This window comes from Elephantulus edwardii, unplaced genomic scaffold, assembly GCF_000299155.1.
Source record: "Elephantulus edwardii isolate Elephantulus edwardi_28Jun2011 unplaced genomic scaffold, EleEdw1.0 scaffold00077, whole genome shotgun sequence".
Lineage (NCBI taxonomy): Eukaryota > Metazoa > Chordata > Mammalia > Macroscelidea > Macroscelididae > Elephantulus > Elephantulus edwardii.
In genome coordinates this window covers 11,746,544-11,818,632 of record NW_006399827.1, presented here as the reverse complement: position 1 = coordinate 11,818,632, position 72,089 = coordinate 11,746,544, and the positions used below count along the sequence as shown (strand labels likewise).

The window sequence follows — 72,089 nt, the reverse complement described above, 5'->3', positions numbered from 1 at the left end:
GTAAAATTATCATTAAGTAACATAATGTGACTGAATTAGAGATCCTTGATATTTAATTCCTTTTCTGTTTTGACTGACTTTCATAGGTCAGTTGTTTGCACAGTGAGACTAGATGATTAGTCCTTATGAAGATTGATAATTTATTATGACTTGGAACTGGTAGGTTCAATATTTGGGGGACAAACATACACTAGCTAGGAAAATCTGAACTTTTAGGTTTCAGTTGCATTTAATTACTACTTTTAAAATGTCTCCACCATGATCTTCTTTGAAGGTAAAGAATGATGTAAGGTGTGAATTTAGAAATTTTGAAATTTATATCTACCCACATTCACAAATATATATTTTTGTTGTTGTCCTATGAGCCACTAATAAAAAAAGGCGTAATCGCTATTTTAATTTTGTTTACATTCAATTTTATGAATAATTATTTTATACTAAGGCCAGAGAACTAGGTAGGGACCAAATTGTACAGGGCTTTATAGAGTATGAGGGTCTTAAGTATGGAAAGCTTTCTAAAGAGGTCTATAAGCTAGGGGACAACATGATCTGCTGTGTGTTATAAACATTTCATTCTAACTCTCCAAACAATAATGGTCTTATAGTAGTTTGGATAGGGTAGTAGAGGAGATGAATAATAAAAGAGATCCAGTGGTTTGATTTTGTTTGTCTTTTAAGCCAGTATTTACTGAGCAACTTCTATAAGTTGTAAACCAATCTATGATGGTACCATTTGTAACTCGAGGAAGACTTGCATGTAACTCCGGCCCTAAGAATCCACCATGATTAGGAGCAGCTATGTCAATAGGCCATTTGGTTTAAAAGATCTAGATGTCATCCAGTGGATTCTCATTTTTATTCCTGTGATGGTTAGTTTAATGGAAATCCTCCATCCTTTTGCTGGTTGATACTTATAAGCTACTTTGTTTTCTGTAATCTTTCATTAAAAAATAAAATTTACTTTTAATGAATAAATATTATAATAAACTCAAAGTGTCTCAAAATATGAGAATATGAATTAGTCAATATTATTAAGATTATGATAGAAGTTTAAGTTTTGTGCCAGATACTATGTTAAATACTTCGTATAAGTTGTCTCTTTATTCTTCCAGAATAAATATGTTCTCATGAGTGAGAAAACAGATTTACAGCAGATAAGATACTCAAAGTCAGAGGCTATTTAGTATGTGACAAGGCCAAGCATTTTAAGTCCCAGATCTGATTATAAAGCCTAGATTAACCTTTAGGTAAAGAGCCTAAAGGAAAACAGTAGGTTGTGTTTCTTTACTAATAAATTTTATATTAAGGTTTATGCATAGAGTATTTGGCAGTATATAAACCAAGTAATGTGGACATTAGCTTAGTAGAGTGGGAAAACCGAAAGGATAAATGTAATTAGGAAAGCATGAGCGACGTGATGGAGGTACATTCTCTTGAGATCCTTGGCAGACCAGTGGGTATTTTTTTCCCCCATAACCTGTGATATTAGCTCGTTGTTATTGATATAACTATTATATTTTGGGTTGTTTTATACCAGGCTTTCTTTGAGAGTCACCCAGCTCCTTCAGCTGAGCGTACCATCCAGCAGTGTTGTGAAAATATCCTGCTGAATGCTGCTTGGCTAAAGCGAGACGCAGAAAGCATCCACCAGTACCTCCTTCAGCGGAAGGCCTCGCCACCCACAGCGTGAACCCAGCGCGCGGCCGTTGCTGCAGTTCTGCTGCTTCGCTGCAGGGATGAGGTGGAGCAACCGAACAGCTGATTCATATGCCAAGAATTTGGAGTCTTCTTTCAAACCAGTGGGGGTTGGACAATGAATGTAGTTAACTGGTTCCTGCTCACACTCCAGAATTAAATTTTATTGAAAAAAGGAAAATCAGCAATTCAGCAAAAAAGTAAAATAAAAATGTAAATAGGATAGTAATAAAATAGAGCATAACAAAACTGTGAAATTTCCTGAAGCCTTGTCAGTGGTTAAAAGTATTTAACACTCTCCTGTAAATGACAGATGTTCTGTTTTTATAACCTACCAAAAGGAAACTAGAGGCTTCTGGGTCAAGAAGATTTTGTGAAATGGGGTCTGTAAGCAGCCTATAAGCCAAGGATAGTCCCCATTGCTGGGAACGGTTAAATATGAAAGGCTGATAGCTTGTATAACATAGTTGGAGTCTGTGCATAATTCCAAGTGAGGCTTTTTGGTTTGGTTTTTGGTTTGGATTTGTTTGTTTTGGGTTGGTTTTTCTGTTGTTGTTGTTTTGGTTTTGTTTTTGGGGTTTTTTTTTTTGTTTGGTTGTTTTTTTTTTGTTTTTGTTTTTGTTTTTGGCATGGGGACTGATCAGGAAGATTTCTTTTCCTGTATAATTCAATCTGAACCAAGGATTGTAGTTTTCCTCCTTGCCTTCCCTTCTGTGTGATCCTCCCTTGGCCAAAAAAAGAAAATAATAATAATAATTAAAAAACCCACCACAACCCTATTCTGTTCTGGGTTTTTTCCTTCCCTTAGTTCCACCCCCACCTCCCTACCCTTACCCCAGGTGTCCTTCTTAGAGATAAAGAAATAATAAGGAAACATCCTTCATAGCCACATTAAATAAGAGAAACTGATTTACATTATTTTTCTTTGTTTCTTAAGATGACTTTTAAGAACCTTGGAATGCATGTAGATGAGATAATTAAAATTTTTAAAAGATTTTCAGGCAGGCCTTTCTGAGGAAGTTGTCTACTGAAAATGGTCTTTGTTGTCTTACTATTGAACCTCTTCATAACAGTATCAGCACTGGCTTCTCCTAGTTCATGTTGTGCATGTGAGAAGTCAGTGGTAACTGCTCTAGGGCCTACACATTAGTGTAACTGGTATTAAGAAAACCAACACAAAGATTATCAGCCTGTGTGTGCCACCCTGCTTCAACAGTGAGTCTTACTAACAAGCCCCACCTGTCCAATACAATGAGTTTTAATTCTAAATTTTATTCATTTCTTCTTTCCCTACCTTTTTCCTTTTCCTTTTTTCCCCCCCGTTGTTTGTGGTATTAACAGGAATTCATATTTGGTGTGGCTTAACTGTATTTCAGAAGGTCATCAGATTGTGAGATTGCTTCCTTGAAACATTTTTGTGCTATTGTTTTAAAAAATAATAATTAAAAAAAAGTTGGCGTTAATAAAAATGTCAATGTGTAATTGATGTTCTGATTTCTTGTCTTATCCTTGATAAAAAAACTAATAACTTGTTTACCATCCAATAAGATACAGTCATTCCTACCATAAAATGTCTAAAGAATCCTTCAGAATTGGTTTGGATTCTCAAACTCAGTATTAGAATCAGCTTCCAGAGGTCAGTTGAGGGGAGCTCTGGTGGCCTAGTGGCAAGAAACTGCACTGCAATCCCAGAGGTACACGGTTCGAATCCCCCAGATGCTCTGCTGAAGGAGGGGCAATCTCCTCCTGTACCAGTCATATCTGATTTGATGGTACATACATAAACAATTTTTAAAAGTTCAGTTGAAACCTAAGAGATCTCATTTCTTGAAGAGCTCATGTACCAAGGGCCATGTTCAGTGCTGTCCAGCAGCCGGTCGAGCATGTGTTTAAGGCATCAACAAACCAGGAGGCACCAACAAGACTGAGGAAAGATGACCTTTAACTGAAGAACTCACATAACCTTGCAATCAGAAATTCTAGAAATAATTTCTTTTCATTTTAGCATACTGATACATTTTGTATAGTAGGTTGAATTATACTAGGAGTGTTATACTAGATAATCTTTTCATTTTACTCTCAAAACCATTCTCCCTTCTGTGCTGGCCACAGGAGGTATTGACCCTTATAGGATGCATTAACCACCTGCCTTGCTCTCTGTCGGCGGTAGCACTCACAGAACAATCAGAAAGCACAGAAAAGGATGATCAGGGTTTTCGTTACACTGGCTCCTGTCAAGCTGCTTTCTCTGGCTTCTGATTCCTTCATTTTCTTTCTTCAAATCTAGGATGGTAGGGACAACACTTACTGACACTGAATTAGAACTTTTTCGTTTCCCTCTACTTGTGAACATCTAGAAATAGTCCCTTTATTAAACATCCTTTATTATCCAGTTTGTATTACCTGTTTTCTACAGGTATCTTGGCTGACTTGGATACCATAATCCTGATGCATTTGAGTGTCTCACAGTCTTAATCCAGCCTTTTTTGTGTGAGATGTTTGAATAAAATTGTTCAATTGTCTTCCAAATAGTTCTCTACTACAGGGAATATAAGGAGCTCTAAGGACTTAGTACAGAAGGATTGGCAGTCTCCTCCCATGTGATTAACTGCCTCTGGAAACCAGCCCAGAGGGTCAACTATGGGTTGGTTCCAACTTTAGGGTACACAACAACAGTGGCTTAGTAGGGAACTCTGGTGGCTGAGTGACAAAAAGCTGTGCTGCAATCCTGTAGACACGTGGTTCAAGTCCACCAGCTGCTCCACAGGAGAAGGATGGGCAGTCTCCTCCCATGCAGTTAACTGCCTCTGAAAACCCATTGGAGGGTCAACTATGGGTCTATTCCAACTTGATGGTATATAACAACAAAAAGTGGCTTAAATGGTAAGGAGCTGTGCTGTCCACTCAAAGGAGAGTAGTTCACTAACCACTCTATGGGGGAACGACGGGCAAGGCACTCTTCCTCCTGTGTGATTTACTGCCTCTGAAAACCTGCTGGAGGGTCAGCTATGGGTGGGTTCCAATGCAGATGTACATAACAACAGGTGAGGAACTTAAGATTCAGAAAACTAGGTAAAACAAAGATAATTAATTAATCCTTTCCCTCCTTTTTTAACATTTTGGTTAAAAGTTTTCAGGGAAATCAGACGACTGAATGTGTTAATGTTTTTTTCAGAGAGTCATGGACTAGTAGGAAAGAGGAAAGCCTTTTGGAACAGTGGGTAGTAATGAGTGAATTCTTAACTTGCAATTTCTGAAAGTGGGTTTTGGGAAGCAAAGCACTTCTTTTTTTATATAAAAATTCATTTTATTTCATTTGTGTGTGTGTGTGTGTGTGTGTGTGTGTGTGTGTGTGCCGTCAGATCAGATCTGACTGGTAGAGGAGGAGATTGTTCCTCCTTCTCCAGCAAAGCATCTGGTGGATTTGAACTGGGCATTTATGATATTGCAGTTGCAGCTTCTTGCCACTAGGCTACCAGAGCTCACCACCAAAGCACTTCTTAAAATTATTTTTATAGCATATATTATGCACTTTTAGAGGGGAAATTTCAATAGCTTTAAACAGATTTTTAGAATTTTCCAAAAATAATCCAAAAAGGTTCTAAAATGTTATCAGAAAGACCATGAGTCCTATTTGTACAGTTATTTGGGTCTTTTGTTTGTTTTTAAAGAAGTCCAAAAATGTAAGGGGAGGAAGAAAGCTTTTGGTAATTTATAGTATTGAAGCTACACTTAAACTTTATAGAAAATATATTTTCTGATGAGAATCAGATTTCCCCTTCCAGATAATCATTTTAGGATCTTTGATTTTGTTTATATAGAAGACTTCTTTATACTAACTGGTGCCAGGCAAAATAGGCTAAGCCTTTTGTTTCAGCAAGCCAAAGATGATGGCAAATGTAAAAATTAGAGACAGGGGGCTCTCATGTTTAACCAATTATTGGGCCAATTAACTACCTTTCCTACAAACTAAATCAGAGTTGGTTTTCAGTAAGAGTCAGCGAGAGAGAGAGATCTGACTTGTTACGGTTGTGAAGATTGTTTTTATGAGTCTAGTAGCTGGCAACTGTGGTGTTTCACTGTATTACAGCAGTAGGGTACAATAGTGCTGTAATCTACTGTTTGCCAGCAACTGACAACAGGCTTACTATATACCAATTAAGATGATAACCAAGAAGAAAAGTAAATTTTGCCATGGTTTGGTTGAGCTTAAGGATGTGAATTTCTAAGACCTTCCTACAACCAGCCTTAACCTTCTTGACACCAGCAGTCAGGAAATCAAAAGATTAATTGCATTAGGGAAATCTGTTGTCAGGGACCTTGCCAGACTGCTGAAAAGCAGCGACGTGGGTCTACAGACTGAGGTGCACCTGATCCAGGCCATGGTCTTTACAGTTACAAGCTGTGCATTAGAGAGCTGGGCAATGACTAAGGATGACAGAATCAGCATTGATGCCTTTTGAGTTGTGGTGCTGGAGAGGAATATTGAACACATCATGGACTTCGAAGAGAACAAACAAGTCTGTCCTGGGGAGGATGAAACCAAGCTGCTTCTTGGAGGCAAGTATTTTGAAACTCCATCTCACATACATTGGGTATCTTGCCAGGAGAGACCAGTCTTCGGAGAAGAACATCAGGCTTGGAAGGATAAAGGGACAGTGCAAGAGAAGACCCTAGATGAGATGGACTGACACAGTAACTCAGGTAATGGGGGTCGATGTTTCTGAGGCAGTGAAAGTGAGCAGGGTTCAGAGCTATTGTGCATATGCTTGCTAGCTTGCTATGATTTGAAGCTGACCGCACACAGTAAGTTTGACAAATTATGCAGGTGCTTCACAAGTCTAGCTTTATTATTTTATGTGGAGTCAGCCTCCAGTTTTCACACAGGAAATTGCCCATCTTTTTCCTGATGAACAGCTGGGGGATTCAAATCATTGAACAACTCCACCAGAGCTCAGTCTATTTTATTAGCAGACTGATTATCTACCTTGTGTTATTTAGCAAATTCTTTGGAATACTCTCCTTAACACTAATTAGATTGTCCTTCTACTAAAGAATTTAAGGGAGGAAAGAAAATGTGTTTACTCAATGGCTTTAATAGGTAAATGGTAGAAATCTCAAGACAACAAAACATAATGGGAAAAGGGTTGGAGAGAGATGATTTGTAAGAAAAGATACAAAGCACTTAAAATAGAGATTAATATTCTTTCAATAGATCCCTTGAAAGGACCCTGGAAAAAAGTGTGAGATAAAGTTCATACAAGTAAGATAAGACAAGAGTGAAGAAATATTTCTCATTTGATTCATTTAATGTGTGATGAGATGATAGACTGTTGGTATCACTACTGGATAGGTGATCATACTTAATACAGGTAAACTGAGCTGTAAGTTTATAAGTAATATTTCTAACTCCCAAAGACAGAGATACTGATAATAAAAGGCAAGCAATAAACTGGAGGCTGAGGGGAAATCTGACAAAATGTATAAAGTTAAATACAGAGCCTGTCAGAGAAAACTCCAGTCTTCCACTAAATACAGAAGAAGAGAGAAAAGTGAGACTGCACTGTGTCAGAGAATTTAGGCAACTCCAATACAGCAGTTCTGGCACATGGGTTTCACTGCGCAGACAGGAATTACATAAAAAAATCTTTTGGCTCCCAAATCTGGACTTTCCTCCCTGCCCTTGCTGTCACTCTTGTTCCTTATTTCCAGCAAGTGAAAGGCCCAGAAGCTGTGTCTGATATCATAATCACTAACCTTATGGGGCTGTAGAGTTAAAAGTGAGCTCCACGTTTGCACTGACTGCATTCCAAATCCTCAGCAGCTACATATAGCTAGTGGCTGTAAAATACAACAATCAAGTCTATCACTAAACACTGTATTTTTGTGTGTATGGTAGGAGATTGTTATATATTTAATGCATTACTAACACCCATCTTTCAATTTTAACTCTGTTCACATACTTAATACATATATTTTCAAACACTGAAGAATAAAACGTAAAGATAGCATGCTTAGAAAAGTAGAGAGTCAGTGAAAGAGCAAGACCCTTAGCAACATGGATTGATACAGTGACTGGCAATGGGCTCAAGTGTGTCAGGGATGATACAAGGATGGGGCAAGAGGACAGGGTTCAGACCTGTTCATAAGGTTGCCATGAGTGGTACCTGATGGCACATAACATACTGTATTACCTCTTTTGTGGGCCCAGAACTGTGCTTTGCAATGTATAATTGGTGTCATGGGATGGTGGGGAGATAGGATGCAGGAGGGTGGACAAGAATCCATATCAATTCAACTCAGCAAAGAAAATGAGTCTGACTCAAAATGGTTAATGCTCGGGATGCAAGATTCAAGAGCTATTGTCAGAAGGCAAGTCTGAGAGGGCTGTACGCTGGGAATGAAGAGGAGGAAGCATCCAAGAGGAGTCCTACATTTGGAACTTGGATTACTAGCAGGACGATTCTTTTATAACTTTTTATAATTGATGACACATATACCAGAAGCTTTACATACATCATCTAGTTTAAACCTCACAATAATCCTGTGAGAGGGAGCTCTGGTGGCCTAGTGGCAAAGAAGCTGCACGGCAATCTGAAGGCTACTGGTTCAAAGCCAACGGATGCTCTGCTGGAGGAGAGGCAGTCTCTTCCTGTGCCAGTCGGATCTGATTCAATGGTACATGAAAAGAAAACAACTATTTAAAGAAAACCAAAAAACGATAATCCTGTGAGGTAGGGATCATGATCTCCAAATGACAGGTTATTTTTAACAACCACCTCCTCCTAAACAATCATAATTCACAGATAAGTTTGGGGTGTATCCTTCCAGTTAGGTTTCACATTCTAGTTGATGCTATTTGAGGAATAGGAATAGGCTGTGCCTACCTTGACTTGTTCCCCCGTGTGACCAGTGTCCCATGTTTCCTGTCTTCACCTAGTGAAGGTATCAGATTCACATTTACAAACCCTGATGTCATGCTCTAAGCCATGAAACCTACTACCAAATATGATTTGTGAACAAAGTAAAAGTTGGCAAATTACTATCTTTAAGTGTTTCTTCTTTATTATGGCTTGTGAATACTTTCCAGTCTTATTTTCGACATTAACGTGTCAGTTCTGTGACATGAACACATTTGAGGAATGTGGTTTTTAAGCTCCTGGTTCAATTAAATGAGCTCATGTAAAGAATTCACTCCATGTTCTTTGCTCGCTGGAGATGTAAAATGAACTATATTTGGTAAGAACAAACACTTGGAGTCCTATACACTGCTGCTTAGGTTTTCAGCTACAATTTTTTATAATTATCACCATTGGCTGAAATGAAAGTGTTTCACATGTGAAAGGAGTGTGTTTCATAAAGACTTTAGTGCTTTAGAGATGTAAGTTGACTTAGGAAAAAAAGCCAAAAAGGTCCTTCTCACAGTCCCAACCCTCAGGGACTTCAGCATGCTGCAAGTGTTGAAATGAGGCCATGAGTCTCTCCCACCGGGCCCCAGCCTGAGCAACTGTGTTACTTCCGCTCCTATGCCTGCCTCATTAATTTGGTGACTCTCCCTCACTGCTTCCAACAAATGAGACAACTGTGCCATAGATATCAAAATGTTTCGAGTATGCACCAAGGACCTGCAATAGAATAATCTGGGTAGTTTTAAATTACCCTGTCATCTGTGAGCCTCCTTTGCCCATCTCAAATAGGATGCTAGACAAAGTGTTTCATTGGCATATATATTTGCAATACATTGTATTACAGAAGCAGTGGATGAAACAAAATTAGCACAAGTGTTCTCTAGTTATTACAAAATAATAAAATGATACTGTTCTCTAGCCTCTCAACTCACTCTACAGTAAAGTGTTTTAAAAAAACCCACCAAAACAAAAAACACTCATTATTGAAGTAGCAAAAGAACCTTGTCAGAAAAGACCAGCATTAGATATTTAAGACAAGATTGTGATGCATCACAGCTGTGTTACAGAATCCAGACAGGAGTGGTTACAAAAGCTTTAAAGGTAAAAGGACACTGTCATAGGACTTGAGGCTGTAGTATCAAATTTAAGACAGATTTGGTGCCCTCCCTCACAAAGCCCACCATCTAGGAGGAAGAAGAGATAATGAATGAGTTATTTTAAATATGATGACTCTATGGAATGGGAAGCAGAGAGTGCTGGAAGTGGATATTACCAGGAACCATTCTAACCTAAATGTTCAAGGAAGTCGTCCTTAAAGAAATGATGTTAAATTAAAACCTGAGCTACAAGAAACTGCAGCCAGATAGGGAGCTCTGGTGGCCTAGAGGCAAGAAGCTGCACTGCAATCCCAGAGATAACGTGGCTGGAATCCACCAGATGCTCTGTTGGAGGAGGGGCAATCTCCTCCTGTACCAGTCAGATCTGATTTGATGATACATGCACAAAAAAAAATAATAATTTTTTAAAATAAAAATTACAACCAGTGTGCTCCTTAGAGGCAAGGCTGATGAAGCTCTGTCTCACATCTTTTGGACATTTGTTAGCAAAAGCTATCCTTGGAAGTTGTGCCAAGAAATCTGGAGAACAACCACTTGGCCAACTGACTGGAAGAGATCTATATTTGTTCCCATTCCAAAGAAAGGTGACCCAACTGAGTGTGGAAACTACAGAACAGTGTCATTGATTTCACATGCAAGCAAGATTCTGCTGAAGATCATCCAAAAACGATTAGAACAGCACATCAGCAGAGAACTGCCGGAAGTCCAGGCTGGGTTTAGAAGGGGTCGTGGTACTAGGGATATCGTTGCTGATGTTAGATGGATCTTGGCTGAAAGCAGGGAATACCAGAAGAATGTCTATCTGTTTCATTGATTATGCAAAGGCATTTGACTGTGTGGATCATAACAAACTGTGGCTGATTCTGAGAAGAATGGGAATCCCAGAACATTTAATTGTGCTAATACGAAACCTATACTTGGACCAAGAGGCAGTAGTCAGAACAGAGCAGGGCAACACTGCATGGTTCAAAATTGGGAAGGGTGTACGCCAGGGATGCATCCTGTCTCCATACCTTTTCAACATGTATGCAGAGCAGATTATCCGAGAGGCTGGGCTCTATGAGGAGAATTGTGGCATCAGGATTGGTGGAAGGTCTATTAACAATCTCCCTTATGCAGATGACACAACCCTGCTTGCTGAAACTGAGGAGGACCTCATGCACTTGCTGCGAAGGGTCTAGGACTGCAGCCTTCAGTATGGACTAAGGCTCAATGTCAAGAAGACAAAGATTCTCACCACTGGACCAATTGGCAGCGTCAGGATGGATGACGAAGAGATTGAGATTGTTCACAGCTTCAGTTTGCTCGGCTCCACAGTCAACACTCTTGGCACCAGCAGTCAGGAAATCAAAAAGCGTATCGCGATGGGAAAATCTGCTGTTAAGGACCTCTCTAAAGTACTCAGGAGCAACAGTGTCTCTCTGGAGACTGAGGTGCGCCTGATACAGGCCATGGTATTTGCAATCGCTTGTTATGCATCAGAGAGTTGGACAATGACTAGGGAGGACAGAAGGAGAGTGGATGCTTTTGAGCTGTGGTGCTGGAGAAGGGTACTGAATGTACCCTGGACTGCCAGGAAAACAAACGGATTTTCTTGGAGAGGATTAAACCAAGCTACTCCTTGGAGGCAAGGATTCTGGGGCTTTGTCTGACATACTTTGGACATGTTGCCAGGAGGGACGGGTCCTTGGAGAGGGACATCATGCTTGGGAGGGTTGAGGGACAACGCAGGAGGGGAAGACCCTCTATGAGATGGATTGATTCGGTGACTGGGGTAATAGGGATGGGTGTGTCAGAGGCGGTGCGGTTGGCGCAGGATAGAGCAGGGTTTAGGGCTGTTGTGCATAGGGTCGCTATGAGTCGGAAGCGACTCGACGGCACACAACAACAACAACAACAATCCTTGGAAAGGGCCATCATGCTTGGAAAGGTAGGAGGTCAGCCAGAGAAAGGAAGCCCTTCAATGAGATGGATTGACAGTGGCTGTAGCAAAGAGATCAAGTACGTCAGAGATGATAAGGACAGCACAGGATAGGGCAGGGTTCAGATCTGCTTGTTCAGAGGGTTGCGGTGAGATGGCACTTAACAACAACAGCCAGGCAAAGATGAGAGCAAAGTGTTCTAGGCAGAAGAAACAGCATGTGCAATGAGAGTACAGCTTAAAAGAATCTGACCTATTTATGGAACCAGAAGAAATTTAGGATAGTAAAATAGAGCTTTGGGGTAGGTGATGCAAAAGGCTCTTGGAGAGGTAAGCAAGGAGTTTAGGATTGAAGCTCAAGATCAAGAAAACAAAGATTCTCACCCCTGGACAGCACCATGATAGATGGAGAAGAGATTGAGATTGTTAATAATTTCAGCTTGCTTGGTTACACAATCATTACTCTTGGCACCAGCAGTCAAGAAATCAAAAGGAAAATTGCATTGGGAAAATCTGCTTTCAGAGACCTCTCCAGAGTGCTGAAGAGCAACGATGTCAGTCTGGAGGCTAAGGTGCACCTGATCCAGGCCACGGTCTTTCAATTACTTGTTATGCAGCAAAGAGCTGAACAATGAATAAGGATGACAGAAGAATTGACGCCTTTGAGTTGTGGTGCTGGAGAAGAGTACTGAATATATCATGGACTGCCAAGAGAACGAACAGATCTGTTCTGCAGAGTAAAATCAAACTACTCCTTGAAGGCAAGTATTTTGTAGCTCTGTCTCACAATACTTTGGGCATGTTGCCAGGAAAGACCAGTCCTTGAAGAAGGACATGATGCTAGGAAGGGCTGGAGAGATAGCACAGGAGAGGAAGACCCTGGATGAGAAGGATTGACGCGGTAACTGGGGTATGTGTGCCAGAGACAGACTGGTTCAGGATAGGGTGGGGTTCAGAGCTATTGTGCATAGGCTCACTATGAGTTGGAGTTGACTCAATAACACATAACAACAGGGCATAGTACAAATGTTAACCATGCTAATGGCTGCTAACTGAAAGGCTGGTTTGAATCTATGCAAAGGAATAAGGATTTGGTGATCTACTTCCGTTCTACAAGAAATCAGCCATTGAACATTGTAGAAGACCTAACTCTATTTGGAAAACAGAATTACTATAAACTGAAATTGGCTCAACAACAACTTTTTTAGTTGGTGTTTTGCTTTTGTTTTTTAATGGTTTCAGACTTTAAACCAAAGACAATAGGAAACCATCAGTTTCTTAATCTTTATAAAGTAAAATAACAATAGTAATCCATAGAGTTCCCAGGGTGTCAAATGGGAACACAAGTGAAAGTTCTTTATAAATTATAAAGCAGCAAGGAGGGACTGGTCCTTAGAGAGGGACATCATGTTTGGGAGAGTGAAGGGACAGTGCAGGAGAGGAAGACCATTGATGAGATGGATCGATTCTGTGAGTGGAGTGGTGGGAATGAATGTGTTCGAGACAGCGAGGTTGGAACAGGACAGAACGGCGTTTAGGGCTCTTGTACATAGGGTCGCTATGAGTCGCAAACGTCTTGATGGCACATAACAACAACCACAAAGGGGCAAAAGAACAAATAAATATGTCTTGGAGAAAGTGCATCCAGGTTGCCCCTTAGAGGTAAGGATGGTGAAACTTCATCTCATATACTTTGGGAATGTTTTAAGGAGGGCCCAGTACTTGGAAAAAAGGCATCGTGTTTAGTGGGTTGGAGGGTCAGCAAAAGAGGACTGTCGGCAAGATGGACTGGCACAAGGGCTCTAACAATAGGCTCAAGTATATTGAAGCTGGTGAGGATGGCACAAGACAGGGCAAGGTTCAGGGTTGCTATGGGTTGTGGTCTACACAATGACACCTAACAACAATAAGAGCCACCATATAAAAGGAATTCACTACACCCCTGGCCTATCCTCCTTAACCTAAATCCCTTGCTTTTCAATCCACTGCAGTACCCTATCTTGAAGAAGCCATGGTAGTATCATGCTTAAGCAAAGCCAATCAGGAATTGAACCCACCCATGGCTCAGCAGGAGAAAAAGGCTTGCTCCAGTAAAAAATTGCTCCCTCTGGGGGCAGCTCTACCCTGTACTTACAAGAGAGATATCAATCCAATGGTATACACTACAAGCTTGCTTCTTTTTGCTGCTGCTGTTCTTAGATGCTGTCAAGTCAAATATGACTTATGGTGTCCCTGTGAACAACAGATCTTAACTTTGCCCTATTATGCACTATCTTCACAATCTAAGTCATCTTCTGTCATCAGCTATGTTTAATATCCTAGAGGTAAATTTAGACTAAACTGGGAAGGAGAATCTCCAGGATGTTTCAGGATGAAGGGTAGGATCTGGAGGTCTAATGGCTTCTTCTAGAAATTTTCACTAAACCATTCTGGTTTCTGTGCTCTTTGCATCCCTAGTGTCTTCTATTCCATCACTAACCTACATTGCAAGGGAGGGGTTTGGATATGTGGTAAAATCTGTGTGACAGTTTAAAATATTTCAAGAGCAATCGTCACTAAGTTGACAAAAAGTCAGGTGGGGTTTTTTAATCTTTTTAATTAATTTTAATGAAAATTAAATAGGTCGTATAGCCCTGGTGTACAAGATGCTGTACAGCGGTAACTTGTGGTTGCTGTGAAGCTGAACACTGTTGACACTGATGTGTCAAATGTGTTAATGGTTAGTTACCCAATGCAGACAGAGAGTGGGGTGGAACTCCCTGATTAAAACAAGCTTGGAAGGAGGAGTGGCATCCACTTCAGTAACAGCTTGCCTCTGGAAACCCTGTGAACCTGGAGAGAGGATGAGAGACACCTAAGTGTTGAGGACTCTCCTTCATAGGGTCACTATGAGTCGCCTGCGACTCTACAGCACTTAACAACAACAACACAATGAAAATTTACAGAGACTGGATTTCTATTCATTCATTGTTGCACTTTTCTCCCTTCCCAACCCTTCCCCCCAGCACACTCTTCTCTTTGAAAAGTAAAAGTTCCCCCATTGTTTTACAGTCCGTCCCCCCAGGTCCCTTCCATTATGCAGCCTTCATTCTGGACTCCTGTCATGACAATAATACCTAATCACATATCCCTTTTGAACAGTTTTATCCCTCATCTGTTTCAATGCAGTATATTTATCCCATCTTTCTCAGTCTTTCCCCAACCCCAAGGTCAGTCCTATTTTACAACAGTGGCACCATGCCGTATTTGTCCTTTCCTGCTGAGATACTTCACTCAGCAGTGTCCTCCAGAGTCACCCATTTTGAATAATACTGCATTTCCTTGTTTTTCAATGCAGCGTAGTATTCCATTATGTGAATATACCACAGCTTCTCTATCCATTCATTTGTCGATGGGCACTTGGGTTGTTTCCAACTCCTTGCTATTGTGAAGAAAGCCATGATAAACATGGGTGTGCACACATCTGTTGGGTGGCAATTATGGTCTCTTTGAGGTATATTCCCAGTAGTGGAATTGCTGGGTCGAATGGTATCTCTATTTGCAACTTTTTTTTAATTTAACTTTATTATTTTTGTGTGTGTGTACCGTCAAATTGGATCTGACTGGTACAGGAGGAGATTGCCCCTCCTTCTCCAGCAGAGCATCTGGTGGACTCGAACCATGTACCTCCGGGATTGCAGTGCAGCTTCTTGCCACCAGAGCTCCTATTTGCAACTTTTTGAGAAAGTGCCATACCACCTTCCACAGTGGTTGCACCATTTTACACTTCCACCAACAATGAATAAGAGTTCCAGTTTCTCAACAACCTCGCCAGCATTTGTTGCTTGTTGTTCTGTTAATTTTGCAATTCTGACTGGGGTGAGATGATATCTCATAGTTGTTTTGATTTGCATCTCTCTTAGAGCTAGGGATTTTGAACATTTCTTCATGTGCTTGTTGGCCATCTGAATGTCTTCTATGGTGAAATGTCTGTTAATATCCTGTGCCCATTTTTCAACTGGATTGTTTACCTTTATCTTGTTGTGGTGCAGGTGTTTGTTTTTTGGGAGTTTTTTTCTCATTCACGAAAAGTCAATTTCGATCCAAGCATTCATGGTGAGCCCAGAAGTGTCAGAGCACAACTGCTCCATAAGTTTGGTTGGGTTGTTGTTATTGTTGTTGAGGGGGTGGTATTTGTGGTTTTTCCCACCAGATCATGCATTTTTCTCATCCTGTACACATTCCTTTTTCTTTCATACATTTGTTTTAAAATCTAGATTAAAAACTGGATTTGAGAGTTTGCCTCTGAAAGGTATGTTGGACAAAAGAATAAATACTAAAAACCAAATGCAAGAAAAACCCTGCACTTTAACTGACCAAAAGGAAGCCAATTCCGAAAGGATCCCTGAGGATTTAGCCTTGATTTGCAGCTGAGTTGTGTTTTGTTGTTGTTGCTTAATGTTTTTATTCAACAATCTGTGCACAAGTTGTTTTGTAACGGTGGTTACTAACCCTGCAATGTGTCAGCACTGACCCCATTTCATGTCCTTTCCCCCATTCCCATCCCTCCTGTCTCCCTGCCATTCCTTGCCTTCTTATACTACGCTTTTTGGGAAATGCTGTCCATTTCATCCCAATAGAGATGACTGTTCTAAGGAGAGCATTCCTTGTGGATATTATGATTTCTTTTTTAAATCAATTTACTATTTGGCTTAATGGTAACCTCCAGGAATAAGTTCTAGGTTAAAAAGACGTTTTGGGCTGATAATGTCAGGGCTCCTTCCAGTCTCCGTCACTTCAGTAGGTCCGGTCTTTTTAATGAATCTCCCCCCATGTTGTGTAATGTTTTATAATTTCATTGTTTTTCAGTGATGCATAATATTCCATTTGTGAATATACCACAGTTTTTCTATGCATCCATTTGTTAAGTACTTAGGTTGCTTCCATCTCTTTACTATAATGCAGCAATAAATACGTGTGTACATACATCTGCTTGAGTAATGGCTCTCTTTAGGGTATATTCCCAGTGGTGGAATAGCTGAATCAAATGATATTTCTATTTCCAACTTTTTCAGAAAGTGTCAGACTGTCTACCATAGTAGCAGTACCATTTTACATTCCCACCAACAGTGAAGACGAGTTCCAATCTCTCCTCAAGCTCACCAGGATTTGTTGTTTGCTTCCCTGTTGAACTTTGCTATTGCTGCTGGGTCATTTACTTTTTTTCCCTGTCTTTTTAATTTATTATTTTATATTGGTTTACTTGAAAAAGTTTGTATACATTGTTTCACACTATGCCTCATTCATATTGTGTTTAATATAATCATTCCCATTCACTATGTTTTATAAAATTAATCACCTTTGGACTATGCCCACCATTATCCTGTCTTTGCAGGTCCCTACTGGACCTTTCCCATTTCATCCACTCCCTCCCTCCACCCACCAAATTGTGCAACCCTGTGGTTTCACCCCTACCCATCCTCACCCCTCTGCTCAGACACCTTGCCTCTTTGGATCCCCATACAAGTTATCCTTCTATTTTTGCAATAATGGTTGTAGACCGTATTTGTCCTTATGAAACTGAGTTGGTTCACTCAGCATAATGTTCTTCAGTCTCTCCCAGGTTATGTATTTCTTCAAAATTGTTGCTTCTTGGGTCATTCACTTCAATTCACTGTGCTGTCCTTTATATTGTCATTGCTGAATTCACACATATCTACTATATGGTGATTCCTTCTCTTTTCCTCCCTCATTTCTGGTTATTATCAAAGACAGTTGCTTCTTGCCTCTTTTTAAAAGGTGATATTATATACTATTTGTCCTTATGTCCTTTATTTCATTCAGCATATTGTCCTCCATGTTAACACAAACTGTGTTTCTCAGAACTGTCATTATTCTTTATTGTTGCATAATATTCTATTGTGTGTCTGTATCACATTTTATCTACTCATTCACTGATGGACATTTAGGGTTTTTTCCTTTTACTCCCCATTGTCTCCATTTTCTCCACTGTGAATAATGCTGTTAGGAATATGGGTATACATATGTCTATTTGTGTTACTGATCTTATATCAGTAAGATGTATACTAATTTCTAGCTTTTTGAGGAAGTACTGAACCATTTCCTATAGTGGTTGTACCATTTTTTTACAATCTCAGCAGCAATGTTTAAGAGTTCTAATCTCGCCCTTTTCTGAGTTGCCACTAAGGTGTTCGGTTCTTTGGAGGAAGCTAAGGCTGCAGCTGTCAGCCTAGCATCACCACACCATGGCTTCAGTCTCTGGGCTCACCAGCATCGACTCAGCCTTCATCTTGCACAACGCTGAGGTGACCATCAGGAAGATAAAATTTTTGCCCTCATTAAGGCTGCTGGTGTAAATGCTGAACCTTTCTGGCCTTGTCTGTTTGCAAAAGTCCTGGCAAATGTCAACATTTGGAGCCTCATAGGGTGGGTGCCAGTAGGTCTTCCCCATAAGCCAGTGCTGCATGGGCTGGAGGACCCATCCCTTCTACTGCAGCTGAGAAGAAAGTGGAAGTAACGAAAGAATAATCTGAAGAGTCTGATGATAACGTGAGATTTGATCTTTTTTACTAAACCCCTTTTGTAATAAATTAAAAAAATAAAAAGCTGAGGTTGGAGGGAAAAAGAGTTCTAATCTCCCTACAACCTTGTCAGCATTTGTTTTTTCCTGTGTTTTTGATCAGCATCATTTTTGCAGGTGTGAAATGCTAGCTCATGATAGTTTTGATTTACTCTATTATAAAGTGGTAGGATACTAGCCATTATGACTATTATACAAATATATGCACCAACAACTGAAGTCAAAGAAGAGGAAGCTGGGGAGTTCTACCAATTTTTGCAGTCTGAAATTAGCCAAACATGCAATGAAAATGCATCAGTAATTATTGGTGACTGGAATACAAAAGTTGGAAACAAAGAAGGAATGGCAGTTAGAAATTATGGGCTTGGTAACAGCAATGAGGCTGGACATTTAGGACTAAATTTTGTACATTCAGGGATTTATTCATAGCAATTTTTTTATTTACTCATCTTTTATTGACAATGCAAAATCATTTGACTATGCTGATCATAACAAATTGTGGCTAACATTGATAAGAATAACTCCAAAACAATTAATTGTACTCATGCACAGACTGTACCTAGATCAAGAAGCAGTTGTCTGAACAGAACTAAGTAACATTGTATGATTTAAAAGCAGCAAAGGTGTCAGAATTGTATCCTTTGTCCATACCTATTCAATCTGTATTCTGAGAAAAATAATCTGAAATGCTAGGCTATAGAAGAGGGATGTGGTATAAGGATGGAAGGGAAGATTAATCAATAATATTAGTTATTCAAATAGCATAATTGTACTTGTAAAAAAGTGCCTTGAAGCACTTACTGCAGAATATCAGACTTCAGCCTTCAGTATTGAGTACATCACAAATCAAGAAAACAAACAAAAGAAACCTCACCACTAGGTCAATAAGTAAAACCATGATGGATGGCGAGCATAGCAAATATTTTAAAAAAACAAACCCATAAAAAAGACTTTACACATGGGCCTCACATGGACCTCACCTGGACCACACAAAAATTAGATTGACTATTTATAGAAACAATCATTGGAGAAGCTCATATCAGCAGTTACAAACAGGTGCTGAGTGTGGAAAAGACCATGTGCAAATTCAAATTGAAGCTTAAGAAAATGAAAACAAAGGGAGCTCTGGTGGCCTAGTGGCAAGAAGCTGCACTGCAATCCTGAAGGCACATGGTTCAAATCCACCAGAGCACCACTGGAGAAGGAGAGGCAATCTCCTCCTCGTATGTCAGTTGGATCTGATTCGATGGCACACAACAACAAAAGAAAAGAAAGAAAATTAAAACAAGTCCACAAAAACAAAAAATATGACCTTGAGTCTATTCCACCTGAATTTAAGAATCATTTAAAGAGTAGGTTTGACGTATTGAGCCAATGACTGAAGACCAGAGGAACTGTGGGATGACATCAAGGCTATCTATCATCCATGAAGAGAGCAAAATGTCATTAACAAAGAAGAGAAAGAAAAACCAAAAAGGATGTCAGAAGAGACTATGAAAATTGCATTAGAGAGTCGAGAATCTAAAACAAAAAGAGATGCCAAAGTAAAAGAGCTGAACAGAAGACTCCAAAGGGCAGATCAAGAAGACAAAGCAAAATATTACAGCAAAATGCGGAAAGAGTAGGAGGAGTTGGAACATAAAAGGGAAGAACTTACTGGGCATTTCTCAAGCTGAAAGAAATGAAAAACAAATTCAAACCTCAAGTTGCAATACTGAGAGATGTTATGAGCACAATCTTGAATGATTCAGGAAGCATCAAAAGTAAACAAATGGAAGGAATAGACGGAGTCACAGTACCAAAAAAGAACTGGCCAACTAAAAAAGTTCAGAAAGTACTATATGAACAAGAGCCAATGGTAACGAAGGCACTGGAGGCATTGGCAAAAAATAAGGCTCCAGGAATCAATGTGAGAGATGGATTGACACAATGTCTACAGCAACGGGCTTAAGTGAGTCAGAGATGATGATGAGGATGACACAGGATAGGACAGGGCTCAAGGCCTGTTGTTCATAGGGTTCTTCGACTTGATGGTACCTAACAACAACAACAACAACAACAACAACAAAACAACAGGCTATGACTTTTACATCTTTTGACATTTTCCCAAGTGTCTACAGTGAAGGGTATGTATTACTTTGATAATTAGGAAAAGATCAAGTGAAGTAGGTTATGGACTATTTGGTATATAACTCTGCTAAAGGTGTTTGACTTCAAATTCAGCTTCTTGGCAGAAAAGGAGGGTGCAAGAGTGGAGGTGGGAAGTCATTAATCACCTCCCCTCCAATCCCAGGTTGGGATTCAAGAAGTTTTGCCTTTTGGGTCTTGCTTTTCCTCCCCCTTTTCTTTCCATTTAGCTCCCCAATACAGTAGTCTATCTCTCTTCCCTTCACCTCTCCAATAATGTTATTCCCTTTCTGCTTAGAAAGGGATACAGTTTGTTGTTGTTGTTATGTGCCGTCGAGTCGCTTGTGAGTCATAAAAACCCTATGTACAACAGCCCTAAACTCTGCTCTGTCCTGTGCCAATCGCACTGTCTCGGATACATCCATCCCGATTACCCCAGTCACTGAATCAATCCACCTCATAGAGGGTCTTCCTCTCTTGCGCCATCCCTCCACCCTCCCAAACATGATGTCCCTCTCCAAGGGCTGGTCCCTCCTTACAACATGTTCAAAGTATGTCAGACAAAGCCTCAGAATCCTTGCCTATAAGGAGCATCCCGGGTGAACCCTCTCCTGGAAGAACCTGTTTGTTTTCCTAGCAGTCCACGGTACATTCAATACTCTTCTCCAGCACCACAGCTCGACGGCATCAATTCTTCTTCTATCCTCCCTAGTCATTGTCCAACTCTCTGATGCATAACAAGTGATTGCAAAGACCATGACCTGTATCAGATGCATCTTAGTCTCCAGAGAGACACCATTGCTCTTCAGTACTTTGGAGAGGTCCCTAACAGCAGACTTTCCCATTGCAATATGTCTTTTAATTACAGTTTAGAAATAAAATTATCATTTGTTTTCAAAAAATTGGTTAATTGATTACAGAAGATTTGCTGTACTAAATCCATTTTGAAAATTTCCTCCATTCCTTTTACCAGATGATTTACAATGTTGTGTTAGCAGAGCAACATGCTATAGACTATACCAGAGCATCATTGAAGTGTTTTTTAAGAATTAAAATACAATATGATATGTAATAAAATCTAAAAATATTTAAAGATAAAAATGCAATATCTGTTAATTAGAGAAAATGTGGAATACACAGAAAAATAAAATTCAGAGGCAGCCATGTTAAATATTTAGTTTATCCATTTCAAGTCTTTTTTCCTTGTTTTTGATATGCAGATATAACATGTTTCTGTTTGCTTTTTTAAACAAGATACCCTGTGTACACTCTGCAGAACTTTTTAAACTGACCTGTATTATATAAAGAGGACTTCACAGTGCAATGATTAAAGTGAATGGTCCCTAGCTGAAACTCTGGCCATTTAAAGTCATCAGCTGCTCTGAAGAAAGTGCCAGTTGCCAGCTTCCTTAAAGATTTAGTCCTTTGCCAACAGCTAGTTCTTAAATTAAATCCATATAAAATTAAAAAAATAAATTTAAACATTAATCTCTATATAAATCTGCATATAATTAAAAACATCTGATACTTGTGTGATTATAACTAATAAAGCCTCATTCACTTGTTTAAATAAACAATAATTTTAATACCTAAAATAAAAAAAATATTTACAGTCTTGCAACAATGAAGGATTGGAAATCCAAGTTCTTTATAAACTTTCATTTAAAATTTCAATAATAAAAAAAAAAAGAAAGGGTTTGACAGGCATGAAAAAAAATTTTCAGTCTTGGAAGCTCGATAAGGTACTTCTACTGTTTGGGTGGCTTATAGGGTCTTAGAAGGTACCTGTGAGTCAGAACTGATCCCCAAATAATATGAATAATCTTCACATATGGACTATTAAGAAACATCATGGAAAAGGAAGAAAATTATTAAAGTTGTTAAGGATGCCATTTTACTTGCATCCACAATCAATGCCCATGGAAATCAAAATGCATTGAATTGGGCAAATTTGCTACCAAAAACCTTTTCAAAGTGCTAATGAGGATGATGATAATCTGAAAATTAAGGTGCACTTGACCCAAGCCATGTGTTTAAAAACAAATATTGGCAGCATAGGGGCAGGCCAGTCTGACCTCCACTAATGTTACCCTAGGCAACTGTCCCCAGCAGCAGTAGCAGGGATTGCAGCTGGCACAAGACCAGGCTGGTGGTGTTCTGCTGTACAAACGGTCACTATGAGTCAGAACCAGTTTGATGGCACCTAACAAGTCAGAATCAACCAAAACACAATGGGTTTGTATTACACTTTTATTCTTGCTGGAGTTGATTCCAACACATAGTGACCCTATATTCAACAGGTCAAGATCTTGCCCAACTTTGTGTCATCCTCATAATCACCGCTTAAACGGTTTTTAACATATATGTCTAACATACTGTGATTTGTTTTTCTTTTAGCAATATATTGAGAACATTTTCTACATGATTAAACAATCTTTGGGAGCACAATTCTTAATGACTAATTGTAATTTTAATAGACTATATAAGGAAGTACCATATTACCATGGATACAAAGGAGCTCTGGTGGTGGAATGAATAATCCATAGATAGCGGTACTGCTCAAGCAAATGGCACACTCCTCTAGCAGTTCAAACTCACAAGACCTTCCAAGGGAGAAGGATGGGCAGTCTTCCTCCCAGATGATTTACATCCTTGGAAAGTGATGGTCACTTACAAGTTAGAATCATAGATTATTATTATATATTTAAGTTGCTCCTAATTATCAAATGGGAGAACTCTGGTGGCCAAATCAGTGGTCAGTTGGCGGCCAACACAAAGGCGGATGGTTCAAATCCACCGGTTTTGGGAAAACCAGTGTGGGAAAAATATGGGCAATCTCTTACCATTCAATTTACAGTCTCTGAAAACCCAATGGAGGGTCAGCTATGAAAAGGGAGAAAGAATCTAATTGTCAACTACTGAATTAGTTTCCTTGGGTCTCTCAGTGGGTAAGAGATTGCATTGTAATCAGTTTAAATCCACCAGCTGCTCTAATGGAGAAGGATGGATAATCTCCCTCCATGCAGTTTATAGCTTTTAAAAACCTGCTGGAGGGTCGGCAATGGGTTAGTCCAACTCCACAGAACCCAATAACAACTTAATATTTTTAACTATTGAAGATAGAATTAGATATATGTGAAAGAACTTTGTATAATGGTAAAAATTTATAGATATAAATATATTGTCATTGTTACGTACCACCAAATCAGAACCAACTCATAGTTGACCCTCCAGCAGGTTTTCAGGGACTGTACATCACATGGGAGAAGATTTCTTTTTCCTATTTCTGTAGTAACTATTTAGGGAGCTCTGGCAACCTAGCCCTCAGGGAGTCATATTACTGACCCAAAGGTGGTGCCTCTCCAGTGATTTGAATCCATCAGTGCAATTAGTCTCCAAACCCCCACTGGAGGATCAGCTATGAGTCAGTTCCAACTCCAAAGCAATGACTGAGTGACTTGTAAATATTTACCACAGCCTCACTGACTTGAAGCAACACCAATTTATTCTTGAATTTCCAGAGGTTTTAAGTCTAAAATAGGCTGAGATGAGTTCCTTCTGGCAGCTTTTCAGGACAATCCCTTCCTTGCCATTCCAACTTTAGAGGCTACCCACGTAGTCCTTGGTCATTCCTCACTCTAACTTCAGCCATCACAGGATCTTCTCCGACTTGGACCTTCCTCTTCCATACAAGGACACTGGGCTCACCAAGATGATCTCCCAACCCAAAATCCTTCAATCACATCTGCTAAGTTCCTTTTGCCGTGTAATTAGCCTACTCCATATTCACAGGTTCTGGAGATTAGGGCTTGGGCATCTTTGGGTAGTATAAACAGCTGAGCCCAAGAGTTGAGTATATCTAAAGATGCCTTGGAAGCAATGTCTGGCAATTTACTTCTCAAAATTGGTCACTGAAATGCACAGGAACACAAGACTTATATATGAGATCTATAGGATCACCATAAATGAATATTGACTGATGGATTCCGGTCATATTGAGATCCAGGCTAGCCTAACTAAAAACAATCCATGCTTCTGTATTCTTTCTACCTTTTCTTGTTCCTTCTCTTAAGAGAGCTCTAGTGGCTTAGCACTCAGGAATTGTACTGCCAACACAAAAGTAGGGGTTCAAATCATCTGCTGTACCTTCTATTTGGGAACTCTATTTCCACTTCCTAATCTTCTGCTTTTCTCTCTCTTTATATGTTACAGTCTCAATTACTGGCTTCTAATTTTTTTTCCTCTAAGCATCAGCTTTTCTCTCAGTATAGCTATAAAGATGGAAGATAAAAAAAAAAGCCTCCTCAAAAAGTTGCAAACAGAAATACCATTTGACCAGCAATTCCACTACTGGGAATATACCCCAAAGAGACCATAACTGATATCCAAGCAGATATATGCACACCCATGTTTATCGCGGCTTTGTTTACAATAGCAAGGAGTTGGAAACAACCTAAGCGCCCATCAACAAACGAATGGATAGAGAAGCTGTGGTATATTCACACAATATAATACTATGCTGCATTAAAAAACAAGGAACTCATGCAGTATTATTCAAAATGAGTGACCTTGGAGGAAATTATGCTGAGTGAAGTATCTCAGCCACAAAAGGACAACTACTGTATTGTGCCACTGTTGTAAAACAGGACTGAGAAAAAGGGAGACTCAGGGGGAGACTGAGAAAGATGGGTTCAATAATTGGGTCCAATGCATTGAAACAGATGAGGGAGAAAACTCTTTAAGAGGGATATGTGATTAGGTATTTTTGTCATAACAGAAGTCCAGAGCAAAGGCTGTATAGTAGAGTGAACCAGTATATAAGGGGAAGGATTGTAAAACAATGAAAGAATTTTTCTTTTACTTTTCCATGAGGGTAGTGTACTAGGGGCGAGGGTTGGGAAGGGAGGAAAGTGTAACAATGAATGAATGGAAATCCAAAGTCTCTGTAAATTTTCATTGAAATTAATAATAAATTAAAAAAGGGGGGGAAAGAATTTAGATACAATGGTTTATGTATCATTGACTATAAAAACAAAACAAAACAAAAGCATTATAAAACTGGGTTTCACCTCTTCTCCAACTTCCTTCACCAAACCACTTGCAAGACTTGACTTTGTTTTTATAATTACCCAGTCTATCAAATATTCAAGCTGGAGACATCTGGGATTCATCTCTGATCATTTCCTTTCCTTTAATCAATCACTGATGGAGTTTACTCATCAATTTTATTGATTCTCCTTTCCTCTAATTGTGCCTTCTGACTCTAGTTCAGTCCTTTATCACCTAACATCTTAACTATTGCTATAATAAAATAAAGCCCTTCATCTAATCAAAATAGAACCCTTATTTCAAGGAAAGGAGGGGATACCGTCTTTCTAGAAGCCCTCTGTGATAGCTCCTTCCTAGGACACCTCTTCCTCTACTTTATGCTTGAGTTTTTCAAGTTGTGTTACTTTTACTTTCTTTTAATGTATTTGTGTGACAGTTCATAAATCATGTTGGGCTTCCATTCATATACATTTTATAATATTAACTCAACTGATGAATCCAATTAATTACAATATCTGGTCAACTCCTTATTGTATATAGCCTTAATCTCTGCAGTCCTTGAAGGCATTTTTTTTGTTTTCAGAGAAACTAAGTACCTAGGGTCATCATGACCTGGCACCAAGTCAGTGGCAACTAACAACATTAAAAATCATTTTGCCCTTTCCAGTATTATTACAGGAGTCCTGGTGGTACAGTGGATTGAGCACTGGTCTGTTAACCAAAAGGTTTGCAGCTAGAAACCACCAGCAAATCCAAGAAGGAAAGATGGAGGACTGTACTCTCAAGAAGATCCACAGCCCTGAAAATCCTATGGGGATTTTCTATAACGTTGGTATGATTTGGAATTGTCTACAAGGCAGTTAGTTTGGCTTTTGGTATTATGCCTGATGTCGAGCAGAAAAGGTGGCTCAGGCTGGAGGGCTGAAGGAATATTGGAGTGACACAAAACTATAAATTACTGCTAGCATAATCTGAAAACCAGTTGTCATTGAGTCCACTCAGACAGAGTTGAACCGGCCCAGAGAGTTTCCTAATCTGTAATCTTTAAGGAAGTAGACTGTCACATCTTTCTCTCTGGGAGCAGCTGGTAAACTCAACAAACGATATAATCAATATGTGCAGGGAACTTATGAATCTAGGATTCATTACTATTGTCAGGGAATTAAAAAACAAACACAACCCTCTAAATGCACATTTTAACTATTTTGCTAAGGAAAGATTTTCCTTCGTTTCCCCCAATGTCCGTAAATTAAAAAGGCTAAAAATCACAATCTTCTATGGTCGTGCACATATTCCATTTTGTGGTTGTGTCTTTATAGAGGTATCTTTGGAGGATGAAATGAAATGTATTGCTATTTCAGCACCTGGTAGCTACAACCGGGGGCCAAAGTGGAATCCAAAAGTCCACGTGATTTTAATTAGGCGTTCTAACAACACAGGAAGCTCTGTGACCAGTGATAAGGAACTGCGCTGCCAACCTGAAGGCAAGCTGTTCGAATCTACCAGCTGCTGCACGGCAGAAAGATGGACCATCTCCTCCGGTCTCATGCCTCCATAGGCGCTAGGGCATGCATTAGCTCGTCTCCTAAGAGCAGAAATAACTGCAGGGGCAAGAGTAGTCAGGAGCCTTAGAGCAGTTTCAATCAGATCACTCAGTGGCTGCGTGACCTTGGACAAGTTCCGTACCCTTTCTGGGCCTCAGTTTGTACAATTACATATTGGAAGTTGAACAAGATTCTTGCCAGACTAGACTTAGGTACTAAGTATGTCCTAGCTACTAAGGCAGCTAACTTCCTGTAGGCACACTACTGGGCTTTTAATGTTCCCCCTCTCCCCCGCTCAGGCCACGCAAGCCTTCACTCTTCTAGACCTTGGAGTTAGCCTCCCTAACCGCAGCTCTACGCGGTCTCAACGCTGCCCCGCCCCTTCCCAGAGGCGTCCCATCTTGCCCCGCGCGGGCCCCTGAAACGGTGCAGCGCCTCCCGCCTTTCCGTGGACCCGACCCCGAACTCTCCTGCCCAGTTCTCCCGAGCGCCTTAGCCTACCAACGTCTATTATCATAGCCAATCACAGTCTCGAAGCCTTGCCTTTGGCCCACCCTCCTCCCAAAGTTCAGCCAGTCTGAACTCACAGCCTTTGCCAAGCGAACCCAATCAATGGCCGGCTTAAACCTGCCCCACCCAATCCACCTCCCAGGCCAATACGCGCGTCCTATTCCACTGCCCGCCCAGCCAACCTGGGCCTTGAAACCAGCAGACGAATCGGTGGAAGGCGGCCCTTCAGCGAGAACCGCGGGGCCAATTGGGGCTTCCGCGTGGACACGGCGGCAGCCAATTGACGTGGAGCGCGGTGCCGCGGCGGAGAGGTCCGGCCCGAATATCCCTCCGCCTCCCTCTCTCCCTCCCTGCGAGCCGCCGTTCACTTACTGCCTGCCTTCCTTCTTTCTCCCTCCGCCACCCGAGCACCAGCCGCGCTCTGAGCTGCCCCCGGGGTCCCTCTTCTACCGTTAGAGAAGCAGTTGCCGCCGCACCCAGCAACACATTGACAAGGAAGAAAGTGAAGGAAGGAGGACCAGAGCGACTAGCCAGAGGGAACCAGTGAATGGGCTTGTGGTGACCCCCGCCCCCCACCCCACCCTCCCTTCCCACCCGACCCCCCAACCCCCAGCCCCAGTTAGAGCTGCCGCCCGAAAAGCCGGACCGTCGTTTTACCAGCAGTCGCCACCACCATCACCTCCGCCATGGAGCTGATTACTATCCTCGAGAAGACCGTGTCTCCCGGTAAGACGCGGGGCTAGGGGGTCTGACTGCGGTGATTTGGGGTGGGGGGAAGGGAGGCCTTGGCCCCTCTGACCCTGTCCCCTTTCCTACTTTCCTTCCCCCCCTAGATCGGCTTGAACTAGAAGCAGCGCAGAAGTTCCTGGAGCGTGCGGCGGTAGAGAACCTGGTGCGTACCACCCCACTGTCCCCATCCGGCCGTCTTCCCCATCCCCTGCGTCCGGGGCCTTCCCGCCCTCCCAGAGGCCCAGGCCTCGGGAACCCACCCCGCCCCATCCCGTCCCCCTCCCCCCCACCCGGTCCAACCTAACCCCGCCATCGGGAAGCCGGTGGGTGTGTCCCGCCCTAGGCACCGGCGGCTGGCCAATGGCGCGCCTCGCCGGGGTGACTGCGGCCCAATCGTCGCGCGGGCTGAGGGCGGCGGTGCGGCGGGAGGGAGGAAAGGGAAGTTAGGTTGCGCGGCGCTGCGTGTTCAGCACGGGTGGGGGTGGGGGAGCCGGGCCTAGGGGCCATGTGGACGCTTGGGGCCCAGCTGCCAGCGGTGTCCTAACCTCGGCCGGCTTCTCCTTCGTGTCTCGTGGCCCCTGTGGTTATCTCCACCTACTTCCCTGAGCTTACGCTTTCCCACCTCGCTTGGTCTCTGCTCAGGGCTTGAACTGGTCCCAAATGTCTCTTAACCTACTCCCATTGCTGTTTCTTCCTCTTACTCGTCTCCTAGGTTTCCGTGGGGTGGTGGGTTCTTTTTTACATACACCTCCTTTAGCAGAGACTTAATCTAGTAATTTGCACCCAAACGACAGGCTGGCGCTCATTCTTGAGATTGGGCCCATTTCCTTATGAAATCACAGAGGAGAGTTCTCATTCATCATGTTTTTAAATACAAAAAGCACAAGGAGAAAAAAGTATAGGCACTAATTAGTTGCGTAAAGATGTGATTTGGATTGGTTTCTGCAACTTATGTACCAGTCACTTGTCCTGTTGTGGGGACAGGAGCAGAGAGAAGAGTAGCTGATACTTGACATTTTGTAAAGGTAATAAGGATATATACAGACAAAGCTAAGGAGATGTGTTCTTTTGGGTTATCCACAGTGAAATACTAAGTGCTGATTTTCACTAGTGGCACTTTGCTTTCCCGAAGAAATCTATTTCTTTAATATAAACATAGTATTCCATTTGAAATATTTTGTTTCTGCCAATTTGCACGATCCCTTTTACATTTAGATGTTCAGTAGTACAAAACGAGCAAGAGTTTTCTAAAACTGTCTTAGGATGGGATTAGTATTTCAGGTGTGTAATATTAATTTGTTAGTGGTAAGAAGGTACTTTTTTTCTTTCTCTGTTAACCTTTCTATTTGATCAAACCTTTTTTTGAGAAAAGAGAATGTATACTAAAATTTTTTAAAAATAAAATATCTTTTGGGACCTGTGCGTTACAAAAAATTAAATGTGCCTTTTAAGACTCTCTTATGTTTAGTGTACAATTCATGTTCAAAATGGAAATCAAACCCACTCCATTGGAGTCAGTTTTGATTCAGCACCTCTCCAGTGACTCTCCTAGGCTGTATGTCTTAATGGGAGCAATCTGCCTTTTTTTTCTCCTGCAGAGTGAAAATCACCCATGAAAAACCATTTTACTTTCTACCCTATCATATTTACTTAGTAAACGTTTATTGAATACGAGACACCTTTGTAGGGACATTGTAGTATATGTGGAAAAATGAATTGGTTCAGATAGGTAGGTTTGTTTTAATTCTGGGAGTTTGATAGAATTATTAGAACATATATTAAAGTTACAACTTGTGTTTACAGTTTCTTGAGAAAATGGATGAGTTTATAATAGGTAGCTATTTTGGGGTCATTTTCTGAGACGTTGGTGCTTTATTCTTTTTTTTTTTTTTTGGTGCTTTATTCTTAAAAAAAAGGCGCTTTTCATCAATTTGGTGTCATGTTGTTAACCTTTATTGTTGAAATTCTTCAGTGTTTGAAGTCACGTGTATATGTCTGTTCTTAACAGCCCACTTTCCTTGTGGAACTGTCCAGAGTGCTGGCAAATCCAGGAAACAGTCAGGTTGCCAGAGTTGCAGCTGGTTTACAAATCAAGAACTCTTTGACATCTAAGGATCCAGATATCAAGGCACAATATCAGCAGAGATGGCTTGCTATTGATGCTAATGCTCGACGGGAAATTAAGAACTATGTAAGTAATTTTTGCCTCCATTTGGCCATATTACCTAGGGAACAAGAAATACCTGTTAATTCTTCTGTCATTTGCATGCATTAGAGCTGATAGTGTGTGTGACAGGTTTCTGAGATGTAGGTTTTACTTGAAGATGTGTAAATTGTATTTAAGTCTAGGAAAATTGAGAACATTATTGTTTATCCAGTCCCATTCACAGATTGGAACTCTTTGGACGGGTAATTAGTATGGACTTTGGAAAAGTTTAATTATGTGCCAGAATTGACAATTAAAGGAATTTGTAATCTTTTTGAATTGGTGATACAAGTTGATTGTTTCAAACTCTAGCTAGCTTGGGATCATTTAGGGAATTTGTTAATAAGCACAGCTAAGCTCCGGTGTTCTTCTTCTTTGATAGACTTGGAGTAAGACCCAGGAATATTTTCAAAGATGCCTTTCTAAGTGATTCATCCTAGTTCTTGTTCAGCTTCTATTGTGGGAAATGTTTTCTTCATGGTGTATGCATATCACTGTGTAGAGCCACAGAGAAATTGTCTCCGTTCTTTTGTGGTGCTTTTTACTCAGCAAATTATGAGAAAGCTCATTAGGATCATATGTGTGTTCGAAACATTAGAGAAGTGAGATACTATGTTTTCCTAGTATTTGAGGAAAAGTAAATTCCTTGCTCTTTAAGGAGTTTTAGAGGTGTCATGTATTACTTGGTAGGCCAGAAACTGAAAGGTTGGTGGTTCAAATCCTATAACTACTAGGGAGAAAGACTGTTTTATAAAGATTTATGGCCTTGAAAACCTAATAAAAGGTTACCATAGTTGGAATCCACTTGAGGGCAGTAAGCTTGGGGGCATTGATTTTTGTTGTTGTTTAATCATTCACATCTTGGGATTTATTAGGTTAGGAATGTGAAGTTCTAGATGAAGCAAAGAATTCAGAATATATGGACAGATGTTAGTGAGTTGATCTTTGATCTCTAAAAGGAAGCTAATAGATCACTGTGTATATACACATTCATGTCGAAGTAATGCAGCTTACGTGCCATTTCCTAGTTCCAAGTATATCAGCATTCGGTAAAAAAGTAGTAAACCCTTACGGGTACAACTTCTCTTTCTTATCTTCCCCTCATGCTAATCTTAAATGGGAATGCTCACAACTGGGAACTAGAAAAAACCAGCTTATTTTGACTCTTGAAATATCTAGTGTTGTTCTACTAGATAGACTCTGCTTATGTAATAACATTTTAATACCCTTCATCTTGAGCACATTCCCATAAGTTGAATTTTATTTATTATGTTCTTGTTGTCAATTCAGTTCAAACTCTCAGAGCCTTTACAAATTTAAAAAAAATGGCATTCAAGCCTGTGCCATCTTCGGATATATTTGAGCCCATTGTTACAGCTGGTACACAAGTGGAATTTAGTCTATCATCTTGGTGGCTGAAATGCCCAAATTTACTCATTTCTTTCAAATTACATAATAATTGAGATTTTTTTTTTTTTTAAGGATTTTATTTGGGCAGAGAATTTATATAAGCATGAGTGAATCTTTGTATAACAAAACACCTCACCAAACCCTTTGTCTGATAATCTCTCTAATGATAGGTTTTTGGGTTTTTATTTTACATTGAAACACGTTTTATTCCAATAAATAAGACTTGTTATTTGTACCCCACTTCCCCAGCCCCTAAATTCTCAGGAGCTATCCGTAGTCTCTTAAATTCATTGAGTAATAGTAAGGATCTTGTAGAATTAATTTGAAGGAGAAAATGTAAACCTAGGATCAGATTCAATGGTAAAGGCAGTTAGTGGGAATGGGCAGGAATAATAACACAATATAATGTGGAAAGAGGCTGGGTTCATTATTAGCCACTAGCTGCAAAGCACAGTACTAAGTGACCTGACCAAGTCAGCAGAGCTGGCTTGAATATTTGGCAGCTACTCTTTGTCCTTTGTCTGTGCCACAGTTAACTGCTTGACTTTTGAGTGGACTGTTGGTTCTTGGTGAGTTCATTGACTGAATTAAATGATCATGGTAATAATTAACCCTAGATCAGTTGTATCTTCATCTTTCTTAAAACCTGTGACTTTATGTGAAAATTTGGGTAGATTAATAGTTACCATTCCAAATAAGGTATGTTCTGTTCAGTTCTTGCTCTTTGATGATAGAAGAAGAAAATTCTTTGGGCTAACAAAATCCTTTCAGATTGAAAGTTAAATAAAGGTTAGTTTGTAGGTACGTTAATATCAGTAATTTTGTTTCAGCATTTGGTGGTGTTACTTGGTTGGCCAAGATCTTTGTTATCAGATCCACCTGAGTACTCCTTAACTGGCTTCCTTTTAGCACTTCCACAGTTGTTTATAAAACACAATTTGAGACTACAGATAACCTTCAGCATACCACCAACAAAGAGCCTGAACATTAAATATAGTCGCCCAGACCCTGCTCTTTCAATGTTTTCTCTTTGCTACTGGTTTCTCACCTTGCCTTGAGGTGAGTTGTAAGGCTACACAGAATTCTGTTTGGAAGCATGGCTGCCTGGCTTTGGTTTTAGCCCTGGAGTAGTGTGGATTGGTACTGTGTGGATTAATAGCAGTTGGTACTGAGGCTGATTGGTTTAAAAAATAGAGATGACTGTATTTGAGAAAGTGTAACCAGGATGTTCCTTAGTGGCATAAAAGGCTTTTAGAGGCTTTGTCTCACATAATTTGGGCATGTTGTTAAGAGAGGCCAGTCTTTGGAAAAGGACATGTTTAAAAAGGCTAGTGAAAGAAAGGAAGACCTTCGTGGAGGTAGATTACCACAGTGACTAAAAATGGGCTCAAAGTATATCAGAGGTGGTGAGGATGGCACAGTATAGGACATTGTTCATTGAATCACTATGAGTTCCACTTGACTCCATGGTCCCTAACAACAATTGATATAAAATGTGTAATAAGCAAGTAGAAAGCTCTGGTGGCAAGTTGGTAAGGAGTTTTGCTGCCAACCCAAAAGCAGACAATTAGAATCCACCAACTTGTCCAAAGGAGAAAATTGGGCAGCCTTCACCTTTGCAGTTACTGCCTCTGAAACCCCATGGAAGATCACTTAGAAGTTGGTGCCAGTCCAGCAGCAGTGAAAGTAAGTAGACAAAAATATACTCCAATAGACAAAATTAATGTTTTTCTATTTAAAAAAATTTTTGCAGGTTTTGCAGACTCTGGGGACAGAAACCTACCGGCCTAGTTCAGCCTCTCAGTGTGTGGCTGGTATTGCTTGTGCAGAGATACCGGTGAACCAATGGCCAGAACTCATTCCTCAGCTAGTGGCCAATGTTACAAATCCCAACAGCACAGAGCACATGAAAGAGTCGACGTTGGAAGCTATTGGCTACATTTGCCAAGATATAGTAAGTGTTTTCCTCATGTATTCAACTTCTCTACTTATTTCCTTTAGTTGTGACTTGCATAATGTCAAAATAGAGGGTATCTTGAAAGTCGAAGGGCCTTCTTTGTCCCTTAGATTTGTATATTTGGTTACCGTTACAGATTGAATTGAGTTATAAATACTAACTTGCATGCCTGTGGTTATAATCCCTTTGAAAATGAGTTGAGCACTGTTCTACTAACCCAAAGGTGGCATCTTTTCTGGTAATTGGAATCTACCAGCAACAACCTCCCAAAAACCTGTTAGAGAATCATCTGTGAGTTAGTTCCAACTCAACAATGAGAATGGGTTATATTTTTTACACTAGTGAGACAGATACTGTAGGGTGTGTTTTGAAATATGACAGATTAGATTAAACAAGCAGACCAAGTGAAGTTATATTTGAAACCAAGCTCAGGAAACAAGGACCTTCCTCCAGATCTGGCAAAGAAAACCTTCCTGAGATAGCACACTCAGTTTGGCCTTCTACTTTTATAAACTTTGAGAAAAGAAATTTTTTTTTTTAGTTTTGTTTTATTAATTTTAATGAACATTTACAGATACAGAGATTTTGGGTTTCCATTCATTCATTGTTGCACTTTTCTCCCTGCCCAGCCTGTTCCCCAGTTCGCTCCTCTCTTTGAAGAAAGAGTAAAAGGAAAATTCTCTCATTGGTATACAGTCCCCCCGCAACCCTCCCACTGCCCTAAGTACACTCCACTATGAACCTTAATTCTCGACTCTTGTGATAACCATAATACCCTATCATATATTGCTTTTTAAATTGTTCTCTCCCTCGTCTGTTTCAATGCAGTATACATAATTTGTCTAGTTTTTCTCAGTCTTACCCCAACCCTGATGTCAGTCCCATTCTACAACAGTGGCGTCCTGCAGTGTTTGTCCTTTTGTGACTGAGATACGTCACTCAGCATAATGTCCTCCAGGGTCACCCATTTTGAATAATATTGCATGAGTTCCTTGTTTTTCAATGCAGCATAGTATTCCATTGTGTGGATATACCACAGCTTCTCTATCCATTCGTTTGTTTATGGGCACCTGGGTTGTTTCCAACTCCTTGCTATTGTGAACAAAGCCATGATAAACGTGGGTGTGCAGATATCTGCTTGGGTGTCAGTTACAGTCTCTTTAGGGTATATTCCCAGTAGTGGAATTGCTCGTTCAAACGGTATCTCTATTTGCAACTTTTTGAGAAAAGCGCCACACCGTTTTCCACAGTGGTTGCACCTTTTTTTTTTTTTTATGGTCACTAATTTGTGGTATTTCTGTTAGTTGACTAAAGTAAAGAGTTTTAAAAGTTACAAACTCCTAATGGAAATCTGTACATTTGGTGAGACTTATATCCTGTACATTTCTAGCTTGGAGCATCTATGACCTGATTGTTTCCTTATTGTCTTTATTGTACTATGAATGAGTACTACTCCATTTGAGCTATTAATGCTGATCGGCTATTATATACCTTTCTAATGAAATAAAGTAGTCCACAGGATTTAACCTGAATTTCAGTGCCTAGATATAGCCAAGTGTTAGCCTTTAGCCCTGTGTTATTAAGAAATTTTTACTTTATTTGGTATAGATAGCCTGAGAAATCCAATAGCCAGTTATCTTCATTTGCATAAAGGGGGCAGGACCTTCCATTTCTTTGGGGGTGTGTATATATATAGTGTGTGTAGACCATCAAATCAGATCTGACTGGTACAGTAGGAGACTGCCCCTCCTTCTCCAGCAGAGCATCTGGTGGATTCGAACCGCATACCTCTGGGGATTGCAATGCTAACTTCCTTTTCTTTTAATTTTGAAAAACCAACTTTACCTCTTGTCAAAAAAAGGAGGAGAGGAACTCAAAACTGTTCAGTCATTTTGCTAAGAATTCTGGAGATGAAGTTGATGTGTATGGCTTGTTTATTTATCACCCCATGTTTTTTGTTTCAGGACCCAGAACAGCTACAGGATAAATCTAATGAGATTCTGACTGCTATAATCCAGGGAATGAGGAAAGAAGAACCTAGTAATAATGTGAAGCTAGCAGCTACTAACGCACTCCTGAACTCATTGGAATTCACCAAAGCAAACTTTGACAAAGAGGTAAATTGGGGGGGGGGGTGTTGTGGCTTTATTTTTTTAAATGAAAAGTAGGAAATGGATTTTAGATGGAAGGGTTTTGGGGGGAGTTAAATTTATAATTTATGAAAAAAGGTTTGAGGAAGGAGATGCTATTTTGTTTAGAAACACTGTATTCCAGTCTAGTTTGAGTTTCTGATTTATATAAGATAGCCATAGAGTACATACTTACCATTTCGCCTCAGATTTTTAGGAATAATGTCTAAAATGTTCATCTCTGAAGTAAAACAGGTACTTTGAATAATCAGAAAATTATTTTCCTACAAATAGGAGATTTTGACTAGTCCTCTTTATTTAAATCCATAAACTATTTTCCTTTCTCCTTCCTCCCTGAAGTCTGGATAATGAAGGTCATTTTAGAGATTAAAAGATTAGGCACTTCTTTAGAGGGCAGGTCATATAGCAGATACTAGGGATAAGTCCTTTTTATAATAAAGCTTCCGTAATATCATTGCTGTCTGTAGGAAAAAGCTTCTTGATGCCGGGGTTGAATGGAGCCAGGGAGTTCAGGGTTCTTGTACAGTCTAACCATATTTCTGTTTTCCTAATTGTCTTTATTCTTCCTGCAGTCTGAAAGGCACTTTATTATGCAGGTGGTCTGTGAAGCCACACAGTGTCCAGATACCAGGGTAAGTGAGAGTGTCCAGATAGGAAAGCATGGGTTTGTATGAAAAATTTCCATATTTTAGCTTTCCTAAGAGATGACAGTTCTACTACATAGTTGTTTGAAATACTCTTTAGCTGTTGTCTGGAGAAGTAAGATTTGACTAATTTTATTTTTTAAAATATTTTTTCCAACATGGTCAAGAGGGAAAGACCACACTTTAAAAGTTCCTGGAAATTGTCATCCTCTTAAAGATTTAGAAGAGAAATTATTTTTCCTGAGCTTAGCTACTTAATTGACATAGGTTATTTAAATATTCATTGTGAATTGTAACAGATGAAACAACTTTGTTAATTTTTGTTGCCTAACCTTGACCTTCCATCAGGTGAGAGTAAAACCTGAATGGCATAAGTGAGTTTAGTTGTGCCCAGACAAACAAAAATGTGATGAGGGGAGGGAAATAATGACCTGTGTAAAGAAAGGTTGAAGTGATAAATTTGTTTTGATGTAGGTAGCCAAGGCTTTAGAATATTGATCCATTTTTTTGCAAATGAGTTATTTTAGTACACTGTTTAATGTCTTTGTAAAAGGTACGAGTGGCTGCATTACAGAATTTAGTGAAGATAATGTCCTTGTATTAAGAGAACATGTGTGGGTCCTGCTCTTTTTGCTGTAAGTATTCCTATTTTAGGGATTTGAGTTTTTAACTGAATATTTTGAAATCAAGGAAATTCCTTTAATCTGATAGTCTTGGGTATTTAAATTCACTGGTATTGTGACAAAATTTGTGCTTTGTGATGATTAAAGAGTTTCTATCTTCCTCCCCCTTTTTAAAAATTTTTATTTACATGCTTACAAATCATACTGGTTTTTATTCAGTAATTCATGCACGTTTTATTTTGTAACATTAATTACCATTGATTAATTGCAGTATCTTTTCAAACCCTTATTATATATTGCCTTTTCCTTCACCAATTTATCTGTTTAATTTTTGCTCACTTCCTTTCTTTAAAAAATTCTTACTGTTTCTACCTTTTATTTCACACATAGCTTATATCAATCTGTTTTGAAATTTGCTATCTGTGGTCAGAGGTAAACTTACCTTGCATAAGCACTTATTTGGGACTAAAATGTCTCCCCCCCCTCCCCCCTTAAGATCACAATTGAAGCCATGAAAAGTGACATTGATGAGGTGGCACTACAAGGAATAGAATTCTGGTCCAATGTCTGTGATGAGGAAATGGATTTGGCCATTGAGGCTTCAGAGGTGAGCAGGAATAGTGATTGTGGGGGAAGTATGTGAAGCTTTTATTTCTGCTGGGCTTTGGCATGCATCTCATTTGTGAATGTTCTGTTGAGAAAGCTTTTGTTCTGAGTTGGCCCCCCCCCCCAAATCCCCCAATTATGAAATTTCTGCCACCCATAGTACCTCAGACGGGAGACAGATAGCAGTAATAAGGCATCTCTTGTGTTCACCTTCATGCACATGGCATGGTTTAGTTTAAATATTTTTATACTGTGAACGCAAGGGGGCAGCAGGCTATTCTAGGAGGTGACACCTGATGCAGCATTGTTTTGTATCTAAGTTCCAGTGTAAGTCTGAGATACATATATAGATATTTTTGTAATTCTGGTGAAAGAACGGGAACAGTTCTATACTCCCCATCTCTGAACACAAGCCTCACTGTCTTCATGCTCTTTTAAAATACAATGTCAAGTAGATTTGGTGTCTCTTAATCCAAAACAAAGATCATTTAGATGACAGCTTGTTGATAGAAATTATGTTTGTGAGAATAGCATATAATTCTTAAAGTTGTTTTACTGTATATTACATACATGTAAAAAGATACATTACATATGTGTCCTGGAAGTTTCATGGAAGTAAGTTAAAAAAATAAGCCCTTCTAAAGATCACAGTGATTACTATCACTGGTCCCATATATTTCTGCTGTGGATTCCTTGCCTGCATTCATATTCTTTTAGTATTGTAACTTGTTCACTACTGTTCAAAATATGTTTTCTTTTCAGGCGGCAGAACAAGGACGACCCCCTGAGCACACCAGCAAGTTTTATGCTAAGGGAGCACTGCAGTACCTGGTTCCAATCCTTACACAGACACTAAACAAACAGGTGGGATATGTTGCAAACCCATCTATATAGTTTTTGAGACCTTGTAAAGTTGCATGGTTTGTTTCCTTAAGAAAGCTTGGCAATACCTCAATCTATTTTATGTTCTGTTACAGATGACTTGGGGACTTCCTAAGCTCTTGAGTTGTTTATGAAAGAAGTGGGTCTGAATAATCCAAATGTCTTGATCAGAAATGAAATACATAATGCTCTTGATTTTTTGAGTGTAACATTTTTCAGACAAGAGACACTGTATACAAATTAAAAAGGGAGCCCTGGTGGCCTAGAGGCAAGAAGCTGTGCTGCAATCACAAAGGCACTCTGTTCAAATCCACCAGATGCTCTGTTGGAGAAGGAGGGGCAATCTACTCCTATGCCAGTCAGATCACAAGAGAAAAATTTAAAAGTCTCTTTCTAAAATAAAAGTTAAGAATAGATGTGAAAGTGTTAGATTACTCAAGCATTCTAGGATATTTTCATGGGTTAACAAGTTTTTTATGTATACTTTAAATATTAATGAGCTTGGATTATGAATTATTTTGGTTACTCTTGTTTCTATATAATGATTTTTTTCTTATTTTGATGTCTGAAAGGTACTTTTTGTTGATTCTGTTGCTTGGGAAATAAAGGAGTCCATGACTTTGGAAACTCTTAAAATGTCTTTGTATGCAAGAATTAGTGTATATCTCTTTTAATATCCATATAGCAGTCTCAAGATAGAAATATATTTGACTTGAAATTTCTCTTGTATTAGTGGAAGCTATTTCTATCTACATATTACTTAACAAAAGCTGTATATATGTTTACTCTGTGAAAGTGATAAAATTGGTGTTTTTCTAAATTATTTTTCCAAAGGTTAAGGTTTGGAGGCAACTGGGAGTAGTCAGAAACCTTAACTACTGCTGCATTCTTACCCCAGGATGAAAATGATGATGATGATGACTGGAACCCGTGCAAAGCAGCAGGAGTTTGTCTTATGCTTCTGGCCACCTGCTGTGAAGATGACATTGTCCCACATGTCCTGCCCTTTATTAAAGAACACATCAAGAACCCAGATTGGAGATACCGGGATGCAGCCGTGATGGCTTTTGGCTCTATCTTGGAAGGACCAGAACCCAATCAGCTAAAACCACTAGTTATACAGGTGAAGCAAAGGAGTTTGGGGATGGAGGATAGGATATTTATTGTTATATAAATTCATTATTTAAAAGTATGCCTTTAAAGACAGATATAAATAATCATTATTTGTTGTCAGTTAAATATAAAGTATAAATGAAAAGGAGCTCTGATAGTGCACACTGGTTAAAGAAGCTGCTGCAAACCAGAAGAACGGTGATTTGAACCTACCAACTTTTCTGTAGGAAAGATGAGACAGTCTGCATAAAGATTTACAGTCTTGAAAACCCTATGGACAATCCTGCTCTGTCCTATAGGTTGGAAATGACAACATTAGGTTTGAGTTTGATTTTTACAGAATTGTTATATAAGTCATGTTGTGTGTACCACCATGTTGGGACCACCCACAGGTGACTCCAGTGGTTTTCAGAGGCATTAAATTGCATGAGGGGAGTTTCCCCATCCTTCTCTTCCATGGAGCAGGTGATGGATTAAGAACTGCATACCTTTTTGTTGGCATGTGTAATTTCTTTACCCCTAAGCCATCAGAGCTCCCTGTATAAATCCTTGTGGTATTATGTGTCGTCGAGTTAAAACCAACCCTTAACTAAACTTTTCTGAGGGGTTTCAGAGACACTATTCTAACACAGGAAGAGATTGCTCATCCTTGTCCCACAGAGCAGTTGGTGGATTCTGTCTTCAGGCATTTCAGGATGCCATCGTGACTATCATCAGATGTCTTTCCTGAAAGCATTCATTCCATACTCCATAGTGGTGTTTGGTGAAGACAGGATAAGGGTCTTTTCCTCTTACTTACTACTTTTTTTAAAAAATTGTTTTATTTAAGTGAAAGTTTTAATTGTTTATTTCAGATTGTCATTAACTGATGCAGTTAATTTATTACAGTGCCTAAGCAGACCTTTATTGTTTACTGCTATTTCTTTCACTTTCTCCTCTCTCCCACCTCATTTAATCCATAGTGCATATCATTTTCCAGATTATTATTTTCTATACATACAGACATTCCTCTAGGTCGTATAGCCCTGGTGTATAAGTTGCTGTACAGCAGTAACTTGTGCTTGCTGTGAGGCTGAATGCTGTGACACTGATGTGTCAGATGCGTTAATGGTTGGTTACCCAATGCGGACAGAGAGTGGGGTGGAGCTCCCCGATTAAAACAAGCTTTGGAAGCAGGAGTGGCGTCCACTTCCGTAATCACTTGCCTCTGGAAACCCTATGAACCTGGAGAGAGGATGAAAGACACCCAAGCATTGGGGATTCTCCTTCATAGGGTCTTTGTGAGTTGCCTGTGGCTCGATGGCACTTAACAACAACATACGTATATCGGGTCATCTTCAATTTCGGTTGACCTTCCCTTTACCTATTCCAGTATAAGGATTATATTCTTTTCTTTTCTCCTTGTCACACCTCCCCCCTTTAATTTACTTTTAAAAATTGTCTTCCATTAAAATTCATTCTTCAGTATTTATAGTACTACTTTTGCTTTGGTAATGGTTGTTTATTTTCAGGCCATGCCCACCTTAATAGAATTAATGAAAGACCCCAGTGTAGTTGTTCGAGATACAACTGCATGGACTGTGGGCAGAATTTGTGAATTGCTTCCTGAAGCTGCCATCAATGATGTCTACTTGGCTCCACTGATGCAGTGTCTGATTGAAGGTCTTAGTGCTGAACCCAGAGTGGCTTCAAATGTGTGTTGGGTAAGAGAGTTTCTTCCTGGTAAGACAAGGAGCTTGAGTTGTTGGCAAGAAGGAGTAGAAAGTGTGGGAGAAAAATGGCTTTAATTCACTGGAAGGCTTTTCTGACTAGCTTCTCCTTAATTTTTTCAGTTACAATGTGGAGGAGACAACAACTTGCAAGAGCCAGTGGGAGCTTTTGACTCAGTGACTAGTTACCACGAGACCATTTAGAGAGTCAAACTAACCCAGCAGGAAGACTATTTAGATTCTTTTTTTTTTTCCTCTTAGTTGCTTTGCAATAAGTAATTTTTGTAAGGGAAGGGGAAAGTAATGGTTCAGGGAGGAAAGGGGAACCTAGTATAGGCTTTTATGCTGAGTCAGTTCATTAGGGACATTTTGGGCATGAGAAAGGAAGACAAAATAAGAGTGGAAATAAAGTCAAAAAATTCAGGGGATGTAGAGATTCACTAGTGTTGGTTTCTCTTTAGAGCTATCTTAAGGAAATACTGGAATGGAGTTCTTGTCAGGAGTAATATTAAGTCTTTTTGACTTTCAGGCTTTTTCCAGTCTCGCTGAAGCTGCTTATGAAGCTGCGGATGTAGCTGATGATCAGGAAGAACCAGCTACCTATTGCTTATCGTCTTCATTTGAACTCATAGTTCAGAAGCTTCTAGAGACCACAGATAGGTAAATGATGATACTGCATGGTAGAATTGGAATCAACTTATTACTGATTTGTCTGTGAGGGATTAGGATGCTCTGTAGCCTTAGGGTGTTGATCTGTTAAAATCCACCAGAGGCTCCTGGAGGATCACCTATTAGTTGGTTCTGACTCAACAGCAATGAGTTTTACATAAGTGGGGGAGGGGGATATCTAGACTAATTATAGAAACACAGAAACTCTTGCTGAAGTAATTAAGAAACACTGTAGTCAGTTGACTATTTTAAATAAAAACTAGCATTGTTGTGTTCACAATTAAAGTTTGAGAACTCTATCCACTGCATTTTACTGCTGCTTTCAGAGTAAGTGTGCTAAAATAATTTTATTGTGTCACAGTTAATCTTAGTATTTGATTTTGGTAGAAGAGAAATTATCCCATGAATATAGTCATTGACTTGGCTATGGTATTATCAAACTGCAGACCAGGTTTACCACCACAGCAATTTCAGAGTTACTATCTTCAGTGAGACGTTACTCATTGTAAGAACTTCTTTCTTCTTTTTCCTTGTTAGTTGAGACTGTGAGGTTTCTGTTCGGCATTCTTTTAACAGGCCTGATGGACACCAGAACAACCTAAGGAGTGCTGCTTATGAATCTCTAATGGAAATTGTGAAGAATAGTGCCAAGGATTGTTACCCTGCAGTTCAGAAAACTACTCTGGTCATAATGGAGCGACTACAGCAAGTGCTTCAGATGGAGGTGAGACTTAACAACACTCCTGACTGTTCGTGGGGAAAGTTCAATCATACTGTGTATGCCATATGTCTTACTTACTTTATTATGTTGTTGTTGATTGCCTTTGAGTCGAGCATGACTCATAGAAACCCTATGAACAAACGACCTGAAGCCTTTCTATAACTATCGACATTAATCAAAGGTTGTAGAGTTTCCAGAGGCATGTTGTTTAGGAAGTGGCTGCCACTCCACCATCCAAACATGTCTTAAACTGGGAGCTCCATCAAGCACTTTCCACCCTGGGAAACCGTTACAGCATTTGATGCGCCAAAGACACAAGGTTCAGCATCACAACAACCCCAGGTTACCTTAGTACAGCATACTGGCAAAAGAGTGCTGTACCACAAAGAAGAATGTTCCTCCAAAATAAAACAACTAACTTTAAATACAAAGGCCCTCTCTGAGGTTTTCTTGTCCCTAAACATGAGGCTTAAATAAAAAACAACCCATATAGTAGGCTGTTGCTGTTATGTGCTATTGAGTCGCCTGTGTTGTATAGTGACCCTATGTACATCAGATATGAACCCTTCCCTGCCCTGCGCCAGACTCACTAATTCCAACACAGCTTGCTCAGATCCACAATCATCATTCTAAACACCAGCAGTCAGGAAATCAAAAGACGAATTGCATTTGGAAAATCTGCTGTCAGGGACCTCTTCAGAGTGCTGAAGAGCAACAATGTCAGTCTAGATGCAAAGGTACGCCTAAACCAGGACATGGTCTTCTCAATTACTTGTTATGCTTCAGAGAACTGGACAATGACTAAGCATGACTAAAGATAACTAGAAGCCCTTGAGTTGTGATGCTAGAGAGGAATCTTGAACATACTGTTAACTGCCAAGAAAACAAATTGTTTATTTTGGAAAGGGTGAAACCTAAGTCTCTCCTTGGAGGCTAGGATTTTGAAGCTCTACCTCACCAAAGTGCTGAAGAGCAGTGGTGTCTCTTTGGAAACTAAGCTGCGTCTGATACAGGCCATGGTCTTCACAATCACCTGTTATGCATCAGAGAGTTGGACAATGACCAAGGAGGATAGAAGGATAATTGATGCCTTTGAGCTGTGGTGCTGGAGAAGAGTATTGAGAATACCATGGACTGCTAGGAAAACAAACAGATTTGTCCTGGAAAGGGTTAAACTGGGTGGCTCCTTGGAGGCAAGGATTCTGAGGCTCCGTCTAACTTACTTTGGACATGCTGTGAGGAGAGACCGGTCCTTAGAGAGGGACATCATGCTTGGGAGGGTGGAGGGGACGGCGCAGGAGAGGAAGGCCCTCTATGAGGTGGATTGATTCAGTGACTGGGATAATTGGGATGGGAGTGTTAGAGACAGTGCGATTGGCACAGGACAGAGCGGAGTTTAGGGCTGTTGTACATAGGGTCGCTATGATTCGCAGGTGACTCGACAGCACATAACAACAACAACCTCACTTTGGGCACATGGCCAGAAGAGACTGGTCCTTAGAGAATAACATCTTGCTCAAAAGGGTGAAGGGACAGCTCAGGAGAGGATGACCCTAGATGAGATGAATTTGTTATGTTAGCATCAATAAAAATTCTTTAGTACCTGCAAAACTAGCAATAATGGAGGCTTTTATTTAGAACCTTGGAAGAATTGTTTAAATATGATTTTTTCTATCACAAATTCATATACATTGTGTTTCACACTTCTCCTTCAGTTACATTGGTTTCATACAATCCCATACATTGTGTTTCATAAAATCTCATTTCATTATACTTCTAATTGCCCTATCTTTTCAGGTTCTGCTGGATCTTTCCCATTTCTTTTACCCCCTTCCTTCATCCATCAAATTGTCCAACCCTGTGGTTTCCCCTCTCCCAACTCTTTCCCTATTTTCCCAACCCCTTCTCTACTTGAATCTCCATACATGATTTAGTACTTTGAATTCTTCTATATTTTTTGTTTATTAATTTTAATGAAAATTTACAGAGATTTAGGGTTTCCGTTCATTGTTGCACTTTTCTCTCTATGCCCCCAAATTCTCTCTCCTCTTTGAAAAGTAAAAGAAAAATTCTTTAATTATTATATAATCTTTCCCCCCAAGTCCATGCCACTGCGCAGCCTTCATTCTGGAGTCCCGTCATGACAATAATACCTAATCATACCTTTTAAACAGTTCTCTCCCTCATCTCTTTCAATGCAGTATACATTATTTATCCCCTCTTTTGCAGTCTTCCCTCAACCTTGATGTCAATTCCGTTTTACAATAGTGGCCCTATGCAATATTTGTCCTTTTGTGACTGAGATCTTTCCCTCAGCATAATGTCCTCCAGGATCACTTTTGTATGATATTTCATGAGTTCCTTTTTTTTTAATGCAGCATAGTATTCCATCCTGTGAATGTACCACCGCTTCTCTATCCATTCGTTTGTTGATGGGCACTTGGGTTGTTTCCACCTCTTTGCTATTGTGAACAAAGCCATAGTAAACATAGGTGTGCATTTAATTTTTTTGTTTCTTACAGTCGCATATCCAGAGCACTTCTGATAGGATCCAGTTCAATGACCTTCAGTCTTTACTGTGTGCAACTCTTCAGGTATGATGGAACTTACCACTTAATAACTCGAGAAAGTCCCTATCTTCAGCAAGTTTGTATACATAAAATAAAACCCCTTGATGATCTTGAGTCCAAACCTATTCATAGCTGATCCTCCAGTGGGTTTTCTGAGGCTGTAAATTACACAGGAGGGGATTGCCCATTTCTCTGCCACAGAGCATCTGGTAGACTCAAATTGCCAGAGAGGAGCTGCTTTTGTGTTAAGAGTGCAGTTCCTTAAGGACTGTGCCGCCAGTGCTCCCTGTTCATACAGAATTTTTAAATTATTTCAAAAGGTCTTAGCCTGTGACTGACTGGCAGAATAATTTTCTCATAGACCTGGAAAGATCCATGTTTTTACAATGTAGTTGCTTGGTTGATGAAACTAGGTTTGTGTTGGCCTTTTTCAGTCTTAGCCTAACCCAATCAGGTGAGATTCAGAGTTTCATTGTGCTAAAAATCAAACTATAAAAATAGACTTCTTTAGCAGCCTTTATTGTCATTTACTTAATTTATAGTCTGTAATTGCATTGCAGTGCCTGCTCCCTGGGTGTTGCAAATAGTTAAAAGGAATTGGACTGTTAATGTAAATTGGGTTGTTGGTACTTAGGAAGAAAACCTGGGAAAATTGGTCCTTTTCAATATCAATGCTATGGAGCACTGTTCAGCTCTGGAGTGCATGGGCTTATCATGAAGTTTCTACAGTAGACTTTGCGAGATGATAAAATAATTAAAATAAATGTATACCCCACAAAGAGGTTACGGTTCTATTTCCTTTTTTAAAAAAAAAAATAAGATTTTAATGAAAGTTTATAAAGAACTTGGGTTTCCTATCGTTCATTGTTGCACAATTTCCTGCATGGCTCCACCCCACCCCATCACTTTTTCCTTTTGGGAAAAAGTTCTTTCATTGTTACAGTCCCCCACTTCAGACCACTTAACTATGCAGCTCTTCTTCTGGACTCTTTGTCATGCCAGTAATACTAATCATATATTCCTTTTCTACAATTCTCTCCCTTGTCTGTTTCAATGTCATGTAGATTATTTACCCCCTCTTTTCTTAGTTTCCCCCAGCCCCCATGTCAGTCCTGTTTTATAACAGTGGCATTATGCCACATTTTTCTTTTTGTGGCTGAGATGTTTGACTCAGCATAATGTCCTCCAGGGTCACCTATTTTGTATAATAATTCATGAGTTCCTTGTTTTTCAGTGCAGCATAGTATTTCATCCTGTGAATATACTACAGCTTCTCTATCCATTTGTTTGTTGATGGGCACTTGGGTTGTTTCTAAGAATAAAGCCACAATAAACATGGGTGTACATACATCTGCTTGACTGGCAGTTCTGGTTTCTTTAGGGTATGTTCCCAGTAGTGGAATTGCTGGGTCAAATGGTATCTCTATTTGCAACTCTTTGAAAAAGCGCCATAGTACCTTCCATAATGGTTGCACCATTTTACATTCCCACCAACAGTGAATAAGGATTCCAGTTTCTTCACAACCTTGCCAGCATTTGTTTTTTGCTGTTCTGTTAAATTTTGCTATTCTTACTGAGGTGAGATTATATGTAATAGTTGTTTTGATTTACATCTCTTCTAGAGCTAGGGGGCCATCTGATTGTCGTCTTTGTCGAAGTGTCTGTTCATATCTTGTGCCTATTTTGCAGTTGGGTTGTTTACCTGTACCTTGTTGTGGTTTGAGTATTTTGTAAAATCTAGATAATAGTTGTTTATCTGACATGTCATTAGCAAATATTTTTTTCCCTGTCTGTGGCTTCCCTTTTTACCCTGTTAAGTTTTTTGGATGTACATGGGGATTTGATTCTTATAAGGTCCCAATCATCTATTTTATCCTCTTCTGGCTTCAGGATGCTTGGAAGACTGTTTATGTTGTACATTATTTCCTTTTCTAACATCATCTTGTGGACCTGATGGCAGTGGATTTTTTTTAAGGAGGTTATACTGTATGTTCAGAAATCTTTCTCATCAGACCAATTACAGGAATAGTCCAGATCATTTGAAGCAAATGAAAGCATGGGGAGGTGGCTTAGGGGAAATTGATTGAATTTGAGAGAAGTCAGGTTTCCATTTACCAAGATTATTTCTTGTCCTACATCTTTAAATTAAGATACAGAAAGCTTGCTTTTTTAATTGTTTTACAAGAACTCTTCTATGATATGATCTTTAATAAAAAAAAATAACTGCCATTCCATGAGAATACTGTAAGGAAGCTACTCGTGGTTGTTTGTTAAATATAAGTGACCTGCAGAGAAGATGGTTCTGTGTTGTTGTGTGCTGTAATTGACCCATTGCTGACTCTTGGTGGGTTTTCAGATGCAGTTATATCATATGGGAGGAGATTGCCCAGCTTCCCGAGGAGCAGCCGGTGGATTCAAACCAAGTATCTTAGGAATTACATTACTTAACCACTAGGCCATCAGAGTTCCTTGGCTGTGCATTAGAGGCTATCCTGTATGTGTGTTATGAATTGGGAAATAGAAGGTATATTAAAGGGAATGTTGTGATGCAGATAATTTATACTATTAAAGCTCCTGAGCAGTCAAAGAGACTTACTGAGAAAAATTGTCAGTGTTCTGAATTGGAAGATTTAGAACCAGTAGATACTGAACTCTTTTTTTTATTTCACAGAATGTTCTTCGAAAAGTGCAGCATCAAGATGCTTTGCAGATCTCTGATGTAGTTATGGCCTCTTTGTTAAGAATGTTCCAGAGCACAGCTGGTTCTGGCGTAGTACAAGAGGATGCCCTGATGGCAGTTGGGACATTGGTTGAAGGTCAGTAAGCTGACATCTGGCAGGCAGTGTCTTCAGTTTAAATACACCACCAGAGACCATGCTTTTCTCGTTTACTGGGACGTAGGTCACCTCAAAGTTGAATTCTATTTAGGCGTACTTTGTGTAACTGCCATTCAGTCTGCTAAAAGTAAATGTGGATGAAGTTTATGACCAGAATTGGTAACCTGTTAGGGGGAGGGTTTTGTTACTACATACCTGATGATCATCAGGATCTTTCCTGCACCTGTCCTCAGTCCTGTCACGTATACACACATGCCTGCTCGCTTTATTAAAATCTGGCCTTTATCAAGGATGGAAGTAGTAAAAAGGGAGATTTTTTGCTCCCACTCTGACTCCTGGTGGTTGGGGTTGGAGTCCATAGGCATCTCGTTGACGTAAAGGCTAGTGTGGCATAGGATAAAACATTGCAAACATTAAAGGATATAAATCAATTTGATTAATGCAAATCTGTATGAAATTAGTTAGGAATAGTCCATGTGACTTTAGGTTCTTTGAAAGTGCATTGAAGAGCACTTCAGAAAACCTAGAATACCCCTTATAGAAATCTGAGGACCACTCTTGACCTTTAGGATTAAGTGTGTTTGTGGCATAAAAGACTTTAATGTCCAACTGGTCTAAGAAAGTGACCATCCGGAAAGGTCAATGATGTTAATTTTGGCATAAAATCCAGTAAGCATTTGAGTTTTATCTGCTTTCAAGCTGACTCCCAGTAAGAATGTGTTATAATCAAGTAAGGGACTAGACAAAAAGTAGTACTATTTGAGCCAATTTAGAATTAACCTTGAAATTCCATAAGAACAGTACCACTTTTCATCCATTGATTGTCAAATCAGAACAAACGCATAGCTGGCTCTTAATTGGGTTTATTTTATGAGTTTGGCCAGAATGAAATCATATTTGTAGAGCTTGACATTGTGTTACCATGTTGCAATTTGGCCAATCCAGCAGTAACAGATTTTGCTTATGTAAGATGGCCTCAGTAACTTTATTTTTTCTTTTGTTTTTATTTTTATTGTATTATTTTTACATGTACCGTCAAATCAGATCTGACTGGTACAGGAGGAGATTGCCCCCTCCTTCTCCAGCAGAGCATCTGGTGGATTTGAACCCGCATACCTCTGGGATTGCAAGTGCAGCGTCTTGCCACTAGGCCACCAGCGCTCCCTTATTTTTTCAGTTTTAATGAAAGTTTATAAAGAACTTGGATTTCCATTCATTCATTGTTACACATTTTCCTCCCTGTCCCACCCAATTTGCTTTTTTCTTTGGAAAAAAAGGTTCTTTCATTGTACCATTGTATAGTTGCGCGCCCTGCCGCCCCGGCCCCCCCACCTTACTATGCAACTCTTATTGTGGACTCTTGTCATGCCAATAATACCTAATCATATATTCTTTCTATACAGTTCTCTCCCTTGTCTGTTTCCATGTACATTATTTATCCCCTCTTTTCTGTTTTTCCCTAACCCCCATATCGGTCCTGTTTTATAATAGTGGCATTAAGCAGTATTTATCTTTTTGTAATTGAGATTTTTCGCTCATAATGTCTTCCATGGTCTCCAATTTTGTATATTTCATGAGTTCCTTGTTTTTCAGTGCTGCATAATATTCCATTGATACACACACACACACACACACACACACACACACACACAGCGCTTCTCTATCCATTTGTTTTTTGATTAGCACTTGGGTTGTTTCCAGCTCTTTGCTATTGTGAACAAGACTGCAATAAACATGTATCTGTGAGCATATATCTGCTTGGGTGGCAGTTCTGGTTTCTTTGGGGTATGTTCCCAGTAGTGGAATTGCTGGGTCAGATGGTATTTCTATTTCCAACTTTTTGAGAACGCACCCATACTGCCTTCCATAATGGTTGCACCATTTTACACTCCCACCAACAGTGAATAAGGGTTCCAATTTCTCTACAACCACCAGCATTTGTTGTTGTTTTCTTAAATTTTGCTATTCTTACTGGGGTGAGATGATATATCTTAGTTGTTTTAGATGGCCTCAGTATCTTAATAATGGACCTAGTAGTTTACCTACACGCCACTGAACCTGTTAATGTGATGTAAATAACATTTGGGAGAACTAGAATTTCTACTCACTTGGGTGATATCCTGAGGTCCACTCATTAACTTTTTGTTGTTTCATTGCAGTGCTGGGTGGTGAATTTCTAAAGTACATGGAGGCCTTCAAACCCTTCCTGGGCATTGGATTGAAAAACTATGCCGAGTATCAGGTAGGATATGCTTGTCAAAATAATCTTTTATTAAACATATTGTATCATAACTAATAACCATTGTAGTAAAGTCAGATCAGATTCCACCAGTTGCTCCCAGGGAGAAGAATATGTGATCTCCTCCCATGCAGTCTATTGCCTCCGAAAACCTACTGGAGGGGTCTTCTGTGAATCGGTTTCAACTTGATGGCAACAATCATAAAAGATGGTTTAGATGATTTTTCCCTGTGCATCGCCTGAAGTCTCAGCTGCTTTAATTGTTGCCTTGAAGACAAGATAATTGTTAGTGATGTAAAATTGTACTATCAGCAGCATACTAGGTAGCAAGGCACATTTTCTTTTTTTTATTTTCTTGTGTGTACTGTCAAATGGGATCTGACTGGTAAAGGAAGAGATTGTCCCTCCTTCTTCAGCAGAACATCTGGTGGATTTGAAACGTGCACCTCTTGAGATTGCAGTGCAGCTTCTTGTCACTAGGCCACCAAAACACCCCCCCCCACTTTTTTTTTAAAGCTATGGCCTTGGTGAACATTGGTTTTTCTTTGGTTCTAGGTTTACGTGATAAAGAACAAGCAAGTAGATAAAAAAAATGTCTTCTAATAGTGACTGTTCTGTTTGAAAGTTACTGTTTTTTTTGCAGGTTTGTTTCTCAGCTGTGGGCTTAGTGGGAGATTTATGCCGTGCCCTACAGTCCAACATCTTGCCTTTCTGTGATGAAGTGATGCAGTTGCTTCTGGAAAATTTGGGAGTGAGTGTCTGTACCACTTTCAAAGAAATGATCAGTTGGAGAAATAGTTAAAACATTTATATTTGTGATCGGAAACTATTATAAGTGATTGTAAAGTTAGTGGTGCAAAAAAATCACAACAGAAAAAGGTAGCCAGAGATAAGCACCATTTTTGTGTATGTTTTACCATTTATATTTTCAGAGCTTTATGGCTGAGTGTATCAGACAAATCTGCATTTCAAGTAGTTGTATGTGTATTGTGTGAATAACAATCTTGTCCTAGCATCATAGAATTAATAATGAAGATGGGAGTGGTTATAAGGTATAAAGGAATATATAGTTATTTAATAATAGGAATTTACTAAAAAAAGTTTTTTGTGTCTTTGGATGTCTCAGATGTTTACTGTGTGTTTTCCCTTTTTTTTGTTCCCTCTTTTAAGAATGAGAATGTCCACAGGTCTGTGAAACCACAGATTCTTTCAGTGTTTGGTGATATAGCCCTTGCTATTGGTGGAGAGTTCAAAAAATACCTTGAGGTGGTACTGAATACTCTGCAGCAGGCATCCCAAGCCCAGGTTGACAAGGTTAGTTTAAAACTCTCTTGCTGGTATTAAGTTGCATCCCTGATTAGAGGAAAGAGACTTTTTATAAGCATATAACTAAATGTGATCAGTAGTGTTTCTGTTCTTTGTTTTTCACAGTCAGACTATGACATGGTGGATTATCTGAATGAACTAAGAGAAGGCTGCTTGGAAGCATATACTGGAATCGTCCAGGGATTGAAGGGAGATCAGGAGAACGTACACCGTTGAGTATACAATACTTAGATCACTGGCCAATAGTTATGTAGAGATACATGACTGCTAGCCCTCCTCTTTGAGCCACTGAATTTGGGTTGACACCAGCAAGGCTGTTGAAAAAAGCTGTACCAGATGCTAGTTGCATTCTGTGCTAACCATTCATGAGTGGCAATTGTTGAGCCCCGGTGGAACTCAATTACAGGGTTGGGAATTAGATGTTCATATTAGCTGAAGTTTTATTTCTTTGCTCTTTAACCTCCCTTGCTTATAGAGGGAAATTCCATTATTTCCATATTGTCTGGTCTCTCTATAAGGTGAGGAATGATATTTTAATCTGAGGAAGAATTAATTTGGCATACCTATATGCTGCTAACTATTCAGCCTGACTCTCTAATGGGAATGAAATGAAGTACTTGGACATTTTGAAGAGAGAGGTGTGGTTCTGTCATGTGGGACAATTTTTTCAGACATTCTCTCTCTTTATAGCGGATGTTATGCTCGTCCAACCCAGGGTAGAATTTATTCTGTCTTTCATTGACCACATTGCTGGAGATGAGGATCATACAGATGGAGTAGTAGCGTGTGCTGCTGGACTAATAGGGTAGGTAATATCTGCTTCTAAGAGTTGAGTAAAGCTTCTCATAAAAAAATGGGAAAGTGGGTCATTCAGATCCTGTTGGGCAATAACTCCCATTTTATGGCATAGAGATTTCTTTTTAGATTGGTGTTACGAATCATGAAATAGCTGTGAAACCTTGGACAAGTCTTTCTTCAGTCCTTATATTCTCATCAGTTGGAATGTGTGAGATTGACCTGTCTCTAAAATTTCTTCCATAGGGAGCTCTGGTGGCCTAGTCAGTGAGGGAGTTGAGCTGCCAACCCAAAGGCGACACCAGGGTCTCATTCTCTGTGTTGATTTTATACAGGGATTTATGTACAGCATTTGGAAAGGATGTACTGAAATTAGTAGAAGCTAGGCCCATGATCCATGAACTGTTAACTGAAGGACGAAGATCGAAGACTAACAAAGCAAAAACCCTTGCTACATGGGCAACAAAAGAACTGAGGAAACTGAAGAACCAAGCTTGGTAAGAGCTTATCTTTGTCAACTAAGTGCTGCTGTTGTGGAAAAGATGTGTTTTCTTTAGGTTCTTCTGGCAAGGTCTGTCTTTTGGTGCTGGCTTGGTACTCTTCCCTATATAGAGAGTCAAATTTGGATTTCTTAGCTTTGTACTAGTGGTAGGGTCTAGTCAGCTCAGTCATTGCTTGAGCCAAATAGTTTGATTCTTCACAATAATAAAGAACAGAGCTCACTAGTTTGTGTTGTGATCCCCAAATCATTTTAAGCCCTAGTAAAATCACAATTAACGACTTTTTCCTGTAGCTACTTAATTTCTTCCTCAAAAGAGCCAAGTGGATAATTAGAAAATATATTGGGGTGATAATTCAAAGATTGGCACTTTGAGTCTACTAGCCACTTCATGGGGAACATATGAGCTCTTCATGATTTAAAAACTTGGTGGGAGTGGTGATTTTGAGTCAGAATAGGTTTGACTGAAGTTGGGTTTGATTTTTCTAATGATTTTGGACATTGCTGACCTCTGCTTTGGAGTATAATTTTAACATTTCCCCCACATCTATTAAATTACCTTCATAAATCTCAAGACTATTTTGAATTTCATCTTTTCTTTTGTTTGCTTCCTTCCTGCTCTCTGTGTAGGGGCAAACAAAAAAAGGTAGATAATAGGGAAGAAAAATAGCCCTAGAATAGCTGATGTTCAAATCTAGTTCAGACATTAAAACACTTAATTGTAGAAATCTGAAAGGATTTTTTCTATTCCACTGGGTGGGAGATGTTATCTTACAGATTGACTTTTTTCCCCCCTCCCATTTGTTTTTAGATCTGTTACCATTGGGATGATAACCTGAGACCCCCACTGGAAATCTCCAATCTTTTGAAAAACCCGGAAGTGAGGCGTGTGCACGGATGCTGAATGTTTGGGAATGAGAGGATGAGTGAGTGAGGCTTGAAAACACACCACATTGAAAATCCTGCCACAGCAGCAGCAGCCGCCGCCAACAGCAGTGCTGTTAGTGAGCTAAGTGAGCACTGACTTCGTAGAAAACTGTAACATCGGCCATCTTGGAAAAGAGAAAAAGATGGATTTACTTGCTTTTTAAGAAAAGAAAGCTATCTCTTCCCAAGAGAGGCTAAAATTAGCTTTTCTACTTTTTGGCCGGTGCTGAGTGGAATGACTGGTTTAGGAGAGGAAGGACTGGGTTCAGCTGTGGTGCTTTGTTGTAAAAGGCAGCCTGGCCTTTGCTACTGATAAGAAAGATGGAGCCTGGGTCTCAAGCCCACCTTCAGTGTACCTATGCCACATGGTACTGTACACGAGCCGGCTAAAGGGAGGGTGAGGGATTCTTTTCAGTCTGAGAATGAGTGTGTGTGAGTGAGGCGGTATCCACATTCTCAACTTCAAGTCATTGCAGTTTCTTTGTCCCATAAAAAAAGGGTTAGATGTTGCATTTCATAAAACTAACCGAAGTTCTGTCTACTGATGCAGCACAAGAGATGTTAAAAGAAAAAGGAAAGACGCTCTTTAGGGTTTTGTTTTTGGGGTTTTTTGTTGTTTTTGTGTTTTGGGGGGGTTTTTTTGTGGGTTTTTTTTTTTTTAATCTTTTAGGGAAAACACTGACGAATGGTCAGAGACTCCCATCCTGATACTTTCATCAAGGCGCCTTTCCTAATAATATGGTTCAACTGTGAATGTAGAAGTGGGGGTGGGGGGTGGGATAAAACTCTGGCGTTAGAGAATATAGAAAAGATGAAAATACATTTGTTAACAAGTAAAGAATACAGACATCAAAAACAAAAAAGCCACAACTCAGCCCAAACAAACCAAAAGTTCTATATGCTCAGAATTGGCAGCACAAAGAAAAGCTCTCTCCTGACTTGTATTGTGGCAGTCTGAACACTCCCAGAAAATTGTGCCAAAGAGTTTAGAAAATAAATATACAATAAACACACACATACAAAACAGCAAACTTCAGAAACTATTTTGGACTGCGAGCAAAGATAAATTTAATGTTCAAACAGTCTGATAAAATAACCATTTGGAAACTGCTTGGCCTTCTGTTCTCTTTTATTTGATTGACTACAATGCCGGTATTGGTCTCTTGCTGCACTTCAAAACCAACTAACCAACAAAAAAAAATATATATATATGTAAGTATATATATAAAAATATATATATACACCAACTAGAACTTTCATGAAAATGGCACTTGAAAACGGTTATATTTTTCCACTGAAGAGTAATGGTGTCAAACATTCCCCTGGTCACACGCTTTAATATATTTTTTTAAAGGTGTGATGTGCTGTGATTACCATAATGAGACTTAGTTTCCCTTCTACATGGGAATAGGGCATCCTAAACTTTGGTTTTAGACTCTTTCAGCAATAAAGGATGTAGGTGAGCTTTGATCCCCTTTTGGTTTTGCAGTTAGAAATTTTTGCTGGCATTTTTACTATACTGCTTTCAGAAAACTAAGGAAGTTTTAAAATTGCTTCCTGGTCTTTGGCAGATTGAAAAACAAGACTTTGATTTCATTCTAGCAAAAGTATGGGCTTATGTTTTTGTTTGTCTCTTTCACTATCCTTCCCTCCCTAGCCAAGCTTTCCATTATTAAATGGGATTGGCTTGGCTTTGCCCATCTGCACAGCAGCATCTATTAGCTCTTGTACAGGGTATCAGATATTGTGCCTTTTGGTGCCAGGTTCAAAGTCAAGTGCCGATCTATGAACCAGTGTACAAAAAAAAAAATCCAGGTGTTTAAAAGAGGAGTTTCTCTGTTGAGAACAAAGAGCTTACACCAACCAGCTCATAAGCCCTATTAGCAGAGACCTGGCCCTTGAATGCCTTGTTTTAATTTTAGCTGTTTCTTTAAGGAGAGGATGATGTACTAACCATTCCTGCTAAGAGATAGGGATGGGAGGGCTAGGAATTTGAGGGAGAGTTAAAAAATCTGATCATTCCTCAGTGCTACCCATTTCTGTCCTGTGTGGGCTGCTTATCTAGACAGAAGGAGAATAAAGTACACTGAGAACCATAATGAAAACAAAACCTTTCGCGTGTTTTGTTCCAGGGAAGCAGTTGACAAGTGCTGTTACTAATGCTTTTCTTCCAGATCCATTCTGATGGAGAGGAGGAAAATGAACTGGTTATAGTGTGGTCTTGGTGCCTCGCAGTTATTCTGCACTGGTTATGCATTTAAGCCTCCTCTTTTCTCTTTACCTTTGGCTACTGGGTTTTCCATAGTCTAGGTACTTGTTCTTAATCAGTTGTACCACCTAAGGCAACTGGATGCAAAATGCATTCTGTCTGCTTACTATCTGGGCCTTCCCCACCCCTAGTCTTGGCACATTCCTTAAAGAATGTAGTTACCGTCTGTTTGGGAAAATGTCAGTGCAAATGTGAAGAAAATGGGCTTGGGAGTAGGCTTTGGTTTGCCGTAAGTGGCAGCTGCCTATATCAATTATATTTTATTAATTTGCTTTTCATTCTCCCAGTTCCCCTTGGCTCCCTTCTGTTGAAATTTTGGTTTGGTTGTCAGAGGCAACTGTAATACTGCCTTAGGGATCTCTGGGAAAAGGGAGGGGGACTGCTCAGTATAGTATTTTAACTTTCACAACTAAGTAATCTCTTCACTCTTATTATTGAAGTGTGTTGGTCCAACTTTAAAGAAATCCAAACTCCATCCATTATTGATAGCATCTTGGTTTCTGATATAATTTCAGTCTGTAATTGGCGTTCAGAATGCCCTTGGCATGCCAGTCTGTGATGGCATTAAAGACCTGTTAAAACACTTGAGCCCAACTTTATTAACCAAACTGATACCACCACCTTTATCTTCTAAATAAAGTCCGCTTTATTTTTATTTTCAACATTTTGCTGCTTCATTCTTGGTTCCAGATGGTGTAAAATGAATGGTTTGAAAGAAGCTGGAGCGTGTGGTGATCGTTGCATGCATGAGATGGAGAGAGGAGGAACATATCTTTAAAACAGACTATTAGTGTTATATGAACTAACACTATATATGGGGCAAGGGGAATGCTCTGCAAGTGAGATAGTGAAGAGGTACTCTATGAAGGGGGTTTCCCATTTAGAGCATCTGACTGAAGTAGAACTGGAGATTGTCTTCTGCTGCCTATTTTTCAGGCTAATGACCATCCCTGTTTAATGGTTCTTCCAAAGTTTGACTTTTTACTTAGTTTGCAGGGTGTATTTCATTTCTACTTCTACCTTCCCCCAAGAAATTTGGAAAGAACTCTAGCTTGGGATTTAATGCATTGACTATCATCCTGCATTTAGCCAAGCTACTTTATGGAAATAAGGCACTTCATTTCTGTTGAACAAGGAGAGTAAGAGCTGATCTTAATTTTCCTTCTTTAGCCTCCATGTGGCCTTTCACCTTTTCTGATTGCCTATCCTGTTAATGAGGGATCTGATCATGCACCTATGTGTTTATAAATTAATATCCTTGTAATATTGTACCTATATATTGTGTGATCACAAAATACAAGAAAATAGAATTAAAGAACAATTATGTGAAAAATAAATATATAGAAGTTCTAATATTTTATTTCTTCATCCAATTTTGGAGACTACTGGGTTTTAGAAGCTAACTTGCAGGGTTAAGTCCTCATCACAAGATAAACAATCCAGTTGAAAAATGGGCATAGGATATTAACAGACACTTCACCATAGAAGACATTCAGATGGCAAACAAGCACATGAAGAAATGTTCAAAATCCCTAGCTCTGAGATGCACATCAAAACAACTATGAGATAACATCTCACCCCAGTAAGAAGAGCAAAATTTAGCAGAACAGCAAGCAACAAATGTTGGCGAGTTTGTGGAAAAACTGGAAACCTTATTCGCTGTTGGTGGAAGTGTAAAACGGTGCAACCACTGTGGAAGGTGGTATGGCACTTTCTCAAAAAGTTGCCAATAGAGATGCCATTTGACCTAGCAATTCCACTATTGGGAATATACCCCAAAGAGACCATAACTGCCACCCAAGCAGATACATGCACATCCATGTTTATCAGGGCTTTGTTCACAATAGCAAGGAGTTGGAAACAACCTAAGTGCCCATCAACAAATAAATGGATAGAGAAGCTGTGGTATATTCACACAATGGAAAACAACACTGCATTGAAAAACAAGGAACTCATGCAATATTGTGCAAAATAGATGACCCTGGTGGATATTATGCTGAGTAAAATATCTCCGTCACAAAGGGACAAATACTGCATAGTGCCACTGTTGTAAAACAGGACAACGGGGTTGGGGTGATACTGAGAAAGATGGGATCAATAATTATACTGCATTGAAACATGCGGGAGAAAACGTTAAAAGGGATATGTGATTAGTGGAGTGGACCTTGGGGGGAGGGATTGTAAAACAATGGGTGAATTTTCACTTTTCAAAGAAAAAAGTGTACTGGGGGGTGGGGGGGGTGGGCAGGGAGAAAAGTAACAATGAATGGGGGGGTGGGGGGACTTAAGTCCAGAGAGTCAGTGATCAACAAACTCTTCTCTGCTGGAGATATACTTGATGGGAAGAAGGCTCCTGCTATAAACAAAATGAGAACACAAAAGGTTATATAGTCTCACCTAATGTCATCAAAAGTCCTAGTAAACATCAAGGTTTTCATGAGTTAGATTATATTTTATAGTAACTTGCATTTTACTGGCAAGAGAAACACAGACTTGACAGAGTTGGAATTCAAACTCAAGTCTGAAAATGGAAAAGCCCAAGCTTATACACTTAAGCCCTTGGCAACTCCTGTCAGCCATTCAGTGACACAAAACAAAGCACTGTCTGGAAGGATTTTAAAATATGTCTACTTATTTTTGCCAGTTTGCTCCATTGTATTGGAAGTTCTAATGCAGTGACCATGGCTGTCTTAACTGGATCTCCAGAAAATGCAATGTTTAACATGTATTAAGCTTTCAATATTTGTTGGTTAATGCACCACTGAGAATTTCTGTAGTGGTGTCACTTAAGTCTTTGAAGGGAAGAACATCAAGAAAGTGGGACTAGCAGGGCCTCTGGAGACTTGTGCTTTCTACTCTCTCCTGAGCTCCAGCTAACCTTTAGATCTTGGTTAACTAGAAGAATAAAAAGAATCAAGAGTCACATGTTTTAGGGACAAGTAGGCTAACCTTATTTTAAGTAGTCTATATATTAATGTGATACTCATCGACACTATGGTAAAGACACCGCCGGTTTTATGGCTGAGAACACTGAAGCATAAAGGAACTGAGAACTTATCCCTAAGTCATGCCTGCTAGCAGTGCTGACCAAATTAACTACTTCTGTTGTATATTACTGCAGTGGCATCACAAGGATGGATGATAGCAGCTAGTGCAAGGAGGTCACCTCGGCAGACCTATACCACACCAAACAAACTGTTTAGTAATGTTTATTACCTGTTTTAGTTAACAAAATAAGGATAAATATAGTTTTAAGTGGCTTAAATGTATTTCTTAGATTATATGAATACTAGCAGTACTAAGAACTAAAGCAGAGCATGCAGATAAAAATCCTTTAGAAGGTCCTTGGTTCAAAAAAGTAACAATTTTAGCCTTAAAATTGTATTGGTACCTGTGAAGTGGGTTTATATATATATATATATTAAAAATGCAGTGGCTTTTGGCACAAAACCTTCAATCATTTTTTGTGTTAGCCCCTCTGATGTGATCCATGTGCCCTGTACCACCCTAGTGATGCATTGTACCACCTTGTATGTAAATTAAAGGATGAACAGATGAGGCTCTAATGGAGAACAGGTTTCAGCAGAGCTTCCAGACTAAGGTGGCCTAGGGAAGAAAGGTATAGTGATCTGAAAATCAGTGTAAACCCTAGGAATCTTAACTGTCTGATCCCTGATTGGATGGCACAGGACTTGAGAGCCTTTTATCTATTGTACAGGGGGTCACCATGAGTCAGGCTTACTAGCAATAAGATGAAGCTCTTGTTGGAAGCTTATAGTTAACAACCTGGGAAAGCCTGATAAAGGGTTTTGAAATTCATAATCAAAACAATTTTGTGTTAATTCTGTAATGTCTACTAGCAACATTTTTTTGCAACAGCGAAATAACTCAGGAAGAAAGAGTAGTATTTCCCCCAAAGTCAACTTTCTGTCTCCCTAAAGTATGTATGCTTTTCACAACCAGGGCTGCAGAAGTGGGTGGATGTTGGTGTCTAGTGGCACAAAAAGGGCACTTGGCTTCTGGGTAAGCTCCACATTACCTCTGTTCTTGTCAGCTGATCCTACAGCAAGCCTATGAAGCTGGAACTCTTCTGTTTCATGTGCTTGAGGGCTACAGGTTCCTGAATTGAGCTACTTTCAGTGTAAAATCTACCTTCTTTTCGGCACTCATGGCTCTATGAATAAACTCAATAACAATGAGCAATGATTGCCTGCTATTTTCTCAACATTGCCCTTCAAAATAGTCTCCTCAGTATGACCTTGAGCAAACAGTTTACCTTTTCTGATACTCAGTTTACATCTGTACAACAAGCATCCCAGTTTAAAAAAAAGAAAAATGCATAAAAAAGTTCTTGGCACAGTGCCTAGTACCCTAATAAATTTACAAATTATATGCCAGGCTCTGTTAAAAGCAGTGAAGTTACAGCAGTGATTGCATAAATGAAATGGCCTGCCTAATAATTTACTGTTCTGTGCTGCCAAAGCGACCCTCTGTACAATAGCTCTAAATTCTGCTCTATCCTGAGCCAATTTTACTGTTTTGACACATCTACCCCCTTTACCCCTCTTACTGTGTCAATCCTTCTCATCTGGGGCTTTCTCTTTCGTTGTTCCTCCACCTTTCCAAGCATGATGTCCTTCTCCAAGGACTGGTCCCTCCTGGACATATGTCTTAAGTATATGAGATTGAGCTTTAAAATACTTTTCTCCAAGGAGCAGCCTGGTTTTGCCCTCTCCAAGACAGACCTGTTTGTTCTGTTGGAAGCCCATGGTGTGTTCAATACTCTTCTCCAGCACCACAACTCAAAGGCATCCATTCTTCTATCTTTATTCATAGTCTAGCTCTCTGATGCATACAAAGTAATTGTTAAGACCATGGCTTGAGTCAGTGCACCTTAGTCTCTAGGCTGATATTGTTCCTCAGTACTCTGGAGAAATCCCTGATAGCAGACTTTCCCAGTGCAGTTTGTCTTTATATTTCCTGGCATCTAGTACTAGAGTGTTGATTGTAGAGCCAAGCAAACAAGTGGTTAACAATCTCAATCTCCTATCTACCATGATGCTGCTAGTTGGCCCAGTGGTGAGAATCTTCATTTTCTTGATGATGAGCTTCAATCCCTATTGCAGACTACAGTCCTTGACCTTCTGCAGCAAATACTTAAGGTCCTCCTTGGTTTCGGCAATCAAGGTTGTGTCATCTGCATAGCACATGTTGTTGAATCTTCTCCAATCCTTTAAAATCTTGAGTAGTATCTTTGTTAAGTGAGATACTGTTCAATATTTCCACTCTGAGGTCAGTAAAGGGTGTCTTGTGCTATTTGTATGATCTTGACTTAGATACCCTTAAAATGGGCTTGCCTCAACCTGTACTTGATAGCATAGCATTCTTTTTTGGTTAATTTTCTTTTAAAGGGGATAGCAGAAAGGAGCTAATAATAGTTTGGGTTTGTTTTTGTGGTGTGTTTTTTTTTTTATTTTATTATTTGTTTTGGGTGTACCATCAAATCTGAACTGACTGGTACAGGAGGAAATTATCCCTCCTTCTCCAGCAGAGCATCTGGTAGATTTGGGACTTTTTTTTTGTACCATCAAATCAGATCTGACTGGTACAGCAGAGCATCTGGTGGATTTGAACCACGCACCTCTGAGATTGCAGTGCAGCTTCTTGCCACTAGGCCACCAGAGCTTGCCACATCTGGTGGATTTGAACTACACACTTCTGGGATTACAGTGCAGCTTCTTGCCACTAGACCACCAGAGCTCCTGAAAACACTGGTTTCTAAGGAGCACATCCATACACAGGGATGACTAGGTCCCACCTACTTTTTATTTTCTTTACAGCTATAACAATTTGTAATTGTTTTACTCATCTCTTTCTTGATCAGACTCCCTCCACGAAAATGTAAGCTCCATGGGAAAAGAAACTAATCTAGCCTTTTCATTATATCCCCAGCATCTTGTACAGTGGACATTTGATAAGCTTTTGCCAAGTAATTTAGGGACCAGGCACCATATGGAGAAATTAAGATGGAAGGGATACAGTCCCTTCTTTCAGAATGGTCTGGGTTAAGAAACAACTAGAAATGGGAGAATGCTGTGCAATCAAGTGCAGGTTAAGCCAAGCCCATTTAAGGAGCATCTGATAGTGAAGAGATTGAGATTGTTAACAGCTCTAGTTTGCTTGGCTCCACAGTCAACACTCTTGGCACCAGTGGCTAGGAAATTAAAAGATTAATTGCATTGGGAAAGTCTGCTGTTAGGCACCTTTCTAAAGTACTGAAGAGCAATATGCTCTTGATACAGGCCATGGTCTTTGCAATCACTTGTTATGTGTCAGAGAGCTGGGCAATGACTAGGGAGGACAGAAGGAGACTTGATGCCTTTGAGCTGTGGTGCTGGAGAGGAGTATTGAATGTACCACAGACTGCTAAGAAAACAAACAGGTTCAGCTTAGAGAGGGTTAAACCAGGCTGCTCGTTGAATGCAAGGATTCTGAGGCTTCGTCTGACATACTTTGGACATGTTGCAAGGAGGGACCAGGCCTTGGAGAGGGACAGTGCAGGAGGGGAAGACCCTCTTTGAGGTGTATTGATTCAATGACTGAGGTAATCGGGGTGGATGTGTCAGAGACAGTGACATTGGCACAGGACAGAGCAGGGTTTAGGGCTATTGTACATAGGGTCGCTAAGAGTCGCAAGCAACTCAGCACATAACAAGTCAAGATCATACATACAAATAGCATAGAACACCCTTTACTGGCCCCGACTGAGGTTCATGGTGGCACAGCAGGATGGGTTCCTGGCTGTGGGTATTTGGGCCAAGGCAGTGGCTTACGTAGGTCTTTGGTGCTAGTGCCTGACACAAGCAAATAACCTGTGAAGCCAGACTATGAAGAATGGCATTGGGATCAGAGGGAGACTCATTGACAACCTATGTTATGCAGATGATACAACCTTGCTTACTGTGAGCAGGACCTGAAGCACTTGCTGCACAAGATCAAAGACTACAGCCTTCAACATGGCTTTCATTTCAACATGAGGAAAACAAAGGTCCTTACCACTGGGCCAATAGGTAACATCAGGATAGATAAAAAAAGGACAGCAATTGTTAACAATTTCATCTTTGTTAGATCCACAATCAGCATTGTTGGTACTAGCAGTCAGGAAATTAGGAAACATACTGCTGTGGGCAAGGCCACTGTCAGGGACCTCTTCAAAGTAATGAAGAGCAATGATGTCAGTTTGAAGACTGAGGTGCACCTGATTCAGGCCATGGCCTTTTCATTCACCTACTACACATCTGAGAGCTGGACAATGAGAAGATGCAACAGAGTGCTCCTTGGAGGCAAGGATGGTAAAGCTTCATCTCTCATACTTTGGACATGTTGCTAGGAGACACTATTCATTGGAGGATATAATGCTTGGAAATGTGGAGCAAATTGGGTTGATGGTGACTGCAACAGTGGGCTCAAATCTATCAGCATGGTGGGGATGGCACAGAATAAAACAAGATTTAGAGCTGTTGTTTACAAGGGTTACTATGCGACATGCTCAACTTGATAGCACTGAACAAGACATCAGTTTAATGACAGGTCATTAGTGTTTTGTCACCTTATACGCATATGGTGCTGGAGAAGAGTATTGAGGAGAAAAAGTTCATCCTGGAGAGGGTGAAGCCAGGCTGCTCCATGGAGGCAAGGATTCTGAAGCATCATCTGACATACTTTGGACATGTTGCAAGGAGGGACCAGTCCTTGGAGAGAGATGTCATTTTTGGGAGGGTGCAGGGACTGTGCAGGAGAGGAAGACCCTCAATGAGACAGACTGATTCAGTGACTGGGGTAATGGGGTAGGTGTATCAGAACCAATAAGATCAGTACAGGATAGAGCAGGGTTTAGGGCTATTGTACATAGGGTCGCTATGAGTCGCAGGTGACTCAATGGCACATAACAACAACATATGCATATCAAACCTGGATATTGACAAAACAGAAGGAGTGAAGGATTGATGCATTTTCATTATGTTGCCATAGAATCTGGAATTTACCCCAGACTGCGAGGAGAATGATCAAATCAGTCATAGAAGAAATACAACCAGAATGCTTGGAAAGCAAAGGACAGTCAGATTTCTTGGTTCTTTTGGCCATGTCATTAGGAAAGACCAATCACTAGAAGAGGACATCATGTTTGGTGAAGCAAAGGATCAGCATAAATGAGGGAAATCCTCAATGAAATGGTTTAACAATACCCTTAACAATGAACTCAAACTCACCAATGATTGTGATGGTGCAGAGCCATACATTTAATTTTGTTAAAAAGTCCCCATGAATGAGCCATCTTGAAGGTAACAGCAACAAAGTGTGGTACAAACCACCCAAACCTAAAATGAGTCATTTCACTGCACTCCTGCCAAGTGACTCTACTTAGAGTATGAATACCCCAACAACGGGCTGACAATTCACTTGACAGTGTGAGCTCTGAGGGTACCTGGACCATGTTGGACTCTTCTTCCCTGAAGGAGGGCTTTCTATTGTGGATGTGGCTTCACAGGTTCCAGCTGACCAAGTCCATACTTACTGAGATCCCACAGACAGCCTCACACCTAGCTGCTGCTGCTTACTGAGTCGAGTAAAACTCATAGCAACCCTATGAACTAAAGATCTGAACCTTGTTCTATAACTATTTGTTCCTCTAGTGTTCAAAGGGTTTTCAAAGGCCTGTTGTTTAAAAAGTGGATGCCAATTCCACTTCCAAGTCTGTCTTAAACTGGGAGCTCTACCAAACCCTGTCCACCATAGGTAACCTTAGGCATTTGACACACCAGTGGCACAGCTTTCCTGAGCTTATTGCTTAACAGCAATCCTGAGTTATCTCATTACAGCAAACAAACAAGTGTTGTACCACTTAGAACAATGTTCTCCTCAAACAGAACACACTTAGCTATGTTGTTGTTATTGTTATGTGCCATTGAGTCGCAACTCATAGCGACCCCATGTACAACCACCCTAAACCCTGCTCTATCCCTTGCCAGTCTCACTGCCTCCGACACCTTATCCCCATTACCCCAGTGACAGAATCAATCCATCTCATGGAACCCTAACCCTAACCCAGTCCTCACTGTGGATGGGATTTGTTAAGTTTATAAGTTACAATTCAAGTTCAGGAGTAACTCAGGATACAGTTCTTTGGTTAGGACAGCTGCTTCTCAGCTGTGCCTGCAGGCACTTTTCTGAATGTTGGCCTCTTTGTCCCTGTGGTTACTGTTCATAATTACTTTCCTGCAACTGACTGATTTTGCCAAAATGGATAAGTAGGATCATAGATATTGGCCAGTCTTGCCATTGAGCCAATTAAGCAGCAGAATTTGGGAATCTCAACTCCCAACAAGGAAGAGGAAGGAGTGCATCCTTACGGTTCAGATATTCCTGTGCCAGCAACACTGAGATCTATACAACAGCAGCCTCAGCAGAGAACCAGAGACCAACATGAGGCAGAGCTGACTTGGAACTGCTGCCCCACTGAGCAAGAAGAGGTCTTCACCCAAGCTTGCTGAAAGATTATGTGAACTTTGGTGTGTTTTTTAATTTTTACTTTATTATTTTTGTGTGAGTGTACCGTCAAATCAGATCTGACTGGTACAGGAGGAGATTGTCCCTCCTTCCCCGGCAGAGCATCTGGTGGATTCGAACCGTGCGCCTCTGGGATTGTAGTTGCAGCTGCTTACCACTAGGCCACCAGAGCTCCCCTTGATTATGTGAACTTTGTAATACTAACCTAAGCTGTGAGGTCAAAGGGCCTAACATTTGAGCAGCTGTCTGGACTGAGGGACTGTATCCTGTTACAGCCTGTGCTTAAGATCTGGACAAGAATAAGGATGACAGAAGAATCAATGTCTTTGAGTTGTGTTGGAAACGAGTACTGAATATCCCATGGACTGCCAAAAGAACAAACAGATATATCTTGGGGAAGGTGCAACGAGAGTGCTCCTTAGAGGCAAGGATGGCAAAGCTTCCTAAATACTTTGGGCATGTTGTTAAAAGGGACTGTTCCTTGGAAAGGCATCTTGGATAGGTGGAAGGTCAGCAAAAGAGAGGAAGACCCTCAATAAGATAGATTGACATAGTGACTGCAGGAATGGGCTCAAGTATATCAGAGATGATGAGGATGGTGCAGGATAGGACAGGGTTCAGATCTATTGTTCGCAGGGTTACTGAGTTTAATCAATAGCACATATCAACAACATAGCCTATTAACTTTCCTAATAAGCCCCATAACCCTGAGTATAGTTCTGTGAAGTCTGTGGTCAGTGCAGTGGATTTCAGACCCAAGATTGGTAAGATTGGTGTTGGAATTAGTAGAAGTAGGTGCAAGAGCATGGAGAACCATGTCCGACCTTATGCGAATTAGTTTTGTACTACAGATGCTGATGAGGACAGTTCCTTTTTGTGGAGTTGGTAGAGGTCAGACTTGGACATACTTAGGGTACCTAAACTCTTTTATAGCCCCCAGAACCCTCAAGTTACAAAACTCTTTAGTTCTGCCACTTAAGTGCCTAGAGGCACTTTGATAGTAACAAGTTCTTCTTGCTAACTCTGTGGGCTTTTAAGCCCATTGTGCTGTTTCCTGGTTCTGCTGTTGAAGTTTTCTCTGCTGTTGCTTCTTGCTACAGCTGTTGTTATATGTCCTATCCCTCTCTCTGTGTCTCCTTGGTCTATAAAGTTCTCAGTACAAGGGTCTCAGGTCCAAAGGATTCTCGTTTATTCCTGGCTTTTCTTTCTTGGTGGTTGTAAAGTCCTCTTTTTTCCTTCTGGGCTGGTTTAAGCTTAATGGAATGGCCAAACTGATCAATGCTGCCTCAGCGCTTCATAAACCTTCTTTACATGGGCTCAACCCCTACAAGGGTGCCATGAACATTATTTACATTATTAGTGAGCTATCCAGTCCCATTAGTGACCCATAAGCACTTAATTTACATAGTCCTATTCATTTACATAGTCCTATAAAGTCATTTGCTGGGAGTTACAAAGACGATGGCTACAACGGCCATTATTACCAATGTCAGATGGATCTTGGCAAAAAACAGAGTACCAGAAGAATGTCTATCTGTGTTTCATTGACTATGCAAAGGCATTTGACTGTGGATCACAACAAATTGTGTCTAACCTTGAGGAAAATGGGTATCCTAGAACATTTGATTGTGCTTATGTGAAACCTATACTTGGACCAGGAAGCAGTCCTCAGAACAGAACAAGGTAACGCTGCATGGTTCAAAATCAGGAAAGGAGTGAGTAAGGGATGCATCCTTTTCCCATACCTTTTCAATCTGTATGCGGAACAGATCATTCGGGAAGCAGGGCTTTATGAGGAGGAACGTGGCATCAAGATTGGAGGAAGACTCATCAACAGCCTACAATAAGCAGATGACACATCCTTGCTTGGTGAAACTGAAGACCTGAGGCACTTGCTGCAGGTCAAGGACTGTAGTCTTCGAAGCTCAACATCAAGAAGACAAAGATTTTCACCACTTGGCCAGTTAACAGCACCATGACAAATGGAGGAAGAGATTGAGGTTGTTAGCAATTACAGGCTCCACAATCAACACTCTTATTACCCCCCAACAGTCAGGAAATCAAGACAATTTGCATTGGGAACATCTGCTGTCAGGGACCTCTCCAGAGTGCTGAAAAGCAATGATGTCAGTCTAGAGACTAAAGTGCGCTTAAGCCAGGCTGTGGTCTTCACAGTTATTATGCTTCAGAGAGCTGGACAATAACTAAGGATGACAGAAGAATCGATGCCTTCGAGTTGTGGAGAACAGTTTTGAACATACTACGGGCTGCCAAGAAAGCAAATAGATCTGTCTTTGAAGAATCCAAGTCTCTCCTTGGAGGCTAGCATTTTGAAGTCCCGTCTCATATACTTTGGGCACAAAGGAGAGACTGGTCCTTGGAGAAGGACATCATACTCGGAAGGGTAGAGGGACAGCACAGGAGAAGACCCTGGATGAGATGGATTGATACAGTAACTGGGGCAGTGGGGATTGGTGTGTTGGAATCAGACTGGCTCAGGACAGGGGAGGGTTCGGAGCTATTGTACATAGGGTCGCTATGGGTTGCAGGCAACTCAACGACACATAACAACTGGTGCCACAATAATTCACTGCACCACAGCTTTCATTCTTTTGCCTTCTCTCCTCTCTAAGAGAATGAATTTGTGGAGCAAGTGAGGAGATGATGTCTGCCCAGCCCTTGGCATTGGTGAGTAGGCTCAGAGTAAACTAGTGCCTTCCTTTTCTGGATTATAAAAGGCACAAGCATTTAGCAGGAAAGACTGAAAAGGAACCCAGCAGGAGTGGGAAGGAAGGAAGCAAATGAGAATCCTCTTCTTTGAAGAAAGTGTCCAGAGTTCCTGCTGGCTTTCTTGGGGCAAGCTGACCCTTCAGTTCCATTTTCTCCCTACAGTAGAAGGTGACAGGTACTGTCTTTCACACTAAATTTTTTTCTTTCCTCTTTCCCCTCCTAAACTCAATCTCCTCAGGAACCAGAATGATAAATTTAGGTGCCCAGAGACTAAACTCTTCCTAGAGAAGGGGGTGCTTCACAACCAAATGCTAAGAGTACCAGAAGTCCTCTTCCCAGTTCCTCAGGGAAGGTGAGAGGTACGCATTTTTGCCCATCTCTCTGTTCCTTGACGATGCTCTATGCCAGAGTTTCTCTGGACTATTCTTTGATTGACTAGGCTTTTTAGTCTATCATAGAATAATCCTTTTACTTCTGATCTCCTTTCTTCACCCAGGAGACTGACAGAATTATCTTCCACTTAACTCAGAAGGGTTAAGTAACTTGTCCAAGGTCACATAACGGGAAAGTGAAAAGGGGGGAGGGGGGTTAGTCTCTTGCCCAGCACATTTTGGCATATGCCCAGATAATCTTTGTGAAAAAGAGTGAAATCTGGTTTCCTCATGTCAGTGGCCCCTGTGGGTGCTTTGTGCTGGGGGAGGGAGGGGTGTGGGAAAAGAAAGCTGTCTTTCTTCAATGAACCTTTGACCTCCTTAGTTCATTCACTCCTGAAGTTACTGATTTTAACTCCAAACTCTCCAAATGCACCCTATGATCAGTCTATTCATTATCAGAGAGCACTGCCCCTGCCCACGTCAGAGCACTAAAGAGTAGTTCTCATGTTTTCCTTCTTAAAAGATCAAACATCAAACAAATCCAAATAAACAGCCCCAAACCAAAATATCCAAAGCACCACCTGCACTGCCCGCAGACGCCCTACACACACCACGCCACCGTGCGCTGGAAGCGTCAGGGAGGGGGAGCAAAGCGCGGGCCGGGCCGCTCTGCAGGGAGTCGGGTGGGCGCTGGGCGGGCGCACTGCCAGGTCGGGCCGCAGCCGCGGGGGCCGGCCGCCCCTCGCCACGTGGTGGCGGCGGGGTCCCGGGCGCCTTCCCAGCTGGAGAAACCGGGAGCAGCAGGGGAGGAGGAGGCGGCCGCGGCGGTGGTGGCGGAGGAGGAGCGGGGCGGGAGAGAGGGAGGGAGGGAGGGAGGGGGGCTGGGGGGAGAGGCAGGGGGGGGGGAGAGACCCAGCGGCGGCGACAGGGCGAGGAGCAGAGCGCGGTGCCAGGGGGGTGGGGGCACCGGTGCCCGTCTCGGGAGGGAGCAGGAGGAGGGGGGAAGCTGCGATTACAAGCAGGAACCGGCAGCAGCTGTGAGTCCCCGGCCGGGGCTAGGGCGGGGGGAAGGGAGCAGCGCCCCGGGCCCGGCCGCCGAGGGTCTTGGGGTGGCCCTGAGGAGGGGGTGGGAGGTTGGCTAGCAGTTTACCCTGGATGACAGGAAGGAGAAGGGCCCGTGGCGGCAGCGCGTCCGCAGTCCGCCCTTTCCCCCTCCGCGGCTCCTCAGGCCGCACCGCCTACGGAGCCCCTGCCCCGGCCTCGGCCAGGCGGGCAGACGGGAACGGGCCCGGCCGCTAGTGGGGGAGGGGGCTGCGTGGTCTCAGCCCGGGGAGAGGAGAGGCAACAATTTCTGTCCGCCGAACTGAAGGGGTTTAAAGGGTGACTCTTAAAGGGGCCGCAGGAAGGGCCCGGGGTCGCAGGAGGCACCCCTTCCCCGTCCGCCGTTATTGCCGTCACCCGGAGCCGCCTGGCGGAGGGAAGGAAGCGACCCAGGGGACGAAGCCCCTGCTAGTGGGGTTGGGCCTGAGGTGGCTGGTACGAGGGTCTAGGGCAGAGACGGTGGAGTGAGCTCCGGCAGAGAAGTTGGGGGAAGGGGTTGGCCGTGGGAAGGGACGGGTTAAAGGTGGGGCCAACCTTACAAACCCGCGTGCACACACATTCCTTACTCTGACTGTTCGCACTTAGATGGGGCTGGGGGGTGGTGGTGTTGGGGCCTGGGCCTGAGCCCTTTTCACCTCGAGCTCCTGGAGCCCAGCTTTGGGAGGTCTGGGACCCCAGTGTCACAACTCACACTTGATTGTTGAGCCCCCTCTTCCTACGCGCACACACGCTCCGACGCGCGCGCACACACCTCGGACATTCCCATAGTGCCTCACGTGACACTCGGGCGGAACGTGCCCATCCTTCACACACGCTCACGCACGCGTGCACATATGCGCGCGCGCACACACACACACACACACATCCACACACAAAACGCGGCCACTTCCTCAACTCTGTCCTTTGACGCCCCCTCAACCCTGTAAACTCGCTCATTGAGGCAGACTGTGACACACCTACACTCATTCACAGACGCACACACTCCCCCCACACACACATGCCAACCAGACACACATTCATAAACAGGCCGGGAGCAGTACACACACGTACCCCATCACCTACTCTTCGGGTGCCCTGAGTCATTCCTGCCCCCTCTCAAGACTCCCCATTCCTCTGCCAGCAGGCACCCAGGGACAGACTTCGCTCTGCCCTAGCGCTCTTCCCAGGAGCCCTTTCTCCCCATTTGTTCCCTCTGACACTGAGCCAAGGACTTCCTGTAGGTCCCAGGTCAGAAGCAGGCGAGCTTGGACGGTTGCCTCAGCCCCGTGAGAGTCAGGGAGGTGCTTCCTTTTCCTGAACTCGAATCCTGCAGAAGGAAGCCAGGCATTGGGCGGGGGATGCAGCAGAGGATGTGCTGACTGTGGTGGGCTGACCCTCTGAGCTGCATTGGGCCTGACTTGGGGTGGAGCCAGGGTTGTGTGAGACCTGGGATGAGGAGCTGGGCAGAGAGGTATTTGGGGAAGGGAGGTCTGTGGTAGAGAAGGGGCTGGGGCAGTGAGCCAAGGACAGTGAGTCTAAGTCCCCATGCTGAGAAAACTCTCTCCACAGGCTCCTTCCGGAGCTCCTGCCTGCTGCAGGCCTGGCTTCCTTGCCCTTACTTGTCCATATCCCCTCCTGTCCCTAAATCTTCACCTGGCCCCAGCCACCTCCCCCAAAAGCAATGCAGAAGATGGGGCTTAGTAACCTGGGAAGGGGCTGAAAGAGTTTCTCAAGGGGCTTTAGGCAGAGAGCTTCCCAGCTTGGGACAAGGATGACAGGTATCAGGGACAAGTCCCCCAGCAGCTCTTTCCACAATTACTCCTGCTCTCCCAGGAGGCCCAGCGTGGGCTGTGGCCCAGGTCCTTGCCATGGAATCCATGTTTGAAGACGACATCAGCATCCTGACCCAGGAGGCCCTAGGGCCCAGTGAGGTGTGGCTGGATGGCCCTGGAGACCCCTCACTGGGGGAAGACATGTGTTCTGCATCTCACTTTGCCCTCATCAC

The 72,089-nt window shown here is 41.0% G+C and overlaps 3 protein-coding genes across 4 annotated transcripts in view; all 3 read left to right on the top strand.

Moving 5' to 3' along the window:
- Positions 1-1,889, top strand: part of NPEPPS (aminopeptidase puromycin sensitive) — an 89,228-nt gene extending 87,339 nt beyond the window's left edge. For both annotated transcript variants that reach the window (XM_006889361.1, XM_006889360.1), the window contains one exon: positions 1,538-1,889. In XM_006889361.1, the coding sequence (XP_006889423.1) occupies positions 1,538-1,690 (153 nt within the window). In that variant the 3' untranslated portion in view covers positions 1,691-1,889. The remainder of the gene's footprint in view (positions 1-1,537) is intronic.
- Positions 1,890-28,138: 26,249 nt separating this feature from the next.
- Positions 28,139-53,139, top strand: KPNB1 (karyopherin (importin) beta 1). The gene is given in 22 exon segments (XM_006889468.1): positions 28,139-28,178; positions 28,286-28,344; positions 30,190-30,372; positions 33,551-33,751; positions 35,719-35,871; positions 36,477-36,536; positions 37,102-37,148; positions 37,150-37,183; positions 37,668-37,778; positions 38,540-38,641; positions 39,558-39,782; positions 41,284-41,475; positions 42,011-42,141; positions 42,727-42,874; positions 45,394-45,465; positions 48,113-48,257; positions 50,438-50,520; positions 51,161-51,268; positions 51,688-51,831; positions 51,949-52,054; positions 52,534-52,648; positions 52,974-53,139. Coding segments are annotated over 22 exon segments (2,625 nt in total).
- Positions 53,140-71,909: 18,770 nt separating this feature from the next.
- The window catches only part of TBKBP1 (TBK1 binding protein 1), a 13,839-nt gene continuing 13,659 nt past the window's right edge, over positions 71,910-72,089 (top strand). Inside the window, exon 1 of the mRNA XM_006889359.1 lies at positions 71,910-72,089. This exon is cut by the window's right edge and continues 88 nt beyond it. Coding sequence (XP_006889421.1) covers positions 71,953-72,089 — 137 coding nt within the window. The 5' untranslated portion in view covers positions 71,910-71,952.